Raw genomic sequence first — 66931 nt, 5'->3', positions numbered from 1 at the left:
AAACACCTTTTGATTTTTTATTCAGATTAGATTTTTTTTAATTTATGAAGTGCTATGTAGTTTTATGTCAGAGAAATTATTTCTGGTTTCATCATCTTCATTTGTTTTATCATGTGCAGCTAGACATTCCAAAGCAGAGTTATCTATTTCAATTTTAGTACCATGATATTTGTACTCTACTGGACAAGAAATTCTTTATTTTGGACTAAAAACTATCCTTTTAACAATCTTATCAATAACACTCTTTGGTTTCTTTTCTGTTATGTCCACAATAAGTAAGGACATGTCTGGACTTAAAATAGTCCACATATTATGTATCTTTTTTTCATAAATTAAGTAGTTATATAAATAATTTTGATCTTTTTAAAATACCATAATAACAGAATTATGACAACAATGATGCTAGGGGTTTGGTATTTAAAAAGCATAGTGGGATGCCTGGGTGGCTCATTTGGTTGAGCAGCAGACTCTTGATGTCAGTTCAGGTCATGATTTCAGGGTCCTGAGATCTGGCCCTATCTCAGGCTCCACACCCAGCACAAAGTCTGCTTATGTCTCTCCCTCCCCATCTGCCCCTCCATGTTCTCTCTCAAATAAATAAATGAATAAAGTATTTTTTAAATAAATAGATAACAAAAGCATGGAGTATACCAGAATACTAAAACTCTTGTTAAAATCACTAAACATAATTGAAGTACAAAAAAGTATTTTTAAAATAATAAAATACTACTTAAATGGAAGATCATTTCATGATAGTTGGGCACCATTTTAAAAACAAGTAGGATAATTTGATCTATGAATTAGAAAAATTTTGAATTTACAAAACATCCTTTTAATTTTATCAAAGGACTTTCATAGATATTATCTCAGTTACAGGAAAAGTCTTATTATCTGAAGAACCACCCAACAGTGAGTTTATCATTATTGGAAGTGTTCAAGACTAGGAGGCCCTTTGTCGGGGATATCATAGAAAAAATTCCTGCAGTGGGTGGAAGTTGGACTCAATGACTGCAAATATCCTTTCTGTGATTCCCTGCTTACTTATCAGATAAGGAAACTAGACAAAAAAATCACTTCCTAAAATATGATTGTGTCATATAGGCTGTACATATGGACTTTCAAAAACATTGCTTTACCAGTAGCCACAACTAACAAAATCAGCTATAATATTATTAATGGCCATTTGTTAAAAGTAGTCCAAAAGCAGTTACAGTTTTTCATCTGTAATAAGCAGTGGTTTTCCAAAAAGATAATTTTCAATGCTAATACATCTGAAGCTAAAAAATTCTAGTATACTGCTGGTGGGGGTATAAATTAATATAATTCTTTTGGAAAACAATTTGATTATATTCTCAAGTAGCCTTAATGTTCATACATTGACTCAATAATAGTATTTCTAATAATCTGTTCTAATGAAAAATCATACATATAGAAAACAGGAGGACAATCATTTTATCAGCATTTAAAATACCAAAAAATGGAGACTTCCTTAACATACAATTATATGCATAAGTGGATTCATCCACTTGTGATTCATCCACATGGTTGATTATTATGTAGCCATCAGCACTTTCTATATTATATTGAAATTATTTCACCTCATATATTTCTTGCACTTAAAGCACTTCAGTGTCCTTTATCTCCAGCACTTAAATGAACAATTTTATTCATCATTTGTCACCAGTTAGCTTAGTACTTAAGTGGGTACTTAATATACTGTTTAATATACTTAGTACTTAAGTGGGTACTTAATATACTGTTTAACTTAAATGAATGTTTGCAAAACAGTTTATAATATCATGGGATGTCTTAATACTAAAATGTTAACACAATGATACAAAATCATTGATTTTAACTATTTAAACATATCTGTAGGAGAGGCTTACAGAAAAGGGACTTTAGTCTACTGATGCCAAAAGATGTGTTTCTATTCTACAAATTTACTGTCCACAACTCTACAGAAGAATGTGAGTTGGGCTCCAAATGGTGATCTAGCAAAAGGGGTAAAGGTGGAATGGAGACTTGTGGAGTAGAAGGGGAAGTAGAAAAGCTTGCTTGCTATCAGGTTTTTACTTCATTGAATGGAGATAGAAATAATCGATTTCAAATGTACCCTTATGGGTGTGTGGCACGGGGGTGGGGGGGGCGGGTAAAAGCCTTTTTACTCCAACAATTCTGATACGGTAATGTAATAAAAACAAGCAATAGAAATTACAGAACATCATAAGGTATTTGGAAAATGTATATTGACTTGCAAGTTAAAGTCTTGAAAGTGGCTGACAGCATTAGAGTAATGTTAAAAGAATTGAGACAAAGAATAAGTAAATAGTGGGAAGAGGTCAATGAAATAATCACTCTAGCATTTAGGAGCTTTCAAGGAGAATATTTTATCTCTATCCTTTCCTTCTCCTTGTCATTGCTACAACTTAGTTAAGCCTTTATTATAGCCAGATAGCTAGACAAAGGTGGTAAAAATTTCATACTAGGATGTTGAGAGTCAGTTAGTAATGCTTACTGCTGACAGACATGGAGAATCCTTTGATCTTCCTAACTGGAGTTGACCTCTTTAATAACTGAACTCCTATGTTTAACTTCCTTGCTTATGCCCCTTTTATGGCTCTAACCACCTTCTATCCTAAATAATAGGTTTATTTTGTTGTATGTTTTGGATGTCTTTTCTGTTACAAAAGAGTTTGCTTCTAGTGCAGGTTTTGAGTCAGGGAAGGGCAGGATGTGGGTAGGGCCATGTCTTACTCATCTTTGTATCTCCATCAGAACTAAGCCCAGGGGCATGCATATTTTTGATGCTCAGTATATATTTGGAATGAAAAGGTGGATCTGGAATAAGGTAATTGTTCTATAAGGACTCTTCCACATAAGGAATTAAAAAGACTTGTAGTGTATGAAATATAAGAATGACAGCAAAATATCAACTAACAACCCAAGGACTGAGGTTGAACCCTAGTTTGAGAGTAACGATTACAATGATAACCTGCCGAGAGCTAAAGTTAAATGGGAAATATGGGGGCATTGCACTAAAAGAATTTTTTTTAAAGATTTTATTTATTTTATTTATTTATTTGACACAGAACAAGCAGGGGGAGCAGGAGAGAGAGAAGCAAGGGAGCCCGCAGCAGGGACTCAATTCCAGGATCCTGAGATCATGACCTGAGTCGAAGACAGTCACTCAACTGAATCACCTGGGTGCCCTATAACATTTTTTTTTAATGTTATCACCTAAATAAATTTTTTCACCTTAACCGCTGAATCTTACACTGCATAAAATGATTAGACAGAGCTTTGTCTTGTCTTTCTTGGTGGGGAGCTAAGTGTATTCTGGGAAGAAAGGAACAAAAGGATATTTGGTGATCAAATTGATAGACTGTGGTGAAAACTGCCATATGCTTACCAGACTTACCTTTTTTCTAGTGGGACAGAACAAGGCCACATTTTCCGTGTGGGAAACACACTGTCTACCAGTGCGTGGTGCATACATGACTTTATTTTTAGTGATCTATTTGTGAAAAACACTATAGGGTAGTGAGTAATGTATATGCTGCCATGTTTAGAAATAACATCTGTGAAGCTTTGTGTGCAGCTAGGTGTGGCCTTGTGATTGACTTTAAGCCAGTATAATCTAAACAATACATGATACATGTCGTTTCTGTGACTGGCCCGTAAAAACCTCCCAGGTGATCATTCTTCATTGTGCTTCTTGAGAATTTTGTTTGATGAGTGGACGTCTAGGGTTGAGAAGTAAATGCCAAGACTCCAGGGGATGGTAGAACCACAGATGGAAGACACTAGTGGGCCTGAATTATTGCACGTAGCCCACCTTTGGGGATCCACAGCTTTTAGAGTTCATTTGGAACAAACATAAGTATCCTGACATGGCTTCACAGTTCAAATAGTCAAAAGCTTTTAGTCAAAGTTTATGGTTTCTTGAATAATAAAATTCCATCAAAATATTAGCAACTGAATGTATAAGAATTATTTGTTTCTTTGGCCTATACCTCTTTCTACCTAATGGCAGCTACCTTGCAGCTAATAGGTCAGGGTGTAAATTTAACACCCATAATCTGATCTTTGCCACAAGGCTGCTTTAGTGGCCTCCCATTGCTCAAAACCCTTCTCTGTCTTACGTCTTGCTTTTTGGGGTCTAAAGACATTGGCCTTTCCAACCCTTGAATGCCCTTTGATGCCCAGATTTCTAGACTCTCCCTCAGACCCTATTTCTTTTTATTTCTCCTTGCAAACTGGCTAGTCATATCCTAAGTTCATCTTCTCTTCTGCCCTGTCAAAGGCAGTCAGTAACATGCCTCACAAATCATTAGTGGTAGGTTGTCGGGAACATCTTTTCCTTGACCAGGTTTGGCAAGCACTCAGTCTGCTCTGTGTAACAGGGAAGTTCAGGCTTCTATTACACATTGCCCGATCTCCCACAACAGATCTGCTAAGTTAATGCCTCCTCACTTGCTTTATTTTAGTATTTTGTTAATGCAGCACCTAAATCCAAGTTATTCTGCATTATGACTATAAGAAACAATTCCAGACTTCAGAGGCATAACAAAAAGGTTTATTTCTCTCTCAGAGCATAATCCATTTAGGTTTTAGTAGCTAAAGAAAATTAAATTAAAAAAATCAGTAAGTAAGTAATCTTTATGTCTTGGGGGAAAGAAAAGAGAAAGGGAATGGGAGAAACACATAAAAGATTTCAAAATTATTGGTAGTATCTGCTTAGGTGGGGTCATATGTATTTACATTTATATACTTTATATTGACATCTGTAATATGTTTACTCTTGGATATGTACAAAATTTTCCACAATAAAAAATAAAAATTACTCCTGACTTTTGAATCATTCATATACATCTAAGTATTCACAAGGAAAGTGTGAACTACATTTTTTTCTCCTTCATTTTATCCCCTACCTTCACATACAAGAAACTTCTCTCCTTTAAGACTGTCTGACTTCTTTGTGTTACAGAAATTCCTCCTGACTTCAAGTTGGCAGTCATTGTGACCAAAGAAAAACTAGTTATTTTGTAACTACATGATCTGCTAGGTAGTAGAGCCCTAATCAATAATCCCAGTGGGGGCTGCTTCTAACGGCTCTGCTGTGTTGTTGCCCTGGGAGGATGCCCTCCCACTTAATCAGTGGCCAGCCTCTCTCTGAACTTTGTGTGAGAGAGTCCCCCAACCAGCATTAGAGTGTTACTTTGGTATAGCTCCACAATTCCTAGCAAAGACTTGTGGCTAAAATGAGGACTTCGCCTCATTTTAATTTAGTTAAACTAACTCCTATTTTTTGAAAACAAATTGGTGTGGGGACGCCTGGTGGCTCAGTCAGTTAAGGGTCTGCCTTCAGCTCAGGTCATGATCCCAGTGTCCTGGGATCAAGTCCCACATTGGGCTTCTTGCTCAGCAGGGAACCTGCTTCTCCCTCTGCCTGCTGCTTCCCCTGTTTGTGTGCTCTCTCTTTCTCTCTCTGACAAATAAAATCGAAAAAAAAAAAATTGATGTGTTGGATGATGAGAAAACTGTCACCTCTTATTGAGATGATTATAGGACATCACTGAAAGTTGCCAATTTCTGACCTTTACTGCTGTCTGCTGGCAATGGTTCCTAATTCATCAGGGAATACATGTATTTATTGATCACCCTCTGTATTCTCGATATTAGGATATGAAGTCTAATAAAACAACCTCTGCCTTAACATTCTACTAGAACATAGTTCTAATTGTTGAACAGAAGTGTAAGATGAAATTAAGAATTCTTTGAGAATTTTCCTGTTGTCTTCCCAGATTGCTCACAAAAGGAGAAAGAGAGAGGGTAGTGTCAGAGAGACCCCGAGACAAGGGAAAGGAGAATGCTTAGGGTACGTGGTTGTCAGAACTGAACCTGCAGTTTGGGAGAACTAAGCCAGAGGCAGGAAGGAGGCAGGCAAGCAGGAGAGGTCTGAGCCTTTTGGACACAGGGATCACAGGACAGGTAAAGTTTTTAGACTGAGGTCAGAATCAAAGAAGACCAGGGCAAAGATGAATTAGAAGCTGGGAAGGATCAGAGGAAATATCCAGGGGAGTTCCCAAATTAGTGATCTGTGCTCACAGAGGTTTTCTGGCAAATACTGTCCTTTAGAAGTAGCTCAGGATGTCTTGAGCCTTCAAATGATCTATCCCACTGGCCCTGAAGTTCCAAAGAATGAAATTACTCAACCTGATTGTGGAGCTCCTACACTGGACACTGTTGGGAGGAATCCCAGGACATTTTCAGGGAATAGAAACAAATCTAGTCAACTTGATTAAAAGCTGAATCTAGAAAGCCAAATTGGGCAAGATAACGTGGGCCCTAATGCCACAGTGAGGAATGAAAATTTAATTTGATAAACATAGGAGTCTTTGCACATTTTTTAACATGGAAAGGACAGGTTTAAAACATCTTTCATCTTTTCTGTGACACAACCAACACAATTTATACTAGTTTCCAACTATGAGATACCAACGTTGTTGTTTTGGTACAAACAATATTTTTTCCTTTCCTCCAAACCTTGTCTTTTTCTTTCTACTACAAAATGAGTAGCATTGTGAAATAGAGGACAGATCATAGACAGAAAGACCCGAACCCAAGTCTACATAGACCAGGCAGCTACTGATGTATTCAGATAAGTGCCTGCTGTGAGCCAGGCTAAGGTGATGGCAGCGGATAGTACAGACAGATTCTCTGTGCATGAGAGGAGAGAAAGATAAGTAAAAACAAATGCATGTGCTATGTAACATAGAAGGGTGCTATAAAGAAAAATCGAGTAAAGGATTAGATTCTGATAGGGAATGCTTGTGGTGACTTCATATCAAAAATAAATGAAATGGAGCAATCTGAGGGGAAAACAGATAAGAACATTCTAAGCAGAAGAAAGAACCGGGATGAAATGTTGATTTGCACTTACCTGGTACTCTCCAAAGGAGGCAGTGTGACTAGAGGTCTTGAAAAGTCGTAAGAATGGCAAAAGATACGTACGGTTGGAGAGGTAGAGTCAGATGATATAAAGTCTTGTTGGACATGGAAAAGAATTGGGATTTTTTTTCTGAGGGGATGATTTTGAGAAAGGGAGCTAATATTTCAGTTTCTATTTTCAAAGATTATTCTGCCTCTTCTATAATGAATTGCTTGAAAGGAGAAGGGGAAGTTGGCATATGTGGAAGTAAAATCACCTTCCTCAGTTAACATTATGAAAATATCCTTGCTTATAATTCTGTAATAGAGCTTAATGGTTAGTCAAGTTACGGTAGACTCCTGGATTTAATATTCCAAAGATAGTGTAAGCATAGTGTTCTAAAGTGTATTATCTCCCAGGTTTCGACACCAAATTTTAAAAAAATGAATTTAGTGCATTATTAAATGTAAAAAATTGTTAGTAAAATGATTGCAATTAGTTATTCCTCTGGCTTACTTACAAGAGTCCTACTTTTTAGAACATTGTTCGGGCCTCAGCATCTTTGAAAGGGAAGGGCAATTAGGTAATCTCTAGGGTCTCGTGGAGTTCTGAATTTCTGTGTTTCTGAGAACAAGCCAGGTAAGCATAATACTGGACATAGCTTTATATATATTAGTTCCTGTAAAATAGCTGGATGGAAAAATTCCCAACATTTTAAACATAGGTTCTTTTCAAGAGCTCATTTGAACAGACCATTATACTATAGTACTTACAAACCTATTCAGGGTTGTTTGCTTATTGTGAAGAATACACAGTTGGAAGGGAAAATAATGTAAAGCATATACTCTGAATGCTAATAATCTTAAATGACCAGAAAACCATATATTTAAAAGTTTTTATTTATTTATTTGAGAGAGAGCAAGAGAATATGAACAAGGTGAAGGGCACAGGGGGAAGCAGACTCCCCACGGAACAGGAAGTCCGATTCGGTGCTTGTTCCTGGGACTCCAGGACCATGACCTGAGCCAAAGTCAAATACTAAACCAACTGAGCCACCCAGGGACCCCAGAAAGCTGTATTTTAAGAAACAACTTAATTTGGAGTGCCAGTTTTATTTTTATCTGAGAGAGAGAGTGCAAGTGGTGGGGCGGGGCAGAGGGAAAGGAAGAGGATCTCAAGCGGATCCCACACTGAGGGCAGAGCCCAACGTAGGCTGGGATCCACGCCCCTGAGATCATGACCTGAGCTGAAACCAAGAGTCAGACACTCAACTGACTGAGGCACCCAGGTACCCCTTGAGTGTAGGTTTTAAAGTACATTTCTCTGTGTAGAATTATTCTTGTCCTATTTTATAATTCATCAGATTCAATTTTCCATCAAGAGTATAATTAGTGTATTATTTTTGGTAACTACAGAGAGCATCCATCTGCCCACTTTGCTGCCCAGTAATATATGTATGACTCAATGTTAAAGGTGACAAAGAATTAAATGCTTTGCATTCTATGTTATAACTTAGAAGGTTTATAGTAGAGTTTCTCAATCTCAGCACTCAGGACATTTTGGGTCAGATAATTCTCTGTTGTACGAGGCTGTCCTGTGTATTATGGGATGTTTAGTAGCATCCCTGACCTCTACCTATTAGATACCAGTTGTGACAACCAAGAAATGGCAAATATCCCTTGGGGGGCAAAATCACCCCCAGTTGTTTTATAGAAGATATCTGCTTCTTTGTCTCTATTTTAGGAGATTGGAAACTTTTAAAATATCTAAGTTGATTCTATGAAGTTTGTAATCTTATATTTTGGATACTGGAGAGATTTCTTTTTTCTTGCTTTTTCCAACAAAGGAATGGTTATTCCTTCTCACATAGACTTGGGGGCATTGCCTCCTCCAATTTAAAAACAATGAGTTGGCTGCTGGGGTGGCTCAGTAGGCCACCTCTGCCTTCAGCTCAGGTCATTGATCTCAGGGTCATAGGACCCAGGCCCACATCCGGCTCTCTGCTCAGCAGGGAGCCTGCTTCCCTCTCTCTCTGCCTGCCTCTCTGCCTACTTGCAATTTCTTGCTCTGTCAAATAAATAAATTAAATCTTTAAAATAAAATAACAATGAGTCTGTGTCCATTACAGCAGTGTCTTTGTCAATATTAGATCAGATTTGCTCATCTCCACCCCTGGAGCAATGCCTTGATTATCATACAGGGGGGAAATGCTGAAAGCTGCCTCAGTTCACCCTCTGTCCCCAACACAGTGCTTGGGCACTTTTGCCCAATATTGGTAAAAAAACTAACTGCCGCAGATATTTATCCAGATACTCAGTTTCCTATTAACTGGAAAAACAAAGAGCCAAAATTCATTAACTATTAAAATGTGTACATATACTTCCAAAAATATTGCAGAATGATTCCATCAGAAACATCTGCACACCTTTTCTTCCCCCTCAAAATCAGAGAACTACAATAATATTTTTGCACGTTCTCATGGTCAATATCAGGCCTTCAGAACATAGCACGACCTGATCAGGGAACCAACCAAAGACTTGCCCAGATACAGCAGGCACTGGTAATTCTAGGAGAGCACATTTGTGTAACATGTTCAAGTGAAATCCAGAGTCTAGGGAAATCCAAAGTGACAAACCACCAGATACCATTCTCTACCTCATTCTCATGCACCACCCCCCAAACCTTAACTTTTGGCAATGGGAACAGTAGTTAAGACCTGCCAGAGAAAGGATTCCCCTACAGGTCCTGGCACTCCCATCAAATGTCTAGCAAAGGCTGAATAAATTGAGTTACACAGCAAGAGCTACCAGAAGGCTTTTTGGGATTGTTGAACTTTCCCAGTTGAGAAAATGGGGACCATGTGGAGTGGCCAGACAACATGAAATGCTTCTAAATATTTAATTTCTTAGTGATTGGGAAAGAAAGCACTAACAGCACTTGCCTTCTCTAGCCTCTACGTATATTTATCAAGGATAAACAACAACAACAACAAAAAGTTTGCTAATCCTTAATCTTTAAAACTTTAAAGATTTCCCCTAAGATATAAAGATTTTTAGAGCAGCCCGAGCGAGGCAACGCTTCCGCTTTCTCCGGGCGAGAATGGCATTCTACTAAAGCCTGGCGCTGTGTGACCGCCCCGCATTACGGGGACTGGAACTGGGTGTGGGCGGCGTGCCGGTGACGCAGTGACAGGGTCTACCAAGGACCCCTCAAGACACCCTGGACAGCCCTCTCCCTGGGAGCCCCCCGCAGCCCCTCCCCCAGCCCAGGGCCCCTTCCAGCAGCCTGCAGCTCCCCCAGGTGCCCAGGCCGGGGGCAGCAGGGCCACTTTAAGGCAGGCCGGGGCTAGGGGGGGGGTGGGGGCGTACGCACCCACAGCTGCGGACGACGAGCCATCAGTGCGGCGGAGCGGGCAGCCAGGACGCGGCGGCTTGGCCGAGTTTCTCCTGCGGTGAGGCTGCCCCAGGACCCGGCACGTGGGCAACGGGCCATGGCGGCCTCAATTACCCGCCCAGAGCGCGGCCAAATCTCTGGCCAGGTAAGAGGAGGAGGAAGGGGAGGCAGCTGCGTTGTTTGTAGCCGCGCGCGGGCCCTGAGCCCGGTGGCCCCCTTGGCCCGCACAGGCATCTCTCATTTGGGGGACGCCGAGGAGCACGGCTCCAGGAGGGCCACTTCCAGGGGCTTGAGCCGGTCCCCGAGGCGGGAGGCCGGAGAGGAGGCCGGCTGAGCGGTTTTGTTACACAGACATGCCTCTCGGGCGCTTGACGCTTCCCAAACTCCCAATTTTCAAGCCAGCCACCGGGAGGCTTACCCGGGAGCGGAACTTAGTAGGTATTCCAGAATGGGAATGACGACAACTTTGCTTTTACTTTGAATATAGGAAAGTGTTTTTAACCCGGGAAAGCTTATTTTGAGCATGCTTGTCTCTGCACAGCTTGGCATGCTTTTTTCAGTTCGCCTGCGGGCATTGGGTCCAAAAAGTCCTTGCGTGTCCTTCCCCAGGCTTACACCCAAACCGGCAGTTGTGCCTGGAAACCAAAGCCCGTTGGCGGGAAAAGGCATCTGTGCTGTTCACACATCCTCCCACCCTCCGGGGAACTCAAAAAGCCCACTGGCCTCTTTTGAAAGCACCTGATTTATCTTCCCCTTAGCAGAAGCATAAAACCATGACTGGTTTAGAATAAAAGAAAGAAAAAAAGAGGAAGGGAGGAAGGCAGGAAGGAAGGAAGTTAGTTGATGATGATTAGCCCTCCAGAAAGAGAGCATAAAGCCTCGCCCATTTCAGAAAGCAAGGCAATCTGGTGTTGGCTTTATTATTATTATTATTATTATTATTATTATTATTATTATTATTTCTGGATAGAGAAATAGGAGAAGCAAAACTTTTGGGCTGCCTGAAGTTTTGTTGCCCTTAGAATGTTCCGTGTACTTAAATCTCATTCCTTAAGCACAAGCTTTCTGAAATGACCACTTTGAAGCGGACCAGTTTAATCGGTTTTCTTAATTATTTCAAAACGGATGCACCAATTTAAACTCGAAGGGAAAAATAGTATTTTATGGTGCAGGATTAGGCAAAGCTGCGCAAAATGAAATTCTGCATAAAATATCTGATTATCTAGTTGTGCAGAAATGATCAAGGCTTCCTACCCTTAACGAAAGTCTGAAGCCCCAACCGAACCTTTTGTTTGCATTTGAAGAGCGGCTTGCTCAGTTTCTCCAGATAGAGCTGTTTAAATCCCTTGACTCCTGGGGAAACCGGAGGCCAGCAATTGCCCTGTGAGAGCACCAGCCCATGCAGCTGCTGCTGATTGTCAGCTCTGCTCCTGGTGATAAGAGTGACATAAATAACAACTCACTAAAATGGAGGAGTGATTTGCTTTAACTACTTCATCACCTGCTGTTACTAATTAAGGGTTTAGCCTGCTGCAGATTGCAAATGGAAATCCAGTGTTTTAAACATGGTGGAGACTGGAGTGCCCTGCGTGATGTTGTGATTTAGCAATCAGACTGAGTGGATACAGACCAGAGGTGACGATTGTGTCGAAATTTAAAAACTGCCTACACCTCAATGATCTATACCAAGGTGTTAGCAGTGTTTATCTCTGAAAGGTGGAATTGAAAATACTTTTTATTTCCTCTTTAGGCTTTTAAAAAAAAAAATTTCCAGTATTTCTCGATGTATATGCATTGCTTCTGTTTAAAAAAAAAAAAAAAAAAAAAAGTGCAGTAAGCAATTCAAATAGAAAAAAATTTCCCATGTAATAAAGTCCCACCATCATTTGAAGTTGTGATGCTCACAGGTGAAAATCTTGGATGTACTAAAAAAGGCAGTTTCCCAAAGCAAAATGTCATAAAGTTTTGTTCATTTTCATTTTATTATTCCTATCAGTGGATTCTTCTCATCACCTGTGTTCATATTACACTGCCAACAAGATATTTTTAACTGCATGAATATTCAGATTTATGTTGATTAGAAGCTATTCAGTTAATTCAAGTTACCTTAGGATAGTGGACTAGGACAGTGTTCTAATTTGTCTGATTGTTAACATTCCACGTGTGCTATGGCACCAATTTTGTAAGACAGGGAAGGAAGCCTTTGGCAGGAAAGCAAATAAGTTCTTTCCAGAGCTGCTTTATTTCATGCTCCTCTGTAAATTGCCTTGCATCATGGCGCAGAACTGTAGATGTTTATGCAAAACGGCCTGTTAGTGGTGCTGTATGGCCTTATCCCTTTCTGGATCTTTCCTCTCTGATCTCCCTCATGGCCTGCTCTTCAGAGCTTGCTCTTGACTTCTCTCCATAGTAGCTGAGAGATTCTGGGGAAATTAGCCACTGATTCCCTTCTGGGGGAATCCTGCAGTCAGAAGGATCTGCGCTGGTAGGAATGGGTTCAAGTTAACTGCTGTTTTCTGTTATTTAAGGCTTTTCTCCTCTTTGGGCCCTGTTTCCCCTTCTCCGTGGCTCAACATAATGAAAGAGCCATTTGATTTAGGATGGTTTTCACCACTTGATGGGGACACATGTGCCCCCTCTAATTCCACTTCCTTCCTTCCCCATCCGAGTGACTGGATGTTTTCTGTGTGCAGGCTTGGTATTATTTCAGAAAACATGGCCATAACTACCAAGTACAGGACATGGTCCTAACAGGGTAACAGCCTTTGGATTTAAGTATTACCACCTTCCAGACGAGGATCACAAGGGCCTTACTCAAAGCTGTTAGTAAGTAGCTGGACTAAGCAACAGAACCTGGTCTGTGTGCCTCGAAAGCCTTTGCCCTCTGCCCACAGCATCCAGCTCTTGGAAAAGAATCAGTAGTAGCTTTGGTAGAACTGAGGCTAATGCATGATTCTTCCTGTGCTCTGAAGACTGAAAGATTTGTATAGCAGCAGAAAAAAAGGATTAGAATGTCAGCCCCATGAAGGCAGGGACCTTGTCTGTCTGTTCACTTTGTATTTGCAGCACAGCATCTGCCACGCAGCAGGGGCTCAATAATTCTCTCTGGGGAGAGAATACAGATAACATTCATATTTAAGTGATGCAAAGTGGCAGGATGTTTTAAAGGAAAGAGAAAATAAATGTTGGTAGTAGAAAGTTTTATAGGTTATTAATAGCCCAGTACACCTTTTTATATATATTATTTTAGTGCAATTATTAATAGCACTCTCTTTCCCTCTCAAAAGTGTCTCAGTTTAGAAGATAAATGGACACCTTGTCTGTAGTAGATAGCTTAGTTTTGGACATTCATAGGTTGCTTCAGTTAACCACGTTAATTAAAAAGCAAAACCATAATTGCTCCTTTCATGATCACTTGTTAATGACCATTATAATTCTTGGCATTTGGTTCACAAAGGACTATATTGGTATAGAAGAAGCCCTGTGCTACAGTGGAGATTCATAATCTGAGCTCAAAGGCATCGCAGTAGCTTTGAGTCCCACATTGCTCCTAAAGTGCTATTGGAGATGGAGGATGTTTTTAAAATGAAAAGGAAACATTCTAGAAGGTTCCTGATACTCTGTACTGTAGAAATTCCCAAGTGTTATGCTGCCTTCTTAGAACATAGGACATTTGAGGGAAATAGAAGGAAATAAGGCTAGTAACATGGGTTCATACCAAGCTATTGAAAGGCTATGCTAAGGAGTTTGAATTCTTACCTGTTTAAAACAGGGTGGGGCAGGTGAATGAGACTGGGTCCTGATGGTGAATGGAGCACACAAATCAACCTCCTGGTCCCACCCAGACCCCAAAATAGGACATACTTAACCATGAGCTGATACCTTCAACAAGGAAATATGGGGGAAAAAAGGGAATGTGTGTGTGTGTGGCGGGGGGGGGGGGGGGGGTGATGGTGAGGGGGAGGCAGCAGGTAATCCAAATTAGAGGTCCAAGGTTGACTTAACCAAATGCAATGTACAGCACTTCATGGAATCTTGGCTTAAAGCAGCTTCTTTCTGACCATTAAAAAAAAAAAAAAAAAAAAAAATCCACAGGGAAACTTGAAATTTAGAAAGCAGATGTGATCAAATTGCCACTAAAAGAAAAGTACAAAACCATGGCTTAAAAGATCTAAAGAAGAAAGTCAGAGGGAAAACAATTCTAGTGGTAGGCGAGGCTGAATGTTAGAGGAAACTGATGAAAGTTGACCAGAGTGGGCTCACCTGGTGATGAATTAGGTATATGCAGATCACCTGGGCGAGGTGGGCCCCTAGACTCTCCCAGCTCACTCCTACTTCATCCTGAAGAGAATGAACTGTATGTGGGACCTGGGTTCCTAGTGTTGGTAATTTCCAGAACTTTATAATTGGCCAGGAGAAATAAAGGAATGGCAGGTCTGCCCGGGAAGGAAATAGACTAAAGTACTGGGCTTTCAGAGTATTGCCTTCCGTTATTATTTTGACAGTGAGCTGGCCTCAGGCTCTCTGGTCTCCAGCCTTGCTTCCACTGTCTTACCCATTCACACCAAGCCCACAGTTGTCCTTTCAAAGAAGCAGCCATTGGGGAGACTACTTGTACATGATGACTTCGTCCTTGATTCATACTTATGTCTGGATAACCAAGGATCTCCAGACATTAACAGAACTAGACACAAATGCAGACACTAGACACAACTATTCCAGAGACAGGTTATTAAGGGAATAGAAAAAACTTCTAAAATTCTGATTTGTATTCTCAGTGAGGGTATCACATCCTAAAAATAGCAAGTTATGAGGAAGTACCAAAAAAGAAAAATCTTAGAAGTGAGCAATTCACATTAAATGAACTGAAGTCATAAAAATCTTTGGAAGGACTGAAGAATGAGCTGGTGATATAAAAAATGAAGTTAAGGGACTCTCTTTGAGAAAAGCAGAGACAGGAAGGATCCATTGTGGATGTCCCACATCTAGGGGGAGATTGCCAAGGAGGGATGAAGACGGAGGGAATTGGGAAATGGAAGGAAACTTACAGAGCCAAAGTTCCACTGGTGCCAAGTAGGATGAATAAGACCTATGCTCAGACACATCCTAGAAAACCATCAGAACTGGTAGCGTAAAGAGAAAAGCACAGACGGGAAAACAAAGCAGCTCATTCTTTTTATCAACAACTGGATGCTAGATGAAAATGGACCAATAGCTTCAAGGTTCAGAGGCAAGGGATTTTTGACCTTGGAAATATTTACCAGATAAAACTAGCACTGGATTGTGAGCCCTAATGCCACTATTAAGTAACAGAAATAAAGGGCTTAACTCCTGAAGTCTTATGGGAACAGCAAGAGGGAAAAAAGAAAATCCAATCAGCCTAACAGAAGGCATGGGAAAAAGAAACATAATTACTGTGGATGGGAAACATGAAATAACCAATGAAGGGAATAAGACCATTTCACATTAAGTTATAAAAATTTTACAATTGATATTATATGATAATAGTTAATGTACATTAGTTAATGCATTAATATAATTAATTAAATTCCTACATTAAAACTAAAATCACAGATTATGGAAAGAAACCTAAAAATTCAGATACATACTATTAACAGAATTCACACAAAATTAAAATGATATAGAAAGGCTCAAAATAAAGAGATATGAAAAATAACTATATACTAGAAAAAATTTCAAGTGATAAACATTAAAAAGGACAAAGAAGTATATTTCAAATATATAGTTTTCTGCCCATAAAATTATCAATGTATGATTTATAGACTTAAAATATGTTATATAAACATTTAGGTTATTATATAATATATATCAAATATTATAATTATGTTTTTATGTGAATATGTATAATTATCATGAACATCTATATACCTAACCCAAAATTAGATACAGTCTGTAGTTGGAGAAATTTATAAATTCATAAACTATAATTAGGAAGGATTTTACCACATCTTATAAACTGAAAGTTGAAGTAGACCTAAAGTAAGAAATAAAACAGTTAGTTCTGTCTAAAAAGTAGAGAATACGTGCCCAGCACATATGTGCCCAGCAGAAAATACACATTATTTTCAAGTATCCATGGAACATTAAAAAAACTGTATTACACCACAAAGAAAATACCAACGCATTCTAAGAAGAAGTCATGTAGGATACATTTGCATTAACAATGCACTGAAATAAGAAATGAGTGACTGACTAGTCAATAACCAAAAAAATTAAAAACCAAAACCAAAAGCACCATACTGTTGAAATTTGAAAACAGTTCAGGTAGGTGTTTAATGGACCTCTGAGGTTAAAATGGAAGTATAAAGTGAAATTACAAACTAACAATGAATGAACGTAGACACAATATATATCAAAATCTTTGGGGAACAACAGAGTGCCACTTGGAGGACTGTGCCATCCAAAAGCACTTTTGGCAGTGATGACAGTGTTCTATAATCATGCTGTCTGATACAGCAGCCACTTGCCATATGTGGATATTGAGCACTTGAAATGAGGCTAGTGCAACTGAAGTGAATTTCAAACTTTTAGTTAACATAAATTTAAATAGCCACATGTGGCTCTCAGGGTGGACCACACGGTTATAGCCTCTGATAAAGCATTGCCAAGGAAAAGAAGATAAGAAAATTTAATTCTATATTATCCTCCAGTTAGAAAGCAAGAATAACAATAATATAATAAATATTATATACATTTAAAAACTAATACATTTAAAAAGAGAATAAAATAAATTAAAAAATATATATATGTGAACATAATTCACTTAATGTAGAAAATCTAAATTTACTGGTAGTCATTAAGGAAAATCCATCTCTGTAAATGGCTTCAGGCCCAGATTCTGCAGACATGTTTATCTGAATTTTAAGAAGCAGATAATTCTGTTTTATAAAATATTCAAGACCATAGAACAATATTGAAACTTTCTGTTTCATTCTTCAAAGCTGGCATGACCCTGAGATACCCAAACCAGATAAGACAATACAATAAAACAAAATCGTATCCAGTTTTACTTATGAACATAGATGGAAAAATCTAAAATAATATGAATGAATTTAGTCTACACATTATAGGTTTATCCCAGCAAGGAAATTATGGCATGACATTAGGAAATCTATTAATGTAATTCACTACCTAACAGAATATAGAATAAAGGAGAAAAAAGTATAATTATGTTGATCCATAAAAAGCATTTGGTAAATTTCAGCACCTCTTTCTGATTTAAAATTCTTAGCTTCCAAATAGAAACTTCGTTAATTCAGTAAACGGTTTGGACCAGAAACTTTCTGTATCCTATTTAGTGGCAAAAATATTGAATTATTTCCACTAAACTCGGAAACAAGACAAGAATGCCTAGTGTCACTTCTATTCACCATTGTTTTGGATGTTATAGCCAATGCTTTAAGATCAATGAATAAAAGCATAAATTCTGGATATAGGGACAAATGTGTCATTTTTATTTTATTTTATTTTTAGAGAGAGAGTGTGCACGCATACTCACAATTGGAGGATGAGAGAGGGGCAGAGAGAGAGGAGAGAGGGAATCTCAAGCAGGTTCCTTGCCCAGCTCAGAGCCTATCATGGGACTCAGTCTCATGACGCTGAGATCATGACCTGAGCCAAAATCAAGAATCTGACCATTAATCACCTGAGTCACCCAGGCACCCCACACAAAATATCATTTTTGAAGGCAATATGATTATATATCTAGAAAGTTCAGAAGAATCCACTAAAACATATTGGAACTAAAGAGGGAGTACCATAAAGTTCTTGAAGCAAATTCTTCGTAAATTAGTAGTAGTCTCTGTGTTAGTAGTAATCAATTAGAAAATACAGAGAGTGAGAAAATCTATCCCCTTTACAATGACTCCAGAACTTTGAAATATCTAGGACCAAACATGAGAACCTGTGTAGAATCCATATGAAGATAACATTTAAAAAGGCCTGAGGAAGGCACCTGGGTGGCTTAGTGGGTTGGGCCTCTGCCTTCCGCTTGGGTCGTGGTCTCGGGGTCCTGGGATCGAGTCCCGCATCAGGCTCTCTGCTCAGCAGGGAGCCTGCTTCCTCCTCTCTCTGCCTGCCTCTCTGCCTACTTGTGATCTCCGTCTGTCAAATAAATAAATATTAAAAAAAGAAAAAGGCCTGAGGAATTGTTGAACCTCTGTGAGAAAAGCAACTCACTTTGAAAAATATAATAACCCCTTCATGGAAAAAAAGGTGTATGTATAAAATTATCTGGAAGGATATAGACCAAACTGTTGACAGTTGTTGCTTCGGAGGAGGGGATTAAATGAGTAAATAAAGATAGACTTTTTTTTTTTTTTTTAACAGAAGAAGGAAGAAAATTAGAAGGCAGATAGAAATGGAAAGTGCCAAAGTTTTGCTTACTTTGAACTTGACTAGTTTCTTGCACCTCAAATCTTCCTTCCACCCACCCCTGGGAAACCAGGCTGAAGGGGAGTGGAACCCCCATGGTGGAACAGCCTTCCCAGCATCCTGCCTTGCAGATTTGTGTCTTTGGCAAGCTGCCTTTCTCTTCATAGGTGTTTCCAACTCTTGGGCCCACTTCTTTAGGCTTCAAGTCTGGTCAGCTCCCAAATCTGTTTTCTCACATGGACCTGTCTGTGGCCTCCCATTTCCCACTGTTTCCTGACTGTTTGCATTAATTCAAGCATCCCTGTTCTTTGACAGTTTTAAGTGGATTGTGTTCAATAACTGTAGAGAATAAAACGTAGGAAAATGTGAAGATGGAAATTATATTATTTTCTAACTGAATATGCTTGAAAATAATCCCAAAAGGAAAGAAAGATGCTTTTTTGGCCCCAAAATATTGGGTTTTGAATAGCATGTGTATTCCATTTAAAGAAAATACTATGCATGTCTCTTGGAATTTAGGAATTTGGAGCTTACTGTGTTTTCTGGAATGTATGTTTCATCAAAATAAATGGTTTGGGAGAGCCAGCAGTTGGTTTTTCTCACTAGTAAACAGATTTTTGAGCAGGATAAGTGATTAGGAAACTGGGCCTTAAGAATCCTATCTATTGTTCCTAGGATGAGAAAGAAACCCATGTGAAAACCGTAGTAGAATACCATTTGTACACAAAAGTATTTTTAAAATAGCATGACCTTCAGATCCATTCATTCCCCAGGTACTGAAGGCAAGAAATTAATAGTTCCCGTCCCTGAGATGCTTCTAGTAGACCATTCAGTCTACCTGTAGAGTCAGTTGTTGTGTTCTTTATCACCTTTATTTATTGTATCCTCTTGTGCATGACATTTTCTCTATGCTCAGATGTTAATTATGTGGTACTTCTGCCTTTTTCCTTCTCTTTCAGGCAAAAATAGACCTCTTGTTAGTTGGAGACCTCACTGTTCAGTACCTGGCAGATATTGCACAGAAATCCTTTTCAAATATTGCAAAAGTCACCATAACCATCAGGAATGTGGGGCAGGCAGCCGCACTGCTGAAGGACCGCCCATTTGACATGGTTTTCCTGAGGATGACTTCTTTGCCAACAGCCGAGTTGCTGGGAGCTATCAAATTAATTAGGTGAAGTTCAAAAACCTTGACTCTATACCTTTATAATAGTTTTTATTAAAACCCTTTTCTAGTACAGAAAAAAAGCACAAACTTTAAAAGTTGGTACTATTTATGCTCTAATTTTTAAGATGAGAGATATTTTCATGGGCAGAATAGGTACACATATTATTGTTTTTGTTACCAGTTTGACATGCTATTATAAGAATTATCATTTTAATTTGAAAAGTAATAGATGTGGGTGAGAATGTGAGAATTAATTTATCATAGAAATTTATTTGGTATATAGTACTTTAATCCCACAGCTACTCTCCTTTTTAATAACTATGTCACTTAAAATGGCATATCTTTTCATTAATTGTGATGGCAGATACTAAAGCAGGGGAGCACTCTCAGCTCTATGTCATGTTAGCAATGGACTAAAATGATCTTTTTCAAAGATGTCCTAATGTGGAAGAGCCTTAAGGCTCTCCAGATATGTCCAGTCCAGATCTATATTACATCCAATACTTTTGCTTCATCTTGTAGCTCCGTAGACATTCTGCTTCTGTTTGATCCACTCCGCTCTAGAGGTCTGGAGTCTGGTGGTTGGAGAGTTAGGTGTGTGCTTTCCTGCCTGACTACATAGGATTTTGAGCCATTTTGGATTTTTTTTTTTTTTTTAAATGATAGAGAGAGATTGAGAGAGGTGGGGTGGGGCGGAGGGAGAGAATTGTAAGCAGGCTCCACACTCAGCTCGGAACTTGACATGGGGCCTGATTTCACAACCCTGAGATCATAACCTGAGCCGAAATCAAGAATCGGATGCTCAACAAACTGAGCCACCCAGGCACCCCCCATTTTGGGTGTTTTTAAACAAGTTTAGGTCAAAAGGAATTTCTTCCCTGTCTATGAGAAGATTTGAGAGAGCGAGTATAATCACAGATGATATCAGAATATTGAAGGACTTGTAATAATTACAGGACAGGCCTTTCTGTCAGAGACAATGTTGTTATCCCTGAATAACAAGGAGCAAGCCTGTTATGTTAGGGGCCAAGAAAAGTTGAAATGGGAAGAAGTCAAATCGACGAGCTCCTTGTTAAAAAAGAGAGACAGATGCAGCTCCAGAGGTTTCTTAGAACTGGTGATCCTCTGCATTTCTTTTGGCTTTCCTCTGGGAATATGCACTCTAGACAAATTAGGTAAACTACCTCAAAGAGGATTTCATTTCCAAGATATGTTGTGAACTGTCTTTCTTCTGAAGATACGCCTCTTTTGTTACATACCTTTAAAAAACGACTCCTATGAATAGAGTTCCCTGGCTGGGACTTCATTATAATTTCGCATTTATTGTATTTCAACACTTTTACAACAGTGTTTTGAGGAAGGTAGAGCAGGGTTTTGTCATCCCTACGCGACAAAGGACGAAAGGTGAAGGGATTTGCCTAAGGCCACATGACTGACTTTTACAAAACTCAAACTAGAACTCTTTTCTCTTCATGTTCTTTGTAGAAGTCTGTAATTACTTGGTTTCTGTTCTGAAGCCCCTTATTTCACACCCGTGAGGTTCAGTGTTTGCCACACTTCGTACAAACATGCTTAGCATTTTGGAAGAGTACTGGACAAATTAGTGTGGCTAATCTTTTTCTTCCTTTCAAGAGTAGGAGCCTAGCCAGGTCCCTCTGACTGTAGTAAAGGCTTTGTATTTGCTAGCATTGAAGTTACATTTTGAACAGGAATAAGATTATGGTTCTATTTAAGAACTAGTTTTATGTCTAGTTGCAAATATTAAAAGCTAGAAGGTTAGAGAACTCCCCGTCTGATACTCTCCTGTGTGGGTTCTCCCCACTGGTGGTTTCTTTGCTCTGAATAACACAGCTGACGACTTTTCTGCAGGGAAAAGAAGGTAGACGAAGGTACTAAATATACAGAAATGCATATGGTAGTTCTGTTTTGCTATAAAAACATTTGTTTCAAAAGAAAAAGAAGATCATTTGAAAACACCTGGATATGTTTCTCTTGTTTCTTGTTCTGCTAATACCTAGTGTATAGGATAGTACCCGATACCTAGCTGGGGTGTGAGGAAACGACTGTGTGGGTGTGTTGGGGAAACGCTATTCAGTGCAGACATTGCCTTCTAGCTTTTGCCTTCCTCCCTAGAAAAGGGATAGTTTTCTTTGTGGAATCTTTGCCTTTCGTGATGCTAGCTTCAGAGGTTTAGGATGTCCCTGGGATTCCCTTTCTTGCCCTCAGAACTGTTATGTGTTTATGACTTATGAATTATTTAAACTCTTGTGGGATTATACATGTTTGTATTTTTGTTTCTGTTTTTGAGCCTGTGGTTTCTCTTAGAGTAATGAGTCCTGTAAACTTACTGCCCCATTTGTAAGGCATTTAAATCTTCATCATTCCTAAAGCACTGTATCTTTTGAGTTGGCGCTGACATTTAATGTGCAAACCAGAACGAAATGTTTAGCTTTTCTTTTGCTGTATTTTAGATTTTTCCCTCTTACATCCTTGTTGCTTTGTAATGTCTCAAAATCTGGATGAGTTCTGCAAAATACACAACTGTTTATGTTCTCTCTCTAGGTATTTTATACATTTCACCAGTTAGTAAGAAGCTTAATGTAGACTAGAAATGTCCCCATTTATTTGCAGTATTACAGCCCATAATCACAAATCTATATATTTATAATACATATGGATTTCTACTGAGGATGAGAAGGAAGTATATAGCCTGTTAGCTATAACATTAGGCTTTTTTTTTTTTTTTTAGAATAAAATGTAAGCAGCCTATTTAGGATTTTTAAATTTATGCTTATATAAGAACTATGTTTTCAGTTTAAAACTAATCAATGATCACTTTTAATCATTCATAAAAATATTGGTAATTTACAGACTGACATTCTCAAGAATTATGGCACATCTTAGGGGCACCTGGTGACTCTGCCTTTCCTCAGGTCATGATTCCAGCATCCTGTATGGGGCTCCCTGCTCAGTGGGAAGGCTGCTTTTCCCTCTCCCTCTGCCCCTTCCCCTGCAATCTGTCTGACTCACTCTCTTCTCTCAAATAAGTAAATAACATCTTAAAAAAAAAAGAATTATGGCACATCTCAATTATAGGTTAATGATCTTAATAGTACTCCCCCAATTTTATTTCATTTTATGAATACATTGTTATTGAGCCAGATGAACTTAAATATTACCCGCCGATAGAATGTTTTAAGAGTCTTAGGGTTCATATGCTTGGCTTCAGACTTCCAAATTGAACCCCACTCAAAAAGCAGACACTTGATAATTCAAACACATCCTGATACCTTATCTTCCAAAGCCAGGTATGGAAAATTAAAATGTGTTTTAAACTCATCGACAGTGTATGGATCCCATCTGAAATTGTGATTTTTCCATTCCATGAAAGGTCTCTGCAGTCCTTAGAATTCTGTGCTTGTGAACTCTGAGTAGTTCAGCAGTAGCAAAGGAATGCAAAATGTGGTTCCATCTGTCCTGGCTACAAATCAAGTTTGGATCTGATTTTATTTTTCCCATGTAGTTTCAATTGTCTGATCAGTTAACTTATTACTTCACTAAGAAAACCTAATCTTGTGAGCCACAGGGATCTATCCAACAAGCTGTCCATTTGTGTCCCCAATTCCAAAACATCTTTGACTTGACAGTGCAATTCAGTAAATCTTACTAGTTAGTTGGCATGACCCAGTCCCTGAATGCTTGATGATAAAATAACAACAAAATATCAAAGTAGTTTTGCTAAAAACATAATCCTATGAATTGACAGTTGAGTGTAAATGTGGTGACCCTGACTTAGGTTCACGGCAAGAAGAGCGTAATGGGAACAGAGCAAACCAACCATCACTATCAACAGAACAAACCCTCAGAGCTCAACTAGATTTTATCACAGGTGCCCTATTGGGAGCAAGGGAGCATAACGTTTTCACATGTAAAGCTCTCAATTTTCTCATTGAAAATGGTTGTTTTAATTAAGTCATTAGCAAAGAACATTATTTGTTACAAGTCCCAAATAGGCCTGCCAGGTTAGTTTGGCTCCAGTTGGCCCACAGATGGCATAATGGATAACTGTGCTCAAGAAGACTACCACCCAAAAGCGACACTGGCTTTTGTCCCCTGAAGTCCTTGTACTCCAGAAGTTTCCCCTGGCTTCACAGGGACTTATAAGACACCACTGGTCCTTTTATTAGATGGTAGATTTCCGAGGCCAGCGCTTTCTTGAGGTTCTTTAATTAGCTGTGTGTATGACTCAGCTCAATCAAGTCACTTTATACGACCTTTTTTATTTTTTTCAGCTACCAGGGGCCAGACCTGGGCGTAGGGGCAAGATTGGGGATCTGTACTGCCGTGGTTTGAGCTTATTTCTCCAGCTCCAGAGATACCAAAGACAGGTATAGGAAGGGACACTAGAATATCAACATCCAGTCTTGTCTGTAGAGTATGGTCTCAGGAACCGTATCGACATTTAAATGGTATGTTGTATGGAACATGAGGAGAAATGAACTGTCCCCCAATGAACTGCAAATTTTTAAAGCCCAAGAGATTTCAACTGAGAAGGTACTCCTAAGGCCTCAAAACCTGCAATTTGATTTTGGTATATGGAAGAATTGCTGTTAATTGAGGTGGATGAAAGAGATTTTTGCTTTATTTCTGTGTTGCTTAGTTTTAAGGAACATTCATTCATTAAGAAGAGGATTTTTTTTCTTTTTGTGATCCTGGAAACCCTTAGCTTATCGATCTCTAGAGAATATGAATGAGCAGCTGAACACCGGACCAGAGTGCTGGATTCTGGGAATTCTCTTGGTTCGTGGAGCTCCTGTACAGCATCACAATTAGAGTTTCACTGGCAGGAGAAGTGTTGGGATTGGTAATTGATTCTGTACTAATGACAGAAATCCAGGAATTCCAACTCTGTCTGATGTAAAGCTTGAAACTTGAAAGTCATCGTGAGGGCATATAAATTCACTATCCAAGTCTAATCTACTTTTGTGCCAGTAATGTCAATTTGTAAAATTAAAAAAACCAGACACAGAATATTTCTAAAAGCAAAGAATCTGTTTTATTTAAAATTTCTCTAATTCTAGAGTATTTTAGCTTATAACTTCTCTTTGTGAATCAGCAAAATATTTTTTATTTCAGAAGTTGAGCTAGATGTTTCTTTCTGTGGTCCTATTTGTTCAGTTCATTTTTCCTTTCCACTCCGTTTCCCCGTCTCGTTATCATGCCTACATCATATCCCACTTAAAATTATACATGAAATGCTTACATCGTGGCAGGTGACATTCTTATCTCCCTCCATGCCACCAGGCCCTCCCCCACCAGTAAGCTAATGTGCCTTTCTTACCTCCACGTCTGGTCCGCCAGTCAGTCCTAGGCTCCCTCCCGCATATGCCTGTTTTGATGGTCCTACTTCTGCCTGAGCGTCTCATTTCCTCATAGAAATGTGCATTCTCTCTTTTTTCCTCTTTTAGCCCAAACTCCTCAGAATTCATACAGCAGAATCAAGCCTGAAGAAATCTCTGTTGTGTGCATGTCATATGTTAGCACTGTCCTGCTTGTTTGAAGTAATTAGTAAATACTCTGAATTATTTGATTTTTTTTTTAAAGAAAGTTCTCTGGTATGTCTACTTTACCATCAGTTCTTGGCTTTGTACTTGGAATATGGTCTCCCAAATCTACCCTGTGCTGTCATCCTCCGTCCACCCCATCGTAGAGTGGTCTTTCTAAAATGCAAATATAATCCTGTTAATAGCTTAATAGCTTCCCATTGTCCATTTTAAGAAAATACCAAATCTTTAATTGAGCCTAAAGTTCTACATACCTTCTCTGGTCTTATGTTATATGTCTCTCCCTTAGACACTCAGTACCATCTTGGACTTGTTTGACTTTCTCTATATTCCAGGGCCTTTTCCCAGGGCCTGTTCTGTTTGTCCAGAAAGTAGTTTACTGCTTATCTGCTTCTGACCCCAGTAGTGTTACTACCTTGTGTAAAGCTAACTCCTAATCAGCCACAGAGGCATTTCTGCCTGGAAGCCTGAGGCTGCAGGGTGGGGTAGTTCCCAGTTATGTCTTTCCGCTGGCCTCTATGACTTTTCTTCACAACACCAGGTATATATTTGGCTACTTAATTAATTATCTATAGTGATTTGTTCAACATCCGACCCCCTCAAGAAACTGTTCACTCCATGAGAGCAGAGACCTTGTTTTCCTGTCCATGATATTCCCTAGAGCTTAGCTCAAGTCTGGCACTTAGTGGGTTCTCATAGTATATGACTCAGATATATAAATTATGTATACAGTTGACCTTTGAATAGCATGAGGGATCGGGGTACCAATTTCTTGCATCGTCAAAAATCCATGTATAACTTCTTTACAGAGGGTATTTTTTTATTGTGTTGAAATCTCATAACCGAAGTGTTACCATCTTGTCCATTTTTTAGTGTTCAGTAGTGTTAAGTGTATTAACATTGTTGTGAACTGTACCTCTGGAACTTTTTCATCTTGCAAATCAGAAACTCTATTCCTATTAAACAACTCTCCCTCTACCCCTCTTTGCATCTCCTGATAACCACCATTTTACTTTCTGTTTCTATGAATTTGATACTTGAGATACTATAAGTAGAATCATATAGTACTTACTTTTTTGTGACTGGCCTATTTCACTTAACATAACGTCTTCAAGGTTTATCCATATTATAGCATTTAACATCTTTTCCTTCTTTTTTTTTTTTTTTAAAGATTTTGTTTATTTAACAGAGAAAGATGACAAGTAGGCACAGAGAGAGAGAGAGAGAGAGAGAGAGAGGGAAGCAGGCTCCCTGCCGAGCAGAGAGCCCAATGCGGGACTCGATCCCAGAACTCTGAGATCATGACCTGAGCCGAAGGCAGAGGCTTAACTCACTGAGCCACCCAGGCGCCCCCATCTTTTCCTTCTTTTTTAAAGACTGGATAATATATTCCACTGTATGCATATAACACTGTGATGGTTAATTGGGCCATGGGTACTCAGGCATTTGGCCAAACATTCCACTGGGTGTATCTATAAGGATGTTTCTGGAATATTTTCACATCATGTTCACAGCAGCACTATTCTCAATAGCCAAGAGGGAGAAGGAACCTAAATGTTGACAGACAGATGAATGGGTAAACAGTGTGGCTATATTAATCAGATTGGATTCTCAAGAAACCGAACCAATAGGATGGTGATTTCTCTATCGATCTATCATCTATCTGTCCATGTACCTAGAGATAAAGGAGGAGAGAATTTGATTTATTTTAAGGAAGTGGCTTATGACATTATGGAAGCCAAGAAGTCCCAAGATCTGTAATTGGCAAACCAGAGATCCAGGAGAGCTGATGTGTAGTCATTCAGAATGCAAAGGTCTGAGAACCAGGAAAGCTGATGGTATTAAATTTCATTTGAAATGCTGGCAGGCTCACCACCCAAGAATAGCTGATACTTCAGTTTGAGTCTGAAGGCTAGAAAAGGCCAATGTCTCAGCTCTGGAGTCTGAAGGCTAGAAAAGGCCAATGTCTCAGCTCTGGAGTCAGGCTGGAGGAGTTGCCTTCTTACCCAGACTTTTTGTTTTATTTAGGTCTTCAATTAATTATGTGAAACCCACCCACTCTAGGAATATCACTCTGCTTTATTCAGTCTATCTCCATTCAAATGTGGTTCTCATCCATGTGTAACTTTTGACTACCTCCAAAAACTGAATTACTAATTACTTGCTGTTGAATTGAAGCCCTGCTGATAATTTGGAACAATCAATTAATATCTATTTTGGATTTTATATGTATTATATGCTGTATTCTCAGAATAAAGTAAAGCTAAAGAAAATGTTATTAAGAAAATCATAAGGAGTGGCGCCTGGGTGGCTCAGTGGATTAAAGCCTCTGCCTTCAGCTCAGGTCATGATCCCGGGGTCCTGGGATCGAGCATATCTCCGCCCCCCAGCATATCCCCCCCCCCCCCCGCCGGGGGGCCCCCGCCCGGCCGGGGGCCCTCCCCCCCCCCCGCCCCCCCCCCCCCGCCCGCCTCTCTGCCTACTTGTGATTTCTGTCTGTCAAATAAATAAATAAAATCTTAAAAAAAATAATAAAATAAACTGTAAGTTTATACAAATCAAGATTAAATTTTCCCTTTCCTCTGTTTTAATTTCTTTGTTTCTTACTCTTTATATTTTTAAAAGGGGTCATTTGTCTTATAGAATTTCTCACGCTCTGGATTTTGCTGATTTCATCCCCACAGCATTCTTTAAAATATTTCTCTTTTCCTTAAATTTCTTGTAAAATGGTGGTTAGGTCAAGAATCTGGATATGATTTAGGCTCTTTTTTTTTTTTAAAGCAAGAATAGAAACGGCCCAGCCCTTCAAACATCTCTGATTGGAGATGCTGCTTTTACTAAATTTCCATATTAATGCCACCATTTTAAGTTCTACAGAAATAAAGGAAATCACTCTAGTTTAGTTCTTAGTAAGGTAAAATACTGAATCCCAATTTTTTTTTTTAAATATTTTATTTATTTATTTGACAGACAGAAATCACAAGTAGGCAGAGAGGCGGGGGGGGGGGGGGGGGGGGGGGGGGGGGGGCCCCCTGGGGGGCGGGGGGCCCCCTGCTGGGGGAGGGGGGGATATGCTGGGGGGGGAGATATGCTGGATCCCAGTACCCTGGGATCGTGACCTGAGCCAAAGGCAGAAGCTTTAACCATTGAGCCACCCAGACGCCCCCTGAATCCCAATTTTTTAAGTGATAATTTTGGTTCATGTTGACATTTTTTCCCTCAGATTTGGCAAGAAGAAAAATACACGTTTGCTGTTTGTTTTTATCACCCCTGAAAATTTTAAAGGTATGTGCCTGCTGGACATAATATTTGTTTTTTCTTCAAATAGAAATCATAAGGTCAATATTTAAAACAAAAACTCTTAGGTTGTGTTTCAGGGCACGGAGCTGACATTACTCTAAATGAACCAATGACCATCGAGAAAATGAGTATTGTGGTAAAGTACTGGAAAACCTATTTCTCAAATACTGGTGAGTGAAAACTGAATATCCAAAGGTTTGAAAAGTCCTAATTAGATCTACAAAAGCTACACTTAAACATTTTCAAGTTGGCTTTCCACTTATGCTTTTTATTTGCTAAGGATTAACTATTTACTGCTAAGGATATACTATTTACTGTAAAGCACATGCAATCCTTATTAATCATAGTCTAAAGGGAAGATGTGTAAATAAAATAAAAGGAAACATACGTTTTCTACCTGTGAAGAAAAAATTTACATCTTCCAAAGTTGAAAATGTGTTGCCCAAGGGCAAACACAGTGCTGTGGCAGGCACAGGGGTTTTCTTTTTAGTGCCCTAGTTGCTACCATCATTTATTACTCTTTAAAGTGGAATTAATCATATCATTGTGTGAGTATCTAAAAGCCAAGGCCACCAACCTTGAATTGTATCACATTTTCTGCTTTGCAAAACACTCTCTCATAGATTAGTTTATTTCTTTTAAGTTAATAGGGCGGTTATCCTTTCTGTTTTAGAATTTTAAATACAGATAATTAGCGTCAATGCTTCAATTAGACCTCTCATTTCTAAACTCTTCACCTACATTGTATTATGTGTATCACCAGCATCTAAACACTTAAGCTGATTAAATTTACTTTAATTTGGCTTCTAAAAGGACAGACTCCAATTTCTGAAATTAAATTCTACTGGAGTCATTGTTGTTCAATGACTATGGTTTTCCTAGGCCTGGGACACTAGGTAGGAATTTTTTTTAAATTAAGATGATGTATTTCCTAAAATGGGCCTGAAAAACCCTTTCAGGATTATCCTGTATAAACTCCTGCTCCAGATGGTATGGGACTCAGTATATCCTTCCTTCCTCCTTCCTTCCTTCCTCCCCCTCTCTCTCCCTCCCTCCCTTCCTTTCTTTCTTTCTAACATTCAGGGAAGATTAGTGAGCCTGTTCTGTAACATTCCAGTGGCTCCCAGTCTCGGCAGCCTCAGAGTTCTTCCTGAAAATGGCTAACTGGTGACCCAAATCCTCTTTGCAACCTCTTATTCAGCTCTCAGTGGAAATAGAGCAGCTGCTCCTCACCACCTGTCCAGCACCCTCCCTATTGGTCATAACCACGTCTGCTTCTGGTCATCTCATCTTTGCTCTGAGGATGAGCAGCTGCAAAGAAAGAAAGAAAAAGAGAAAACATCAGATGTCATATTTTGACAATACAGCTGCTTACTGTAGACTTAAACATCTTTCTGTGATATTTACCTATAAATAAGAACTTAATAAATAAATTCAGTTGAGTGTGTTTTAAGCACATCTATCACTAAGTTATTAGAATCTGGTTGAAAGAGGGTGTCCTGGAGTGAATGGAATGTATATTTTTGTTTTGTGTTCTAACCAGGGTGGTTTCATACTTTATAGACTAAAATCCAAATTGCTTTCTATTTTTAAAAAATATTGCTTTTTAAAATCTGTTGAATAAAAAGTGGCAACTGTTTTTTGATGAGGGCTTGTATGTATGATCAACATTGTCCCCACCAGTGATTTTTAAAATTAAAATTGTCCCCTCTTTAAAACTTTCAGCTAAGACTGAATATTCTGTAAGGCCTGAAGAACCAGGATTGCCCCTGCAGAAGTCCTGCAGTGAACAATTGGGATATTTTTCTACTGATCTATTTGCTTGGTTAGTTTTTTTCACTTTTTCATAATAACAATGTTTCCTGTATAACTTCTGGAGAACTTACTGATTGTGGAATACTAGTTCGTGTGCTAGGGGTGATGCAAAAGGAAAAAGAGGTTGTGTGATAGAAGGGGGATGGGCCGTTTTCTGTATTTCAGAGTCCTGAGCTGGGACTGCATGTATATATGGCAGGGGGATTCACTTCAATATAAGGAAGTGCTTCGTAGCAATCCTGGTTGGCCACAGCCAACCAAAGTGAACTGCAAGGTAGTAAGTTCCCCAACACTGGGTGTGTTAGAGTCTGGTTATTGTTCATTAAAGTTAAATAATAGCAGTGATATTCAAATGTTTTAGAAACAGTACAATCATCTTCAAACAAAAACTTTACATATAACCTCAGTATTTAATCAGACAAGAGCAGCCTCAGATATTACCATCTAACACTAATCTCCCTGATGTCTTTTTTTGAACTCCTGAATCTATCTCCCCGATTATTGAAAACAATACTTTAAAAGGTCTATCTCTGTCCCCACTTCACCCACCCCAAGATATTAGAACTGGTATTCAAATCTGCATTGGACAAGCAGTTGAACTGGGGTGAGACCTTTCCAGTGCTAGAATTATCTGCTTATAAAAAATTGAATTTTTATGAATTTCTTTCATTCACTTTAAGCTGATTTCCAAGGAGATTTTAAATAGCACAGAGGGTTACAAGGAATTAACATAGCTGCTGAGGACATGGGTGATGATGGTGAGAATTTTGAGTCAGTCACTTCCGGAATTTGTAGAATGTGACCATCAACTATTTGTAGAAATGTGACCATCTATTATTTTGAACAAGGAAAAGACTTGGCAACTAATAAGTGAGGGTAAACTGAGATGTGCTCACTTAAATGATGCAGAGATAGCAACAGGTTTCTTGATTTTAACCTGAAAGAAATTTATTATATTATACCTTTTTTGGGATATGAGGTTGGGAAGGGTTTTGAAAGGCTTTGGGATTTTCTTGAATTACTTATAACTTCTTTTTGAAGCCCCCTTGTCTTAAATCTTTGTTTTTCCTCAGAATTCTACCACTACAAATGAAAGTAAATTTTCAAATCAAGCTATGTCCCTTGGGATAGAAGAAATAGTATTAGTTTATAAGTTTCTTACGTAAATATATTTATTTTTTTCCTTAAGATTTTATTTATTTATTTGGCAGACAGAGATCACAGGCTGGTAGAGAGGCAGACAGAGAGAGAGGAAGGGAAGCAGGCTCCCCACTGAGCAGAGAACCTGATGCAGGGCTCGATCACAGGATCCTGGGATCATGACCTGAGCCGAAGGCAGAGGGTTTAACCCACTGAGCCACCCAGGCGCTCTTATATTTAAAGATTTTATTTATTTATAAACTAGTAAATCTGACAACTAAACATATGCAACTCCATTCCTTTAACAGTGAGAGAGGGAACACAAGCAGGGGGAGTGGAAGAAGGAGAAGCAGGAAGCCTGCTAAGCAGGAAGCCTGCTAAGCAGGAAGCCTGATGCGGGGCTTGATCCCAGGACTCTGGGATCATGACTCCTGGGATCATAATTCTTAAAAAAGAATTAACCAAAATGCTTGGAGGAGTTTTAGACAAATGGCAGAACCAGAGGATTTCTAAATGGAAGGAACTTGACCTTTGCTAATCAAGTTGGAATGGTGTACTGTGGCCCTTTAATCCTTTGTGTTGTTTTCCTATAATATACCTTTCAATACAGTCATATAATTTTTGGTAGTCATAATCAATGAGGTCAGAATATTTTAATCCTGCGTGTCTGTTATTCTTTATCTGTATATTTTAGAACTTTGATTAGTCATTGGACTTATGGTGATCTTGATCATAAATTCTTTAGAGTCCCTGAAATAAAATATTCTGCACCAAATATGTAAGGCAAAGTGCTTTGGTATTTTCCGCACCTTTGCACGAAGCAAGGGACTTAGAGAAGCACCTTTGATTAGCGTATTGGTGCTTATTGTTTAATATTTCCCGACAATTTTCCTCTTAAATCTACGACATGATTTTCTCTTGTTTCTAGCTCTGGATCCCTAAGAAATGACTTTGGGCTTGAATTAAAGGCTCCGTTGCCAGATTTTGAAAAAAACAGAAAGATTTCTCTTCTTCATTCAAGCAAGGAAAAGCTAAGAAGGTGAATTATGGTATAGTCCGTTTTTAGTATTATTCCTTTCAAGGAAGAAATTACCTTCATGAAGTAGTACTGTTAAAAGTTTCTGTGAAACTAGTAAATCTGACAACTAAACATATGCAACTCCATTCCTTTTCATTCAACAAATATCTGTGAGTATCTGATATGTGCTAAAATATGATTATAGCACCAGATAAAAAAAATTAATCCTTGCCCTGCAAGGTCTTAGTCTGGTGCTCAAACAGATTTCTGGATAGGCTATTACATAGAAAGTTATATTTTCATAAGTTTCATGATAGAGAAGAGCACATAGTAAGCACACTGGGAAAGTTACTTAAGACAACCTCTTTCAAGGGAGCAGGAAGGCTTTCTTGAGGAAATGATGCTAAATTGAGCTTTATATGAAAAGTGACAATTTGGTTTAAAAGTCGGGAGGATGTTTCATGAGGCAGGAATAGCAGGTGCAGAGGCTGGCAGTATCAGAGAGTTCACTGGATTTATGAACCTGCCAGTGTGTCCATGTACTGGGCTCTGATGGCACAAGTGGAAAGAGGCAAGAGACAAGAAGTAGGTAAGGGTCATGCACATCATGTTAAAGAATTCAAATTTGAATCTGAAACTGTTGGAGAGGCACTGAAGGATTTTTACCAAGGACGGACGTGATAAGATTTGTACCTGGGGAAAAACAAAAAAAACAAAAAGGATTTACACCTGGAGTGAACACGAGCAGGATGTTAGAGAGTGAGTTGAATCTGGAAGTCTGCAGAATCTGTCAAAAGAAGTGATGAATCCTAACTATGGTTTTAGAAATGGGAGTAGGAAGAACAAAAGAATTCCAGATATACTAAGTGGGTAGATTCAGTGGAAGCATGGATGTGGGAGGAGTCAAGTGTAAATAGGTGTTGGGTCGACCAACTTCCTGGGAAGTCTAGTAGAATGGCAGGCTGGCAGTGGGAGGTGATTTTTGCTCTTGTTGGGTGTGAACACCTCCTTTTTTTTTTTTACACAAAGCTGTCTAGTCAGGAGTTGGCCCTTAGGTTCTAGAGAAAGATCTAGGCTAGAAATACAGACTTAGAGCTCTCAGAGATAGCATTTACTTAAAGCAGTGGATGTAGGGATGGATATGATAACTTTGCAAAGCTTGTAGAGAAGAGATAAGTGGGGAAAAAAAAAAAAAAAAAAACCTTGGGAAAAATCTAAGGTATGGGAAGCAGAAAAGAAATCGGGGTAAAGAAAGATCAAGAAACCAAGAGGGACTGGAATTGAGACCAGGGAGAAGAGTTTCCTAAGGGAATGAGTGTTCAAGAGTATTGATGAAGTTCTAGAACCTAGGTGAGGTTCGGTGGGCTGAGGTCTGGAGCCGATGACTAAGAAAGAATTCTTGAGACATCTTTGGTGCAAAATGGTGGTTTATTAAAGCACGGGGACAGGACCCGTGGGCAGGAAGAGCTGCTGCCCCCGGGTTGTGAGGGATGGCAGGTTATATACCTTGCGGTTGGGGGAAGGTGAGGGGAAGGGATGGGAGGTTTCAACAGAGTTTTCACATGTTAGGGAGGGCCTACAAGGTGCAGGGGGGAGGCCTTGCCCTTATGGCTTGATCAATGTCGTCTTTAGGTCAGGCATTAACATCAAGATAGTTGGGAGATTCTTGGTGGGGTGTTATGATCCTGCTGTCATTTACATTCCCTTCTACCTCAGCCTCCTCCAGTTTATGGTGGGGAGGGAGACATTAGGGCTTCAGGAACTGAGAGTTATTTGCCTCTGGAAATTTGTTCTATTGATAAGGTAACCTCCCTGTTTAGGTCTCTAGGACATCTGTAGAGCAAGGGGAGATTCCTGTTCTGCAGGATTGTGATCCCTGCAAGTTAACTATTTATAGTTTTATGGCAGTCAGGGGTGTCTGAGGAATGCCACACATATTATGGAGGGGAGCTGGTGAAGAGGGGATGCAAGGTGCCAGCTTTTGCTTTGTCCTCAGTCAGCCTCCTGCTCCCTCATCAGTATCACATGGCAGAAAACAAGTAAGGGGAGAACTAGTAATTAACTATTCGTATTTGGCAAAACGTAAACATCATTGGTCTTGGTAAAAATAATTTCATTGGCATGGTTAATGAAGAAACACCATTGTGGAATGATGGAAAATGAAAGGTGGGAGCATAAGTGAAAGGAAAGAGAAAATGAGGGTGTATGATATGTAAAAGGGGATCTAGAGTAAAATGATAAATTTTGATAAGATTGGGCCAGACTTGAATACATTTATATTTATATTCTAAAAGAAAATAGCTGGAAGAGAGATAGAGGTCTTAAAGATACTCACGTTCTGATTATCAGTGTTATTAAAAAAAAAAAAAAGGTGGATCTGTGGTATAAAAAATGAAACCAAAATTTGTTGGCTTGATACATGGTTTTATGAATTAACAATTTGAGTAGGGCTCAGTGAGCAATTCCTTTGCCTCTATGATGTCAACTGGGGTCACTGGTGGTACTCAGCTAGTGGATGGTCTAATCAAGACAGTCCAAGACATTATGCCTGGAAGGCTTTGCAGGGACGGTTGGAAGGCCACGCCCACTGGGACTAGCAGTTGAAGCTTCTTCAGCATGGTAGTCTCAGGGTCGTCAGGCTTCTTACATGGCAGCCCAGGGCTCCACCGTTCCAAGAGACAGACCGAGGAAGCTGCCACTGTCTTAAGGCCTGGGACCAGAAACAGGCTTGGTTCTATTTCTTCCATATGGTGTTCGTCACAGCGGTCACAGAATTATCCCGATCTAAAGGAAGGGTACATAGAACCTTATCTCTCAGTGGGAGGAATGTAAAATAATATTAATCCCCAGAGCTGAAAAGGGGGTTTGGTGATGGACTGGGTATCCCTGAGTAGATAGAAGTTTATGGATTCTAGAACCAGGTGGAACATCTCTTTAAGGAGCTAAAGCTAAATGTGAATAAAGATGAATCTTTTAATGGGAGCCAGAAAGGAAAAGGACATTGAGTAATTTCTGCCAAATGGCCTCCATTTCCTGCTAAAGATCAATGGAAAGGTGGGTTTGGGGCCTGGTGAGGTAAGCTGGTGGATGGGCTAGTTTGGTGTAAAAGACCCTCACTCACATGTTTGCTGCTTTGACTGAATCAAGGCTTAGGTAGGGTCTGCTGGCCACTGCTACCGCACAGATTTCACTGATCTGCGCTAAGAAAAATATAGTGCAGTGTTTTTAAAGCTATATATTATGGAACTTACATTCTAAGATTTTGATTTCCATATTTTATTTGGTGATATTAAATTTGTGATATTTCTAAATGATTGCAATGGAAGGATATTGGGAGATGCTACCTCTTTTATTTTTCATGTTGAGATCTAACAGTGAAAATCCTTTACTGGTCCGCCAAACTTCTATGTTGTTTGTATTTTCTTAATTTTAATGGTTGATGAAAAAACTAAATGGTTGATGAACCACTCATCTACCAGACTAAAAAGATGCTTTGGAAAGTGTATACCCCTGTGGCATTATTTAAAGAACTAGAAATCTTTGTCCCCCACCCCCCCCAAAAAAGCTGTAACCGGAGTGCCCCATCTTCCCCTTTAGAGATTTGCTTGAAAGATACCAGAAAGTAAAGAATCCATCCCTAATTATTTTTTGCCTTTTCCTCCTCTTAACCCTTATGATGATGCCTGTGAATCTTAAAATGGATGCTTCTAGTCTGTTTCCTTTCCTCCTTCTCCCAGTCAGCTGCTTTACACATGCTTTTCTCTTGTCTTACTCCCAGTGATGTTTTGCATCAAAAGGTAACAGGATGTTGACTAACGCTGCGGAGATAATGGTCCCAGCTGGTAGTTTTGAACATTTGCATTTGGGAAGTTCTTCTTAAAACAAGTATAACAATTCTGTTTTCTTTATCAGAACAGACTAATAAAAATTGGCTACCTCATTCTAATATTCTTGGTGAAATCCCTTTTGTTATATGTCTTTTAAATACATTAAATATGTTTTCATCTTGTTAAGGTATACTTTTCAGAGTGATTCCAAGCCATGGTTTTGTCTGTGTGTCCATGAATCTGAAATGATGGTGGTTTAAAAATCTGGGGGGATGTCTATTCACTTGGAAAGACGTGAAAGTGAGCTTTGCTATGGTTTCTCACAAAGGAAGGCTTTTCCAGGACTGAGCAAGTCTGAGGAATTCAAGGAAAGTAGAACAGGGAGTTTCCAGAGGGCCCCAAATCCAATCTGGCCAAGATGCTTCCCTCTGTGAGTTTTCATTTGCTTGAGACACATTTGTGCAGAGGAGAGACCCAAGGACTTAGTTTGGACGAGATCTTTGGCCTCAGATCCTTTACAGCCCCTGAGAATCACTGAACTAGGGGAGAATGACTGAACTGGTTCTTTCCTGACTTATTTGGAATGGATCCTAACCAAGCTGACTGTGGGCTACTGTGATAGATGACAAAGACCAAACATGCCCTTTGACAGGTCCTTGTCTATTGCTGTTCCATACACGAAGGAAAAAGAAAAAAAGCAGGACCATATGGAGTCTCTGGAGCCTGTTACCCTGTTTCTTTGAATGAACATCTTCAAAGTTTCACTAACCATTTCCTCCTCACTCTTTTCTTCTGTTTTCTTTTAGTTAAAAAAAAGTGGTATAATTAACATAAAGGAGATGTGATGAAGTTCACCTACAATGAAATCTTCAGTGTATGGTTTTTTTAAATCTCTTTGGTTAAGTGCTCATCTTTTGTCTTTTGGGTTTTTCTGCTGTTGTTTTTTTTTTTCCTTATTGATTTTTAAAAATTCATTGTATATTCTGGATATATGAGCCTTTTGCCAAATATATACATTGCAAATATCATCTCTCAGACCATGTGTATGTATGTATGTATGTATGTATGTATATGTGTGTGTGTGTGTGTGTGTGTGTGTGTGTGTGTGTATAAAAGACTTGAAAGAAAAGAAATTCTGCTCCCAAGAGGTCACTTTGAGTTGTGTCTCACTCAAAGGATGAAATTTTAATCTCTTTGATCCACTATCACTTAAGGATGCAGGTCTCCTATTTTCCCTGCCCTGTCCTAATCTCAAATTCCTAATCTTGATGTGAAAGCCAGAAAGATTTGAGAAGCAATGAACAAGGCTAGATGTTTGCTAATACACTCTCTAGTCTCAGGAATATTTGAAAATTTAGAATAGAGTTATACTTAATTGATACTAGAAGATTAAATTAGTGTCTGTAAGAGGTAAGTTGCATGTGTTTAAGTGTATGGTTTGATGAGTTTTAAAGAGATGGTTTGTTACCCACTGTTCCCAAGAGGAGGGGGTATTATCATGCCATTCAGGGCTACGTAGGGAAGCACCAGGGTTGGTCATGAGGCAGATGAATGGGTATACTCCTCTAAACCACAACATTTCCATTATATTAGAATGTTTCTTTGTGTATTAAGCATGTCTTTTTATTCTGATTTTTTTAAAAGGATTTACCCAGTTATTTGACAGAACAAACAAGAGAGAAAGCACTCAAGCAGGGGGAGCAGCAGGCAGAAAGAGGGAGAAGCAGACTCCCTGCCAGTTGGAGAGCCCAATGAGGGACTCAATCCCAGGACCCTGGCATCATGACCCAAGCCAAAGGCAGATGCTTAACTTACTGAAACAGCCAGGTGGCCTTATTGGTGGTTTGACATCGGGGAACTTGTTGACTGTGGGGAGACTGCCCATCCCACAGGTAGCTACTTTCTAGAGATCATAAATGACTTGCCAGTGAGCATGCCTTGCTTATGTACAAACTGACCCATCCAGAGAACCCTCCATCCCAGAGGCTGATGCAGTGATTCAAACTAGCCAGTCCTAAGCCCGTTTACCTACCTTGCCTGTTTCTTCTCTCAGATACCACAATAAAGTCTCTTGCTCTTGTTTTCTTCTGACTCATTCTACCTCCTGACTGCCCCTGGTGCTTTCCTGTGTGGCCCTGTGTGGTGTGAAGTAGCCCCTTCCTCTTGGGAACTGTGAGTAACAAACTGTCATTTCAATGGCAACCATCTCAAGATCTGTTGGCCTCCCCGTACCTGAATAATAATAAAACCTGCATTTTAAATTGCCTCATGCTCTTTCCTGGTCTATCGTCTGCCATCCCCTGGAGGCAGCTACTGTTCTGATTTCTGTCACTATAGATTTGTTTTGCTTCTTCTAGAACTTTATGTAAGTGGAACCCTCAATATGTACAGTTAGGTCTGGCTTCTTTCGGCCCAGCAGATGTTTTAAGATTCATTAACGTTGTTGTGTACTTTAGTGGTTTGTTCCTTTTTACAGTGGAGGAACATTCCACTGTGTAAATACACCGCCCTTTGGTTATTCATTCCTAGGTTTTATCTACGAAGAATAAAGCTACTGTGGGGGAGTCTGGCTGGTTCAGTCAGTGCAGCATGTGACTCTTGATCTCAGGGTCCTGCGCTTATTAAAAAAGAAGAAGAAGAAGAAAACTACCATGAACATTCTTTTATATGTGTGTTTTGTGAACTTAGATTTCCATTTTTCTCAGAAATAGGGTTGTGTACCACAGGATTGGTGTATGTTTCTCTTTTTTTAGGAGACTTCCAATCAGAAAGCTAAAATAGTAGCACCATTTTGCACTCCCACCAGCAGTAGATGAGAGTACTTGTTGCTCCCTATCCTCATCAACATTTGGTATTGTTAGTCTTTTCCATTTCAGTCATTCTCGTGGTTGTGCAGTGTCATCTCACTGTGATTCTAAATTTGTATTTTCTGGATGATTAATGAGACTGAGCAGCTTTTTGTGCACTTTGGGCCATTTGTGTATCTTTTTTAATGAAGTCTGTGCAAATCTTTTGCCCCATAAAAAAACCTTTTGCTTACTTGTGTTTTTGTTATTGAGTTGTAGGCACTCTTTCATATTCTGGATTCAAATCCTTTGTCAAGGTTATGTCTTGAGATATTTTCTAGCCTGTGCATTACTGTTCATTTTTGTGAACAGTTACATCTTTTGATGAGCAGAAGCTTTTAAAAAACTTTGATGAAGTTCAATTTATCAATATTTAAAAATATGTACCATATTTTCTCTATTCTGTGTTAACAATCATTGCTAATGTTGCAATTACAAGTTGCAATGACATGTGCTTATGTTGTCTACAAGACATTTTAAAGTTTTAGTTTTTATGACTATTTATCTTAAATCAATTTTTATGCACGGGATGAAGTGTTGAGATTGTTTTCTTTCAGATGGAGATTTTCAGAATTTTATTGAAAAAACTTTCCATTCTTTGGTGAATTGCTTTAGTACTTTCATAAAAATCAACTATCATATAACTATCAGTGTATTTCTAGATTCCCTGTTCCACTGATCTGCTTATCTATCTTCTCCTCCAGTATTCCATGTAATAATTAATGTAGCTTTAGTATTCTCAAAATCAGATAAAGTCCTCCAACTATGTTCTTCATTTTCTTTTTTTTTTTAAATATTATATTTATTTATATGACAGAGATCACAAGTAGGCAGAGAGACAGGCAGAGAGACGGGGAAGCAGGCTTCCCTCTGAGCAGAGAGCCTAATGTAGGGCTGGATCCCATGACCCTGGGATCATGACCTGAGGAGAAGGCAGAGGCTTTAACCCACTGAGCCACCCAGGTGCCCCACGGTTTGTCATTTTCAAGTTGCTTTGGATATTAAAGGTCCTTTGAATTTTCATGTAAATTTTAAAATAAGCTTATCAATTTCTTCCTTTAACAAATCCTGCTAAGATATTGATTAGGATTGTGTTGAATCAGTAGATCAGTTTGGGGAAAAATTGATGTTGAACAGTATTGATTCTGGCAGTCCATCTCTCCATTTTTAAAGGCCTTTATTTCTACAGTGTTTTGTAGTTTACTAAATTTATTTCTGAATGTTTGTCCAGTTTTAAAAATTTTGCTTAAGGATTTTTTTATTCATATATCCAAAATTTTCATAACTAACATCAGAATTAAATTTATTTTGTATGTTGACCTACTGTCCCATGACCTAGCTTTATCAATCACGTCTAGTCATTTTTTGTGGATTTCTCACATACCCAATTATGTCATCTGTGAATAAAGATGTCTTTTTTTCCAATCTTTATGGGTTTTATTTCTATTTCTTGCCTTAGTACCCTGGCTAGGTTCACCTAGTTTTTTGTTTTTTGTTTTTTTTAATTAGTTGTGATGAAAGTGGCATCCTTGGGGCATCTGGGTAGCTCAGTCATTAAGCAGCTGCTTTTGGCTCAGGTCATGATCCCAGGGTCCTGGGATCAAGCCCCGCTTCGGGCTCCCTGCTGGGCAGGAAGCCTGCTTCTTCCTCTTCCACTCCCCCTGCTTGTGTTCCTTCTCTCGCTGTGTCTCTCTGTGTCAAATAAATAAGTAAAATCTTTGAAAAAAAAAAAAGTAGCATCCTTGCTTGCTTACAATATTACAGGAAAAATGTGAAGTCTTTTACCATTTCTTATGACGTAGACTCTATTTTTATATATGCCTTTTATCAGCTCAAGAAAGTTTTCTTCTATTCCTATTTCAGGTTTTCATCATGAATGGATGTAAAATTTTGTCAGTGTGTTTTCATTATTTATTAAGATGATTATAAATGTTCTTTTTTTTCTGTTGATGTATTGGTTACATTGATTATTTTTAAATTCTATACTCTGTCTTGATATATTTTCTTATTGCTAGATTTGGTTTGCTGATATTTCATTAGCAATTTTTGTATCTGTGTTCATGAAGGTTAGTGGTCTCTGATTTTCTTATGTCTTTATTGAATTTTGGTATCATGTAAATGCTGACCTCATATAATGAAATAGAAAGTCTTTTTTTCCTCTTCTGTTTTCTGGAAGAGTTGTGTAAGGTTGATGGGTTTAATAGAATTCAACAGTAAAATTACCTAAGCTTGGAATTTTCTCTTTGGGAAGTTTTAATTAAAAATTCAATTTCTTTACTAATTATAGGACTAGATTTTCTATGTTTTTCTGCTCAGTTGCTTTATGTCTTAAGAAATTTGTCTGTTTAACCCAAGGTGTTAAATATATTGAATGACTTTTTGTTCATAATAATGTCTTATAACCCTTTTAATGTCTATGGGTCTCTGATGATATTCCTTCTTTCATTTCTGGCATTGATAATTTGTACTTGCTTGTTTTTGTTTGTTTGTTTGTTTGTTTTCTTTGATCAGTCTGACAAGGGGTTTATCAGTTTTACTGACTTTTTTCAGTGAACCAAATTTTTATTCATTGATTTTCTGTATTATTTGCCCATTTTACATTTGATTCCACTCTGTCATTTCCTTTTTTGCCCTATATCTTGCTTTTTTTCCTATTTTCTTAGAAACTGAAATCACTGATTTTAACCTTTTCTTTTTTGTTTTTAAAGATTTATTTATTTTAGAGAAAGAGAGAGAGTTGGGGGGGGGGGTTAGGGCGGGTCAGAGAAAGAGGGAGAGAGAGAAACCTCAGGCAGACACCCTGGTGAGTGCAGAGCCCAAAACAGTGCTCAATCCCACAATCCTGAGATCATGACCTGAGCCAAAATCAAGAGTCAGTCCCTTAACCAACTGAAAAAAAGATGTTTCCAAAACATATATAAAAAGAATGTGTATGATGGGGTGCCTGAGTAGCTCAGTGGGTTAAAGCCTCTGCCTTTGGCTCAGGTCATGATCCGGGGGTCCTGGGATTGAACCCCACATTGCGGGGGGGGGGGGGTGGAGTCTCTGCTCAGCAGGGAGCCTGCTTCCCTTCCTCTCTCTCTGCCTGCCTCTCTGCCTACTTGTGATTTCTGTCATCAAATAAATAAATAAAATCTTTAAAAAATTAAAAAAAAGAATGTGTATGATAAATTTTATTGTAAGCCATTTTTATTCATATATCCAAAATTTTCATAACTAACATCTAGAATTAAATTTATTTAACCAACTGAGCCACCCAGGTGCCCATCTTTTCTCTTCTAATAAAAGTGTTTAAAACTCTAAATTTCTACTTATAAAAGTTTTTTCTTATAAGTGCTTTAGCTGCATCTCACAAATTTTGAATAAATTAGATTTTCACTATCCTTTAGTTCCTTTAGTTAAAAATGTTTTTCTCATATCCCTTGTATTTTTTTCTTTGATCACTGATTATTTAGAAGTGTGTAATTTAATCTCCAAGTGTTTGGAGATTTTCCAGTATTGAGCAGGAAAGGGAGAGGGGACTCTCCTCTGAGCAGGGAGCCAGATGCAGGGCTCAGTCCCAGTCATGACTTGAGCTGAAGGCAGAGGCTTAACCTACTGAGCCATCCAGGTGCCCCAGTTGCCTGTCTTCTTAATGAATCGACCATTTATCATTAAGAAATGATAAGCTCTAATTATCTATGCTAATACTGCATCTTAAAATCTACATTGATATTCATATAGCTTTTTTATGAAAGCATGTTTCTTTATAACTGAAATATGTCTTTATATTTAAAGAGTACCTCTTGTAAACAGCATCTAGTTGAATCTTATTTTCCTTTTTAATTTGCCCATTCTTTTTTATTTTTTTAAAGATTTTATTTATTTATTTGACAGAGAGAGACACAGTGAGAAAGGGAACACCAGCAGGGGGAGTGGGAGAGGGAGAAGCAGGCTTCCCACTGAGCAGGGAGCCCAAAATGGGGCTCCATCCTAGGACCCGGGGATCATGACCTGAGCCCAAGGCAGACGCTTAATGACTGAGCCACCCAGGCATCCTAATTTGCCCATTCTGACAATCTCTGCTGTTCAATTGAAATGTTTATTTGATTTACATATAATATAATTACTTATTAAGTTTGACTTTAGGTTCATGATTTTTCTATTTGTTTTCACTAGTTCTATCTGTTTTCTTTTCCTTTTTTCCCCTCATTGGCTGCCTTCTTTTGGATTAGTCAAGTGTGTTTTGCTTTCCTTTTTATCTCCTCTATTGACTTTTGAACTAAAATTATTATTTTTAATAATTAATTAAAATTAATAATTTAATGTTGCTCTAGGGTTATAATATGCATCCTTAACTTACCATAGCCTACCTTGATTTGACATTATGACACTTAATATACAATAGTACTTTTCTATTTACCATCTATTTTTGTTATTGTCACATATTTTACTTTTACATAACTTATCAACCCACATTTTTATTATTTTGCTTCAAAGTCTAAGCTATTTTTCCAGTTATCTTTTGCTATGTAACACCTTGCCCTAAAACTTGGTAGCTTCGAACAACAGCCTCTTCATCATATCTTATAATTTTATGGATTATCAATTTTAGTAGAACTTGATACTGTGGTTCTTCTCTACATGGTGTTTACTGTGGTGTTTAGCTGGCAAATCGCCCGTCCAGAGTGCCCAGTCAGCTTCATCCACACGAGTAGTCTCTTGGTGGGGGGTGGTTGAGATGTTGGGCATAGATGGGTTGCTCTCTTTCCCTGTAGTCCCAGCACCTCCCCACATGGTCTCTCCGGCAAGCTAGCCAGATATCTTCCCTAATGGCTCAGGGTTTAATGAGACCAGTGTAGAAGTTACGTTTTCCTAAATGCTGGTCCTAGAACTGTTGTAGTCACTTCACTGGGCATCTTTTGATTAAAGCAGGCTCAGGCCAGCAGAGATTCAAGGCGAGGGGAAACAGACCCTACAAATTAATTGAAGAAGTGGTAAATAATTTTCAGTCATTTTAACCTGTAACTATTGTTTTTTTTTCTTTTAGCTCAAATTTTAGATTGATTGATTGATTGATTTTAGTAAAAACAGTAACTTTGCTATTTACAGGGTTATTTTTGAGTGGCAAAAATTCTCTTTGTGTTTTTTCTGTATTACCTTGTTTTTTCCCCCTCTGTATTCTCCCATTCAGGCTTGGCTGCCACAATCAGACAGGTAGAAAGTATGAGAACGCTTTGTTCTTGCATCTGTGGTAGAAACCTCAGCAGTAGACATAACTGCTCCCAATCTGTCAGAAGCCTAATTTTGGGTTTTAAGATATTAATAAATTAGAGATAGATCAGCCTTTTAGGTATGCTACCATACTTATTATATCTGACACCCACCACTTCTTTGTGTAAATCATACTTCATCAGGTATTGTTTCCTAACAGTAAATCATGAAATAAGGTACTTTCACAAAAAAGATGACTCGGAGATTTTGACACCAGCAGACCTGCAGGGTAAGAGAGCTAAAGGATATTTCTTATGCTAAATGGAAACGATAACAAATGGAAACTTGGATCTTTAGGAAGGACTGAATAGAATCAGAAATGATAAATATGTGAATAAATATTAGAAAACAGACATTTTTCCTCTATATTTATATAAAATGCTTCAGACTGTTATAAGTGAAAATTACAGCATTACATTATGTGACTGGTAATACAGTTGACTCTTAAACAACACAAGGGTTAGGGGCACTGATAGCTGTGCAATCAAAAATTTGTGTATAACTTTTGACTCCCCCCAAAACTTTTAGTTACTAATAGTGGACTAGTGACTAGAAGCCTTACCAATAACATGAACAGTTGATTAACACATGGTTTATATTATATATAATATATATTCTATACTATATTCTCATAATAAAGTAAGCTAAACAAAATAAAATATTATTAATAAAATCATAAGGAGGATAAGATACATATAAGGTTTTTTACTGTATTTACTGAAAAAAAATCTGTGTATAAATGGACCCTTGCAGTTCAAACCCGTGTTGTTCAGGGATCTACTGTTCATATAGATGTAGTACATATGACAACTATAGCATGGAGGATGCGTGGGGCAAAGGTACTTACATGATTACAGCATTCATGTATTTTAAGGGATGTCATAAAATTTTAACTCTAAATAGACTGTAAAAAGTTATATATTGTAATCCCTAGGACAACCCTAGACCAACAAAGAGATATGCATAAGACAGCTTTGAAGCCATTAAACAAATTAAAATTGACTTTTAAAAATGATTCAAAAAGAAGACAAGAAAAGATGAACAGAAGAACAAAAAAGCCAAATAAACTACAGGGGAAAAAAATCATAAAACAGTAGACCATTATCCACATATAGTCAACTTATAGCACAGATTGTCTGAATGGATAAACAAGCAAAAAAAAAAAACAAGATCCATCTATCTGTTGTCTACTATAAATCTAAAGACACAGTAAGGTAATTAAATAGAAAAATATATACTGTAAAATACATGTATAAGAAGACCAGACTGGTTACATTAATACCAAATAAAGTAGACTTCAAGGCAACCAGTATCACTTGAAGTGAAGAGCAGCTTTTCATAATGATGAAAGAATCGGCTTATCAGAATGATGTAACAGTCACAAATAGTGTGTGACTATGTAATAACAATAGTTCAGAGCATTAAAGATACAAATATCAGTAAGCATTATCGGAGACTTTACATCCCTCTCTAAGCAATTGATACAGGAGCTGGACACAAAAATCAGTAAGATTTAGAAGCTGTGAACACTTTTAATCACCTTGATCTAGGAGATATTTATAGAACATTACATACAGCAACTGCAGCAGAATACACATTATTTTCAAAGGCATATGGTACATTCACTTAGATGAAGCGTATGCTGGGGGATATAATATGTTTTGATACATTTAGAAGAGTTGAATTCAGGAGTATATTTGCTGACCACAATGAAGATAAGTTAAAAATCAGTAAGAATTAGATATAAAGGAAAATCTCAAATATTTGAAAGTTTAAAAATGTACTCCTAAATAATCCATGGGTAAAAGAAAACTATCATACAAAAAAATTAGAAAATATTGCAAACTGAATGGTGGTAAGAAGAGAATATTTCAAAATGTGCAAGATGCAGCTAAAGCAAAGCTTATGGAAAAACACTGTAGCTTTAAATGCTTATATTAGAAAAGACAACAGGTCTAAAAATCAATGACCTAAGAGTTCATTTTAAGGAGCTAGAAAAAGTAAAATAAATTAAATCCACAGTAAGAAAAAAAAAATACAGATTAGAAAGAAAGAAGCCAAACTTTCTTATTTATAGATAGCATTGTTCGTGTGTGAAGTCCTAAGACACCTATAAAACAACCTCTAGAACCAAAAGATTAATATAGCAAGGTTACAGGACATAAATGTACAAAAATTAATTTTTTTCTATATAAGCAACAAACAATTAGAAAATGAAAATTAGGGGCACCTGGGTGGCTCAGTTGGTTAAGTGTCTGACTCTTGGTTTTGACTCAGGTCATGATCTCAGGGTCATGAGAGTGAGCCCTGCACTGGGCTCCCTGCTCAGCAGGAAGTCTGTTTGAGATTCTTTCCCCCTGCTATCCCTACTGCTCCTCCCCCCACTTGCATTCTCTCTTTCTCTCTCTTTCTTTCAAATAAATAAATAAATAAATAAAATCTTAAAAAAAAAAGGAAATTAAAATTTAAAATAATTAATTTATAAATGAGCAAAAAAGCCTTATAATACTTAGGGAAAAACATGCAAAAGACACAAAGGATTATACATTGATCACTCAAAATATTGCCGTGAAAAACTAAGGAAAACCTAAATCATGCATTATACCATAACTACAAATTGAAAGAATCATTATTCATACAGTGATGATGGGAGTGTTGATGAGTGTTGATGATGGGAAAAGTTCTGCCAGTTTCTTATAGATTTAAAAAATTAACCCATTAATTCTATTCCTACATTTGTTCCCAGAGAAATAAAAACATACATTCACAAAAGATGTACAGAATGATCTAGCAATTTTCTACATAAATGACCAAAACCTGGAAATAGCTGAAGTGTTTATCAGTAAGAGAATAAGATAATAAGCTGTGGATATTTATATTATGGAATATTACAGCCATAACAAACAGCCACATGGACAAATCTCAAAATTATCATGCTTAGTGAAAGAAATCGTACATAGGGGCACCTAGGTGGCTCAGTGGGTTAGGGCCTCTGCCTTCAGCTTGGCTCATGATCCCAGAGTCCTGCGATCGAGCCCCACATTGGGCTCTCTGCTTGGCAGGGAGCCTGCTTCCCTTCCTCTCTCTTTGCCTGCCTCTCTGCCTACTTGTGATCTCTGTCAAGTAAATGAATGAAATATTAAAAAAGAAAAAAGTCATACAAAAAACATGCTGTAAGCTTTGATTTATATGAAGTTCAAAGAAGCGAAACTCATGGGGGATGGAAAATATCAGAAACTTTTATTACCCCTTTTGAAAGATAAGATTGGGAAGGGGCATAAGGAGCTTTCTGGAGTTGTGATAATGGTAATTAGGGTTTTTGTTACATAGTTTTGTGCAGTTGTCAAAACTTACAGAATGGTACCCTGAAGACTTGTGTATTTTATGTAACTTTTATTTGAAAATAAAATAATTCTAATTAATGATATGTTTAAGACGTTAGTGCCTTAAGTTTACAATTTACTTTGGAATGCTTCAGTATAATACAATGGATTGATGCGTGGCCGGTAGGATGAGTCATACACAACAAAGCAAGGACAGTCTGTGTTCATTATAGATTCTAGGTAGGTGCAATACAGACATGTTCTCTGCACAAAGTCTTCTTTCAATTTTTAAGAATTAAAATTCTAAATTCTTTCAGTCTTTCTGTGTGTTTGAACATTTTCCTAATGAACATTGGAAAAAATATCTACTATGATTTTTTAAGTAAAAAAGTGATTTGCACCCAGCACAAATATTTGGGAAATATAAAAAATAAAAGGAAATAATAATATTTTCTGTGACCCAGCCATCCATAAATAACTATTACTTGATGGTATCACTTTCAAGTCTTTTTCTATGCTTTATTTTTACTTTATTTAATGTTTATGTTCATGTTTTATATACTGCCTTATATTTTATACTTGTATCCTATAAAATACTGTTTTTCCCAATAAGATTTATAGTTTTTCATTTCCACTGCCAGATAATATTCAGCGGTTAGTATACTATAGCTTACCTATGTATCCTTTTATTTTGTGTGTTTATGTTGTTTTTTTCTTATTAATATACTGCTATCATGGATATCATTTTGCAAATTTTGCAAAAAGTTTATTCTGTGTTTTAGGTCCTTATAAGTGCGAGTATCATGTCAAGGGGTATGAAAATTTCAAGTCCCTTCATACACATTGTCAAATTGTTGCCATTTTTCCTAGACTAGTCCCTGAGACACCTCTGTAGAACCCTCAAGCAGCTCAAAGCCCAATTAAAACACCACTGACCTAGAATATTTGAGTTATTCACAGGCTATGTATCAAATTGAATTTTTTCCCCTTATGGTAGCAAATCAGGTTTATTTATTTATTTATTATAATTTTTAATTTTTTTAATTAACAGAATTTTTAAATTTTTTAAATTAACATATACTTATTAGCTTCAGGAGTACAGGTCTGTGAATTGCCAGGTTTACACACTCAAATTGAAATTTTTTTAGATTTTTTTTTTTTAGAGAGAGAGAGCATGTGCACACCCCATTTGCATGGGGTGTGAGGGAAAGAGAGGACCCCTAGCAGACTCCCTGTGGAGCGTGGAGCCCAATGCAATCTGGTCCCACAACACTGAGACCATGACCCCAATTGAAATCAAGAGTTGGATGCTTAACTAACTGAGCTAGCCAGGTGCCCCAAATTGGGTTTTTTAAAAGGATTGATTGATTGATTGCCATTTTGAAGTTCAGAAGTTTTAGTGACTTGCCAAAAATTCCCACTGGTTATTGACAGAGCCATCACTTGACCCTGTATATGTCAGGGTGCTATTTAGAAAAAAGCAGGTATTAATAATGTTGGTTAAGTGAACACATGCATAAATGAAGGTACCAAAGTCTTAGATCAAAGCCTTAGATTTACATTTTCAGTGCATTTCCCTTCAGAACTATGAAAGACTTAGATTATCAGGCAGATACCAGCCTGAATGATGTTCTCATTTGCATACTGGTTTATTTGTACCTCATGTGAAGAAAGCAGCTTTCTGACTTTTCCTTGGCTCAGAACACAGAATTACATGTAACACACATGTAATTACAAGATGCTAGTTGATCTGTTGTTGGAAATGTGGTCCAGGTCACAGTGACATGAATATCTCCTGACTTGTCTTTATCCGCTAGGCTTCTAGTGTGAATCACAAAAGCAGTGATGCAGAGCATGCCACTCCCTCCCTCCCCTGCGGGAGGGTGCCCTGCACCGGGTCATCCCACACAGTGCAGCAGGCCTGGGGCAAGGGAACTGGGGCGACCATCAGCACAGACACTGTACTTGGCAGCAGTGTGAGCAGACACCCCAGGAAGCTGTGGTTCCAGGGGCTGCAGAGGCTGCTGTCTTATGGGAACATGGCCTTTCTGTGAAACAGAGACTAGATGGGGAGAGAGGCAGTTCCTCTGTAAACACACCCAGGAGCAAGGCTTGTTTGTCCTTATGTACAAGGTAGAAAATGAGACTAATTTTTCCTTATTTACTACAATTCTCTACTCAGAGAACGAATCAAGTATTGCTGTGAGCAGCTGCGTACTCTGTTGCCGTATGTAAAGGGAAGAAAGAATGACTCGGCTTCGATTCTTGAGGCAACAGTTGATTATGTGAAGTACATCCGGGAGAAAATCCCCCCCGCCATTATGGGCCAGGTATTTGACTCCAAGCCCTTGAATTTTATCCTCACACACAGTGCTTTAAAGCCACAGTTTTATTTCTTATAATTAGAAATGTATATGTGTTTGTGTATATGAAAAAGTATCTGTGTCTAAATAGATTGCGCACTTTCTCTCCCTCTCAGATTACGGACATACTTCAGAGCAATCGGAGGTTTTGTAAGAAGCAGCAGATGTCCCTCCAGCTATCCCTCCCAGGCACGATCACGGCACAAAGGTATGATGAGGGCTCTTGTGAATTGGAAGTTGGCTTGTTAGTTTCCTCAGATGCGAACATTAGAGGGATTATACTCAGGCACTGAACCCCCGCTCCCATAACGAAAACTCAAGTATTTATTATGAATCCGTGAACTTGGGGCTCCTGGGTGGCTCAATCGGTTAAACGTCCAACTCTTGATTTCAGCTCAGGTCATCATCTCAGGGCTGTGAGATCAAGCCCAGTGTAGGATCCCATGCTGGGCATGGAGTGTGCTTAAGATTCTCTCCCTCTCCCTCTGTCCTTCCTCCACCGCCCCAGTACCTCCCCACATGTCTGCACTCTGTCTCTCAAGAAAAAAAAAAAAAATCAGTTAACTTTTCCCATCGCCATTGTGTGTCATTTAGTCACAATGATAAAATATGTAATATTCTCAGCCCCGTGATCCTTTCATCATTTGACTCCCTCTTATTTCTTTTCTTGTTAATTCTCAAGATCTTAAAATAAGGCTTTATCAGTAGTGATGGTCATGCCTGGCAGACGGACAGAGGCAGGATGCATTCACCTCTGTCACAGGAGGTCATGGGCCCTGAAGCCGTCTGGACCTATTTCAGTTGGGAGTTTTTAAAGAATTTGCTAGTACAAAATGTGACATGCCAAATGAATGCTTTCTTATATTAATTTATTAGAATATATAAACAAACGAAAACTGTAAAACAAATCATTCCTCCACATCCTAAACTATCATCATGTACCTGTTCAACCATTTGTTCTTATGCCAAAATTATTCATAGTGTAGGCTCTGTGTATTTAGAACATGAATGATAGAACAGTTGAACTCAGCAGCATTCATGTAGTCTTCCTTGAGAATTGTATAAGGTGTTTTTTGGCTTTTTTTCCTGTCCTTTTAAGGGAAAATGGTGTGTTGACAAGCACTTATTCACCTGTGAGAGGGATCAGATTCCTGACTAATAAGTGCTTGAATGTGTACTCTGTTCCTGCCTCAGGGGGCTCCTTGGATGAAGCTGTGAGAGGTGAGCTCCCCCTGAAACCCTTGTGGTTGTAGTATCCTTGGCTTATGTGGTGTCCTGGGCACCCTTGCACTCCTCTGCATTCATTGCTGTAGCTAGGGAAAGGAGTGTCACTAGATGATTACACCACGAGTCCTTCTGGTATACCTGCTTGAAGTACAAAAGATGGCCACAGACATTTTTATGGTTTTATTTCAGAAATAGGACTTAAAATTGACCATCATTCCCAGAAAGCTCATCTTCTTTTTATTGGGGAATAATTGACATATAATATTATATTAGCTTCAGGTATACAACATGATTTGTTATGTATACATCTTGCAAAATGATCACCACTGTAAGCTGAACATTTGTCAACAAGATTACAGTATTTTTTCTTATAACTTTTAAGATCTAGTCTCTTAGCAACCTTCAAATATGCAGCATAGCATTATTATTTATAATCATCATGCTGTACACTCTATCACCATGACTGTTGTATTCTGTAACTGCAAGTTTTATACCTTTTGACTGGTTTCACCCATTTCATCCAGCCCCCCAGCCACCAGTCTGTTCTCTGTATCTATGAGCTCAATATTGATATGTTTGTTTGTTTTTTGAGATTCTATATATAAATGAGATCATACAGTATTTGTCTTTCTCTGTCTGACTGATTTCACAAAGCATAATGCCCTCAAGGTCCACTTATATTGTCATAAATGGCAAGATTTCATTCTTTTTTATGTGCGTGTATTTATATATCTATATCTATCATATTTTCTTTATCCATTTATCCACCAGTGGATACTTAGGTTGTTCCTGGCTCTTGTCAGTAATGCTGCAATGAGCATAGAGATGCCTATATCTTTTTGAGTTAGCATTTTCATTTTCTTTGGATAAATACCCAGAGATAGGATTGTTGGATCATCTAGTAGCATTATTTTAATTCTTTTTAGGAACCTCCATACTGTTTTCCATGGTTGCTGAATCAATTTACATTCCCACCAAGAGGCACAAGTACATATCCTCACCAACACTGATTATTTCTTGTCTTTTTGATGATAGCCATTCTAATAGGTGTGAGGTAATATCTTGTGGTTTTGATTTATATTTCTCTGGTGATTAATGATGTTGGGCATCTTTTCATGTACCCATTGGCCATTTGTATGTCTTCTTAGGAAAAATGCCTATTTTTATCCTCTGCCCATGTTTAAATCAGTTTGTTTCTTTGCTATTGACTTATAGTAGTTCTTCATATATTTTGGATATTAACCCCTTTTCAGATATAGGACTTGCAAATATCATTTCCAAGACCAACATCAAGGAGCTTACCCACTATTTTTTTCTAGGAGTTTTATGGTTTCAGGTTTTATGTTTAAGTCTTTAATGTATTTTAAATTAATTTTTGTGTATGGTGTAAGATAGGCATCCAGTTTCCTTCTTTTGCATGTGACTGTCCAGTAAAGAGCTCGTCTTTCTGATAGATGAGAAGCACATTGGTGACTTTACTACATGAATAGAACCTAAAGGAAAGGGAAGGACTCACACTAATTGAGTACTAACTACGTACTGAGCATTTAACATATCAACCTTTTTCCTCCTTCACATCTTTGCTTAAATTGCTTAAATGCCAACTTCTCAGTGAGTCTCAACTGCTCAATCAAAACTGCGTACTTTCCAGCATCATATAACGCATGTTACTGATGATCCACTCTCGCTACTGTATTTTTTTCATAGCACTTATTTCCTGCTAATATTCTTTATTTGGATTTGCTCTCATAGCCTGTCTTCTCCGTAAGAAGAGATATCAACTCCATGAAGGCAGGGAATTGTTTTTGCTTCTTTTGTTCATTGCTATATTTCTTTCTTTTTTAATTTATTTATTTGACAGAGAGAGAGATCACAAGTAGGCAGAGAGGTAGGGAGAAGGAGAAGCAGGCTCCCCACTGAGCAGAGAGCCTGATGCAGGGCTCGATCCCAGGACCCTGAGATCATGACCTGATCTTAACCCACTGAGCCACCCAGGCGCCCATTTTGCTGTATTTCTAGTACCTAGAACACTGACCAGCCTGCGGCTGGTACTCAAGAAACCTTCATCAGATGAGTATTTCTTCTGAAACAAATATTTACCCACTGTGAGGTATTTTGTTATTTGGGTTATAAAGTCTGGGCATGCCCCTGTACTTGTAGAAATAAGAAGATGCAAAAAAGCAGAGCCAGAGTAAAAGAACACAGCTACCAGTTTGTGCCTTTTTTTATTCCTGACGGTTACTTTTTCATTGAGAAACCAGCAAGGCACTGAGATCCTAATCTTCATGTTGGATGCTAGATGACGGGACACCGTGACCTATCTTTTCAGTGCCTGAGTCTGAGGTCACTCTTTTGCGGACTTCTTGAAGGGATTCTTCTCACTTACCTCAGCACCTTCCCTGTACTGGGGATGTCCTTTTCATACTCTACCTGGGGAACTCCCTGTTCATCCCTTAGTTCTCAGCTTAAATGTACCTACTTGAAAGGTGGGGGCACAAGGACAAACAAGATGCATTCTTCTTATGGAGCTGGTGAATTAGTAGCAGAGAGAGACACAGAAGCACAATACGATTCCTATAGTATTTGAAATAATGTGGTAGAGGGCACGATACGTAGACATAGTAAACGCCACAGGAACAAGTGATGTTACTAGGGATGGTAACTAAAGTCAAAAGGACAAAGGGGCCAAAAATAGAACATAGCTCTCCTTGTTCTAAAAATCAGATAAGGGGCACCTGGTGGCTCAGTCCTTAAGTGACTGCCTTCAGCTCAGGTCATGATCCCAGGGTCTTGGCATGGAGTCCCGAATTGGGCTGCCTGCTCAGCAGGAAACTTGCTTCTCCCTCTCCCACTCCCCCTGCTTGTGTTCCCTCTCTCACTGTGTCTCTCTCTGTCAAATAAATAAATAAAATCTTAAAAAAAAAATCAGATAAGATTCAGGGTGTTTTATTAGTCCATTTAGACCCTTCTGACCTGGGGCAGAGTGAAGAAGAAGCAAAAAAGGGTAGCCATGAGCCATGGTTAATCTACTTCAAGTATTTGTGGCTTAATATCACCCAGAATGATCAAATCAGCATGGATTAAATCAGAAAAAGGCCAGGCCACAGGCATATATGCCTGTCAGTGTTACTTCTTAGACATGCAATGCTTACGTCTGTTTTCTCATTATTTATATTCTGCAGAAAGTCTGAAACACTGTTTTCTCGGTGGTAGGTTCTGGCCTCTCCATGTCCCAGCATCTCTCGGTTTTCATCACCTAAAGCAGCTGCTCCTGGGAAGACACATAGATACTAGGATCATAGACTTGTTCAGGCTGGGGAAGACCTTGAAAGTCATTGAGTCAGACTCCCCCCAACCCATTTTAATTTTATTTATATACAGTTTTCTATTTGGAAAGCATTATTAGTCCTTCACGAGCCCAGCTAAAATAATCACTGTTCATTTTTAATGTATTTCCTTCAAGTCTTTTTCTATGTATATTTTTCTACAGTAGTACTCATATTGGACACCCAATTTTGTTGCCTTCTTTTACTTAACACTGTGTCATATGGGGTGCCTAGGTGGCTCAGTGGGTTAAAGCTTCTGCCTTCAGCTCATGTCATGATCTCAGGGTCCTGGGATGGAGCCCCACATTGGGTTCTCTGCTCCATGGGGAACCTGCTTCATCATCTCTTTCTCTGCTTACTTGTGATCTGTCTGTCAAATAAATAAATAAAATACAAAAAAAATTTTGTTAAAAAAAAAAACTGTGTCATATATACTTTAATATAGCTCTTACCACCATTTTAATGGTTTTAATGTTTTATCAAATAATTTCTAGAAAAATCTCAGCCACCCTCCAATTGCCACATTTAGTATTTGTAGTTTTATGGGGAGAGTGATTCTACATATACTATGAAAGGAAATATTTCCCCATACATAGATTTTTCTAATTTTGGATTTTTTCTTGGGCTGAATTCCTGGACATGTGTAATGAGTAAGTTCAAGAATGTGAGCTCATTTGTAGCTCATAATGCAGTTTGCCAAATTGTTTTTGAAAGAGCACTGGAACTGTTGAGATCAGTTAAGTCCTCCAATGTCACTGTCACCAGCTATGTCAGTAAATTGAAGGCCTGATAAGTGACATGGACACCTGAGGTCACCAGGCGTCTGCCCACATCTGGCTTTGTAACACAGAAGCGCTAACCCAGCTCAGTGTTTAGACTTTGCTAGGCTACCTTACCTGTCCTTTCTATACATCTCTGTCCATATTTGCTGAAATGACCTTTCACAAACATTCTAGATACATTTGTATGCAAAGTGGACATAAAATTTCTTCACTTTCATTATTATCAATGTCCGATAGAAAATAAACAGGTATTCCCAATGTTGCTTCAGATTACATTGCTAACATTCAGGATATACTTTAAAATCTTTGTCTGCCTTCTAGTTACTATGCAGAATATAGACATATAATTATACAACCCACTTCATTGATAGAAAATCGACCAAACTTTGTTACTGAATAGACTTCTACTTTGGAACATTCTTCCTTGCTTCGTAGGGATGATAGGAATGGTCATGATTTTGATTATGATGAAAGCCACACCCACACAAAGGCACAGAGATCTCATGCTCTTCGAAAATCTGTCTTCTGATGACACACTAACGCTGATTTATAGTATGTGTATTGTGCTAACTGCTACTACTTAAAAGTTCACTGTGTTTTTCCATCAGCATTGGCATGTAAGAGTAGTGTAAGTTTGTAGCATGAGGAAATGAAATAGAAGACTATTTCAAATACAGTAATTCCAAGTTACAGACTTGTGAACACTGATGGATATTTGTTTTCTTTTTTATTAAAGGTCAGTCCAGCTCCACTTCAGAGAATGCAATTGATGACGTGTATAAAACTCGAATTCCCAGCAAAGCCCTCTCCCTTAATTCCTTCCATGCTGTCAGATACTATTCTAAAGTCATCCCTTCCTATGATGCAGCTGCTGTAACAAATCAGAACATTTCAGTTCATTTTCCATCAGCTGTGCCCAGAGTCTCCAAGTTTCTTCCTCAGCATTGCAATGCTGTGCTGGGCCAGACGTGCACCACACATCCCAACTGTCTGGTAAGTCCACTGGGGTCTTCGGGCAGATTGGATTCTTTCATTCCAGTCATCAGGAGCCCCTGGCTTGCACTGTGTTGTTCACACTCTGCCCAGAAGTCTTAGACCAGGACCAGGTGTGCTTCACCCTGGCTCTCATTCCCAGGCTACAGGGTTGGTGTCTAAATATCCAGGATCCACGAATCTGGATGGGGGCACTGCTGGTGTGAATTTAGGTGCCCAGATGATTTCCTCTAGAGCCCTTGCCTTTAACCCCTCTTCTTTTAGGATACCACATCTCATTCACCCTCACCTGCTGCCCCCCCTGCTGTTTTATCTCTTCAGCAGTCATGCCCAGTGAAAATCTGATCTTCCAACACCCACAGGTCTGATTTCAGATCTCATACCACAGATATTTATGGAGCATCTCCTCTGTTCTAGCATTGTGCTAAGCACCAAGAATGAAGTAGATACACAGGTGGGATCTCTGCCTGAGTGTCACAGGGAAGTAGATGTAGAAGCTAGTCATCGTGTCCACACTGGGGCATGTAGGAGGAGCACCCTAGTATATATATAGTATAATCTAGAAGAAATACTATCTAAGCCAAGATCCAAAGAAAAAGAATTAGCCCAGTGGTCAGGAGTTGGGAGTGAGGAGGACAGTAGCATTCTAGGCAGACAGATCAGTATATATAAACAGGGATGTCTTTCTTTTTTTTCTTTAATGTTTCAAGTTTTTATTTAAATTCTAGTGAGTTATATAAGCAGTGGTATCTTTATTTTTTGGAAGAACTGTCCTGTTCTGGAAGAAGACCCAAACCAGATTGGCCCATTTTAAATGGACTTCTGATAACCTTAATAGAGTTGTTAATATTGTGCATATTGATAATATCTGCCATGCTTTGAGCACGTAATAAGAAATGTGCCAAACACCCTGTGTGCTTAGTGTGGATGCTCTAATGAATTCCTGATGTGACGCATTAAGGTAGGTGCTGTTATTATTTTCCATACGACATCTATAAAATGGGAATAATAGTGACCTTCCCAGAAAACATTTATGAGAAAAATATTTTTAAAATAATTACAAAGGAATTTTGAACTATGAGTTATCTACATATGTAATACTATTGCTAGCGAACATCAATATACCAACAGCAAAACCAGGGTAAATGAAAAGGAGATTGTAACTTTTTTATTTTTATTTTTTTTGTTATCATTGACTTATACTTCTGTGTGTAGTTTTTGTTGGAGAATTGTTGTAAGACAATAATTACTTTTAATAATAATAAATAGCACCTATTTTTTTTAATTTTTTATTTTTTATAAACATATATTTTTATCCCCAGGGGTACAGGTCTGTGAATCGCCAGGTTTATACACTTCACAGCACTCACCAAAGCACATATCCTCCCCAATGAAAAAGCACCTATTTTAATTGGTTTTTTTCACCTGAAGTTTTCACATGGTTTTATATATCATTTTGTATGGCTTTAAGATGTACAAACTATATTTGTGACATTATGAGTCGGAACAGGCTGAGATTCAATTAATGTGGTTTTCTTTCCCCTTTGCAGCAACAGTTTTGGGCATATTAATAGCACATGTTTGAAATTCACACTCTAGACCACCTGTTGGGTGCAGTTTGACCGTACAGGAAGAACGGAACAAAGAAAGATCTTGAAAGCTACACCCAGAGACCTAATATCAAAAGCACTGTAAGGCTTCTGATAAATGTGCTAAAAGCTTCTGCAGACAGATAGCAAAAGTGCTAGCCACCCGCTTTCACTGATCTTCATATGTACTTGGATCTCCCCAGCCAGAGCACTACAAGAACAAATGGCCTGGTGACCTAGACTTTTTTTTCCTCCAAAAAGATGCCACAATTTATGATCCACTTGATAAAATGAGAAGATTAGGGAAATGCTTTGATACTCCGGCATCCCCGAGTATAGATTTGCAACCTGATCCTTATTTTTAGTATCACTGTGAATTACTGTCGCACATTTCTAGGTGGTATCTTTCTAGATTTGACATTTTAGAGAGCTCCCTTTGTTATTCACCATCCAAACTAAAATAGTTTGAGAGAGGAGTTTACCTCCTTACTTGACTCCTAATGAGTAAATTGACGTGTTTGTTTCTGTATTTCACAATTCCATGAGTGAAATCATAGCTAATAGGTAGATTTTCCTTCCTGGATCTTCAGTTACAGCCTAATAGGCTTTTCTTTGTTTTTCATCTCTTCCTCCCTACCGACATTAGAAAAGACCGCTGAAAATAAGGGGAGAAAAATATTTGTTTTACATTTCACTGAAACGTTCTTATGCACAATTTAAGTTTTATTGTTAAAGAAAATACTCAGTTTTGACCCTGAAAATAATCATCTTTCTTTGTTTTGTTTAGAAATATGTGTTCCCTCTTTTAGTAGTACAGTGTAGGGACTTTAATTTTACTTTTTGAAAAGTAAGTAAGATTTTTGAAAAGTTTAAAAATTCCTTTAGGCATAGCCTAATTTTTATGTTATATTGTACAACTTTTCTTTGGAGATGCCATGATGATGGAAGCTGTAGATGTTTGACAACTTTATAAAGGAACTAAAAGTTTCCAACTAAGATTGTACGCTTATTATTACAAATGTGTGATCGACCCACTTGTTTTTAGGAGTGATTGCTTTGATATCATAAAAGAACCTGTTGAGGTATTTTGGGCTCTCGAGATTACTTCCTGTGTTCACAACTGGTCTTAATTGTTACTGGGACTTGTACTTTGCATTGGGATTTCCCTAGGTGTATGTGTGGATTATGAGAGACAGTCTGGGGCTGGGATCTCAACTGAAGACTTGAAGAGTGAAGCCATGTGTCTCGGCTCCTTGTTGCTCTTAGTCTCCCTTTCCTTTCAACATGAAGAGCAAGGCTACCAGATCCATTGTGAAAGCTCTGTTTCTTCCAGTGCTGCTTCCCCTTATCCTGAACTTCATGCAGGTGTCCAAATTTGTTTCAAAATTACATTCTTCAAAGTAAGTTCAACTCTCAGCCAAGGAGGAAGAGTTAGTTAAGCCTTAGCCTATTTAAAAAAAAAAAAAAAAAAAAAGGCAGGATTTTTCTTTTGTAGAATCAACTTGGCTGGTCATGAGACAGTTGCAGTGTTATTTTTACAATTAAAAAGGTACAAGGAGTTTGCCTAGAAAAAGCGACAGCTTTCAGGTTTCACCCTGGTGATACAGAAGACACTGTCCCTGTTTGAACATTTATTGAGCCCTTGCTGTGGTCGAGGGAAATTATTAGACTTTGTCTTGAGGGGAAGGACTTAGTTTCACTCACTTCTGTATCCTCAGTGTCAGCTGTCTTGCTGGACAGATGGATGGATGCACAGGTGCTTAGATGTGGAGCCAAAAGGTATAAGGATCTAAGCTTGAGTAATGATTATGAGAAAGGAAAGCAAGAGACATAGTCAAGCACTTAGGAATCCATTTGAAGTCAAGACAGGTGGGAGAATGAAAGTTGATGTTCAACCATCATTATAGTTTTCATTAATAGTTTATCAGTCTGTTTACACCTATTTTCTTTCCCTTTCACTAATATATGAGCTAGGTGGTCTCCCAATGACAGAAATGACAGTAATTGGTAATGTTTATAAGCACAACTGTTGTAGGTTTAAACACTCAAATGTTGAATAACTCGAGAATTAATTCAGTTGTTCAGAAACTATTTATTTGAGAGGCATTGTCCTAAATGCTGGGAACATAGCTATACTTGAAGCATAGTCTTTTTACCTTCTATATCCAGGAGCTTGGAGTTTGTTGGGAGAGACAGGTAGAACAGAATTACGGTGGAATTTGGTGGGTGTTCTGACAGGGGAAAATATAAGGTACTACTGGATACCTATTAGCATCACATATTCATTCAGGGGACTCATGGGAGGCTTTTGAGGATAGTGACATTTAAGCTATTCTCCTCTCTGAAGTACTTGCCTCCTAATGTTGCTGTGAAGGTTAAATGAGATATGTGTACAAGCCCCTAAAATAGCACCCTGGCACATACAAAGCATTCAATTCCTGGTTGTGATCATTGTGGTCATAATGATTAAGCTGAGATTTTAAGAACCAGGAGACATAGCTAAGCCAGAAGGTGGAGTTGTGGGGACAAGTGAGGGAGGTGAGTTTTCAGGCAGTGGGAGCTGCTTTTGCAAAGGTACCAAGGAAAGGATTGCTTTGCACAAATGAGGAGTAAAGGAAATAAATTCCACGGGGCTGTTCGTGGAGTTCAGATGTGGGATGGAGAAAGAATGGAGCAAAGAGACAGCCAAGAGCCATGTGATACTGCTTTGACTGAACTTATCATGGTGCTCACTACTGTCATGATATTGACATAATCAGATTTTCCTTTTAGAATCACTATCCTGAAGTCAAGCAGAGAAAGACAACTATCATATGATCTCCCTGATATGAGGAAGTGGTGATGCAACATGGGGGCTTAAGTGGGTAGGAGAAGAATAAATGAAACAAGATGGGATCAGGAGGGAGACAAACCATAAGTGACTCTTGATCTCACAAAACAAACTGAGGGTTGCTGGGGGGAGGGGGGTTGGGAGAAGGGTGGTGGGGTTATGGACATTGGGGAGGGTATGTGCTTTGGTGAGTGCTGTGAAGTGTGTAAACCTGGCGATTCACAGACCTGTACCCCTGGGGATAAAAATATATGTTTATAAAAAATAAAAAAATAAAAAAAAAGAATCACTATCCTGGCTTCAGTGAATTAAAGGCAAAATGAGTTGAAGGGGGCTAAAACCAATTGCGGTGGGGGGATAGCTATTTAATAATTCAGGAAAGAGATGGCCAGAAATAAGTCATTGGCAGTGGGGATGAACAGAAGTAGACAAATCTGATGAATGCTAAGGGGGCAGAGTTAGGAAGACTTGTTGATGATCCTTTATGGGGTTTGTGAAGAAGTAAGGCTAACACCTACATTTCTGGGTTTGGTAGTTGGACAAGTAGTACCGATGACTGGAACACAAGGAAAGAGCATTTGGAAGATGACAGCTCTATGTGGGGATGTGCTGTGTGTCAGATATCTTAATGCAGGGAGCCAAGAGGCATTCAGATTTGTGTAGCACAGGCAGGATATCTGAATGAGAGATGATGTGGTTTGGGGAATCATCACCCTGGGATAGGGGGAACGCTAAAGTTGGGGATACAAACATTAAATGGTGGGATTGGCCTAGATGACTCATAAGGACCTTCTAACCCTACAAATTCTATTACCGTTCATCATAAGGAGTCACTTGGGCAGGCCCATACTGTTTCATGAGTTTCCAGAGATTTGAGACTTGAGATGCTCTGGTAAAACCCTCAAAGGCAGAGGGCACAACTTGCCAGTGGCAGCTGTGTTTGTTTACTGGTTGTTTTTTGAATTGTGAGACTTTTCTCTGAATCTCCGAGTTCTGAAAAATTCATAATTTAGGCAATACCAGATCTATTTCTAGTCTGACAAAATAACAATGAGCTGCTTAAGTGGGCATCAGTTAACCCTGTTCATTTCCCATCTAGCTTGCGTCAGGAAGTGTCTTGTCTTGTCTCCGTAGGGATTCTGGTGTGACTCCCATATAGGGAAATCACTTTGGATAGGGGCAGCATGTTAAAATGCAGTTTCCTAGCCCATATTCCACAGGGACAAATGGGTAGACTTGGCTGATGCTGGGGAATCCACATTTTAACACGGCCAGATGTGTTGCAGGTATCTGATTATTCTACTTAAAAACCCAGTGCACATAGGGGCACCTGGGTGGCTCAGTTGTTTAAGCATCCAACTTTTGATTTCAGTTCAGGTCATGATCTCAGGGTGGTAAGATCGAACCCTGTGTTGGGCTCTGTGCTGGATGTGGAGCCTGCTTGGGATTCTTTCTCTCCATCTGCCTCTTCCCCTCCCTCCCCCACTTACACACACACTCTCTTTCTCTCTGTCTCTCTCTCAAAACAACTTCCCCCCAAGCCCCAATTCATATAAATGGATGCAGATACCCAGAGAGGACACAAAAACAGAATAGACAGTAAAGCTACACATCACTGACTTCCCAACCTGGCAGTACACCATAAGCACTCATAGATTTATGAAAACTATATATATCAGGACTCCTATCCCAGAAATTCTGATTCTATATTTCTAGAATGGGGCCTAGCACCCTGCATGGATGATTCTGATAGGCAGCCAGGTCTGGGAGCCACTGTTAGATTTATAACCTGCTAAGCACGTGTATGTTAAGGGCTGGTGTCGAGAGGTGAAGCACAAGGAGCATTGCTCTCCTAAACCAGGCAGGTCGGCACTGAGAGGATAATCACTTCCACGCTAGTTGACTGAGAAAGGTTTTGCCGAGGAGGTGAGTTTCAGAAACAGCTTTGGTGAGTCAGAAGGATAATTTAGGTAAAACCATTTCAGGCCTGGAGCATAGTAGTGAGAAAACTTAAAGGTTCTAGAGCAGAGCCAGAGAGTTTTGAGTAAGTATAACTAAGAAGAGTGAAAACCAAAAATAAAATAAAATAGAATAATAAAGTAGGGTTTTGCTCCCTTTGGTTCGTATTGATGGCAGTGGAAACTGCTTACATGAAGGCACGTTTTATAAAATTACTTCCACATTTTATAAAATTACTCTAAAGATATTGTTAAAAGCAGAACGCTACTTTTGCAAAATAATGAACATTGGAAAACATGTCATTTCTTTGAATCCTTGATATTGACATGTCATAACAAATTTTGAGGCCAGAATCTGTTCATTTTCTGTGCAGTTCTTGGGCACACCATTGGTTTTCCCCTTTTCCTTCTGCCAGTGTCCCTGTTACATGGAATAAGGAAGCAGGAAGCCCAGGAATCACTTTGGTTAATCCGGTATCAAGAGCTTGTTTCATCACCATGGAAATATGACACTCCCATGCAAGACAGCAAAACCTCTTATCTCTGTATGTTTCAAGGTTCTTTTTATATCCCAGAATAATGTTCTTTCTGAAAACAAAAAGCAGGAAAACATACACATATCACATTACTTAGTATCATGTATGCTGCTAAATTTTACTCATGAGATTCCAGAAAAAAAGATTTTTCGTATTTTGCTGGAGGCAAAGATTTCTAGAAGTCAGAATACAAACTAGGTGGGCTTGAACGCGGCTGGGAGAAACTTCAGGGAAACAGACTTCAAAAATGCACAGGGGCACCTGGGTGGCTCAGTGGGTTAAAGCCTCTGCCTTCAGCTCAGATCATGGTCCCAGGGTCCTGGGATCAAGCCCCACATCGGGCTCTCTTCTCAGCGGGGAGCCTGCTTCCTCCTCTCTGTCTGCCTGCCTCTCTGCCTACTTGTCTGTCATATAAGTAAATAAAATCTTTAAAAAAAAAAAATGCACAGATAAACTTGTTCTGAAAACTCTGCTAAACCGTATTTCCTAAGAAGTCCCTGCAAACAGATATTCCTTTCTGCTTATTTCTCCCCCACATAGTCTTAAGGCTATGTGAGAATGTTGGAAAGAGAGCTTTTTTTTGAGACACTGAATTCTGTCTCCTTCCATCCCGTCTCACTCAGGCTGTTTTCCAGTGTCTCTCAAAATAATAGCCACAATCTTTAAAAATTCTAGGGCTTGGGCCTTTTAAAAAAGATTTTATTTATTTATTTGACAGAGGGAGACAGAGAGGGAACAAAAGGAGAGGGAGAAGCAGGCTTCCCACTGAACAGGAAGCCTGATGCGGGGCTGGATCCCAGGACCCTGGGGTCATGACCTGAGCTTAAGGCAGAGGCCTTAACAACTGAGCCACCCAGGCTCAGGCCTTATGAGACCCCATGCCTCTTTTAAACCCCAACAACAGCTCTCAGTACCACAAGCACTGTGAAAAGTCTTTCTCAGTTCTTTTCCCCCATAGACCTGAGGTTGATCTCAGTTTTGAACTAGAAACTACTGGAAAGGAGAAAATCTTGCCATAGCCATGTATATATCAGGGCAGTTGCACAGAAATAAGAATAAACATTGATTCCTCCCCCTCCCCCCAACCCACTGCTTTGGTCTTATACTGCCTTTCTCATGTTGTAGTATTCTAATACTCTTAAACCTCTTGTTTATAAAGTATTAAGGGGTGAAAAACCCACAGGATTCACTTCCCTATAGGTAATTGTGTTTTTAAAATACTTTTTTATTTTATTTACTATAATAAAAAAAAGAAGGCCAATATAGTTGAAGCACTGGTTTTTATTTCCTCGTGGAGCACTGTAGACCTACCCTTTTATGACATCTAATTGGTAAAATAACGATTTTAAATGTCTTGCTAAAAAAACTCCAGAACTTTTTTCCAGCGTAAAAGGATGGTCAATTCTTTTATAGGGTTAGTGGGTCCAGACCTGGACCAAAATGTCTTGGAGCCTTTGATAGAGTCAAAGGAAGAGGTAATGAGGGAGACATCAATTAAGTTATTTCTTTTTCTTTAGAAGTAAAAAATAGTGTTTGGAAAATTTGAATATGAGCATATTATCTTGACTTTAAAAAAGCCTCTTTAAAGGGTTAATCCCAATCTTAAGTAACTGAGAAAGAACTACAGGATTTGCTCTAATCTCAAAATACTCCCTTGTTTCTTGTCATGTGAGAAGCATTGTATATGAGGAGGGGAATTCCTTTCTTGGCCATCATTGCTCTCACCCTCTGTAGCAAGAGCTGAGTTTCAATGTAAATATTATTACTGGCCACAAGTCTTCCCAGCTCCTTTTTAAAAACTTTGCCACAGAACCTGACTGGCAGAGAATGTGTTTGTACTTAGTATCGCTATCAATTCTCCCTAAAATGGAAAACCTACAACAAAGGATGCAATAAAATGCTGCTCTCAGGGTGGGGTTGTGTCAGCCCAAGGGGCAGTTCCAGGGAGATCATGTTGAAGGATTTGTACTTACAACCTTGGCTGTGGTCCAGATAAGGCTGGGAAAAATACTTCCAGTTCTCCAGCTCTGCAGCAAATGATGTAAATTCATGCTACAAGGAGGCAAGGCCTCTGGCCTTGTTTAGGGAAGATGAACTTGAAGGTGCTTGTATGAATGGTTTGGTTGTTGAGGCTCAAAACAGTTTGCAAAAAGAGGGTGGGTACCTAACCAGGTTAACTGCATTAGAGAAATTGAGTTAAAAATATTAAATCTCAGCTCCTAGAATTGGCTTTGTGTCATTTGGGTATTTCCTTCAAATGCTAATGGAAGCTCAGGAATACTAATGAGATCCCATTGGCAAAGCCAAGCTAGTCACAGCAGGCTTCCAGCTAAAAATTATTTTTCACTGTCTACACATGGATATTCTGCTACCTCTTAAAGGCAAGGCAAAGCTGTTGGTGATTGTGCTCTTTCTAGGGCCAGTCCAGGCTTCCAACAGTGTGTCCCGAATACGACTTTCTCTTTTACATTTCCCTGGCCCTCACCTCTTCATCATCAATGTCTCTTGCTCTGTTCACCTCTGGCTGACTGCCTTACACTTGAGCCCCTAAGCCTCCCAGAGTGGCTGAGTGGCTTGGAAGAAACTTGAGGTTAGAGGTCAGAGCGGCTTGATGGAAACCTAGGTCCATCACTTATTAGCAGCATAAAATTGAGCTAATCATTGACTTAGTTGCTCCTGTCTCTGTAAAATGGAAATAATAATATTCACTTAGTTGATCAGGTTCTGAGGACTGAAAATAATGTTTGTAAAGTTCCTGGCATGCAGTAGAGCCTCCCTAAGTAGTAGTGGCTATGATTTTGCTGCAAGAGAATTTTGGCTTCCCTTCCTGCAGCGTCTCTTCTCACCAGAACATGTCCTACACAGGAGGAAGAAGAACCACAGTTCTCAATATCATTTTATGCTACTCTTCCAGCTTTGTAGGACCCTAAACAGTGAGGGTCTCTCTCCAAAGCTGCCTTCCTTCCTCTGTGACTAGCCAGAGGGGCAGAACACTCACAGGTGAGGCCCTCTTCCCCATCGCCCGCCACTCCCCACACCTCCCACTGGAGTCAGGCTGAAGCATTTTTGTAGCAGGAAAGGAACAGGCAGTTTGGATTCTCCACATGCTTCTAGGGTTGCTAGGGGCCCTACTCCTGGGTTATTAATCTCCAGGTCCAGAGTTTCTCTTCCAAACTATAATATGCCGGCTTTAGGGGCTCATTTATGTGAGAGGCGGCATGGCACATCTGAATCCCAGCTCCATTGCTTCTGGTCTTTATTTAGGGCTCATGAGGACTTAGTTTCTCTGAAACATTGTTTTTCTCATCTGTAGAGCTAATACCTAACTTGCAGGTTTGTTCTGAAGGTTAGAGAA

At 38.8% G+C, this 66931-nt stretch overlaps 1 protein-coding gene and 1 long non-coding RNA gene across 2 annotated transcripts; both read left to right on the top strand.

The window, feature by feature from the left end:
- The first annotated feature begins 1734 nt into the window (after window positions 1-1734).
- Window positions 1735-3295, top strand: LOC132002601 (uncharacterized). The gene is made up of 2 exons (XR_009399955.1): window positions 1735-1967; window positions 3090-3295. It is a non-coding gene; the product is annotated as an uncharacterized LOC132002601 (long non-coding RNA).
- A 7126-nt stretch (window positions 3296-10421) lies between these two features.
- Window positions 10422-58234, top strand: SOHLH2 (spermatogenesis and oogenesis specific basic helix-loop-helix 2). Its single transcript, XM_059378031.1, has 11 exons — window positions 10422-10469; window positions 19678-19892; window positions 28674-28735; window positions 28816-28920; window positions 30476-30575; window positions 32634-32744; window positions 50155-50302; window positions 50452-50543; window positions 51435-51556; window positions 56407-56663; window positions 58214-58234. Exons 1-11 carry the CDS (start codon window positions 10422-10424, stop codon window positions 58232-58234), a joined length of 1281 nt encoding a protein of 426 aa, XP_059234014.1.
- Window positions 58235-66931: the final 8697 nt, after the last annotated feature.

Source organism: Mustela nigripes, chromosome 15 (assembly GCF_022355385.1).
Source record: "Mustela nigripes isolate SB6536 chromosome 15, MUSNIG.SB6536, whole genome shotgun sequence".
NCBI classification, from domain to species: Eukaryota; Metazoa; Chordata; class Mammalia; order Carnivora; family Mustelidae; genus Mustela; species Mustela nigripes.
The sequence above is the reverse complement of the archived record's forward strand: the minus strand, read 5'-3'. Positions and strand labels throughout refer to the sequence as shown.

Coding starts and splice junctions, on each gene's coding strand:
- SOHLH2 (XM_059378031.1), top strand. CDS start 10,422: ATGGCGGCCTCAATTACCCGCCCAGAGCGCGGCCAAATCTCTGGCCAG. Junction 50,303..50,451: donor CCCCCGCCATTATGGGCCAG/GTATTTGACTCC, acceptor TCTCCCTCTCAG/ATTACGGACATACTTCAGAG. Junction 51,557..56,406: donor CTTGGATGAAGCTGTGAGAG/GTGAGCTCCCCC, acceptor TTTTTATTAAAG/GTCAGTCCAGCTCCACTTCA.